The sequence below is a fragment of the Bos mutus genome, chromosome 23, assembly GCF_027580195.1.
Source record: "Bos mutus isolate GX-2022 chromosome 23, NWIPB_WYAK_1.1, whole genome shotgun sequence".
In the NCBI taxonomy this organism is placed as follows: Eukaryota; Metazoa; Chordata; class Mammalia; order Artiodactyla; family Bovidae; genus Bos; species Bos mutus.
Window position 1 is genome coordinate 21746389 of NC_091639.1, and position 72089 is coordinate 21818477.

The window sequence follows — 72089 nt, forward strand, 5'->3', positions numbered from 1 at the left end:
GGTAAGTCTTCTTTAGTCTCTTGGTTGGCCACTTTCACCTGTTTTCTCCTTGCTCCTCTTTTCCCTTTTGTTTGCACTTTTTTGTCTGAAGATTTAACCTTTCCTGCCGCCATTTTGGCTTCAATTCAGTTCAGTTCAGTTGCTCAGTCGTGTCTGACTCTTTGCAACCCCATGAACCGCAGCACGCCAGGCCTCCCTGTCTATCACCAACTCCCGGAGCCTATAGAAACTCATGTCCATCCAGTCGGTCCATCCACTCATGCCATCCAACCATCTCATCTTCTGTCGTCCCCTTCTTCTCCTGCCCTCAATCTTTCCCAGCATCAGGGTCTTTTTAAATGAGAAGGCTCTTTGCATCAGGTGGCCAAGGTTTTGGAGTTTCAGCTTCAACATCAGTCCTTTCAAAGAACACCCAGGGCTGATCTCCTTTAGGATGGACTGGTTGGATCTCCTTGCAGTCCAAGGGACTCTCAAGAGTCTTCTCCAACACCATAGTTCAAAAGCATCAATTCTTCGGTGCTCAGCTTTCTTTATAGTCCAACTCTCACATTCATACATGACTACTGGAAAAACCACAGCCTTGACTACACGGACCTTTGTTGACAAAGTAATGCCTCTGCTTTTTAATATGCTCTTTGGCTTAGCTTCCACTTTTGCAGGAGCTGGTTTAGCTGACAACCTCCCCGATCTCCTCTTGGGCTCCTCCTTTGCTGACCCCTCAGTGGAGCTGAACTTCCTCTTGGGCATCTTGGCGTAGGGGCAGGCAAGAACCTGCCTGAGGGCCGTGGTGAGCCTAGAGCCTTCGCAAAGCTGAGTAGCCTGACCTCTGCTGCTCCTCCCACCGCCCGAGCTCCAAATTGCCATTTTATATGTATGTAGTTCCAAATAATATTCAGCAGTTTTTGCTGTTGAATAGTTTTAGTAACTGCATCAGAAAATGTAAGCCTTGTCAGTGATCCTTAGGTTATTTATAATGGCAGATTAAAATTCTATTATAGTATAATGAAAAATCATTACTTCTCCTTGTCTGAGAAACTTCTTCAACAAGGAAAATAATAAAAGCACAAATGCAAACTTCATTTTAAAATCTGATCTCTGAAATATAGATCATAAAATAGAAAAAGACTCTGGAATTAGAGAAGGCCAGACAGGTGTGGAACAATGCAGGAAAAGGGTGCCCACTACTGCAAATAGCTGAAAGAACCCCTATCTCTCTGTGAATATAGCCTGTGGTGAATTATCTGACTCATTAAAACAACAGGAACGGGAATTGAGGCATTATCAATGGGAGAATTCCTAATCCTGAAATGACTTATAGAAAAAGCTAAGAAGAAACCACTGAGCTAAATGATATTTGAAAGATATAGTCTATTGTTTGATCACTGGACTTGAGTGAGACTGCACTGTGAAAAGACTTAATGTAGAAAATCTTAGTTGACAACATAAAATTATAGCCTAAAAAGCTCACTTCTACACACAACCCTGGGTCTGAAGAAACATTCATTTCTTAATTTAATTTTTATTTCATATTGGAGTATTGTTAATTTACAATATTGAATAGAATTCCCTGTGCTGTACAGTAGGTCTTTGTTGATTATTTATTTTATATATAGTAGTGTATATACGTTAATGCCAAACTCCTATTTATTCCTCCCCCTGCTTTTGTGTTTGGTGACCATAAGTTTGTTTTCTCTGTCTATGGGTCTGTTTCTGTTCTGTAAATAAGTTCATTTGTATCACTTGTATGTAGAATCTTAAAAAAAAAAAAAAAAATGCATTACTGTCGGGAGCCAGCGTGAGGAACTCCGCCCGTGGCAAAGGTCATGAGGAAGGAGGCTAGGCATACGCAAAGGTGGGATTGAGCCTCAGGAGTCCCCCTGGATATTCTCGAGCATCTACCCCCAAAACCAGAGTCTGCCTACTTTACTGCTTTGTGCTCTCACCTCTGACCCTATGGGGGCTGTCCCCCACCACCATCTCGCTCTCTCTGAAAAAGAGTTAATTTACTGCTCCAGTTAATAAAGTTCTTGGGCATTCAGATCATATCAGATCAGATCAGTCACTCAGTCGTGTCCGACTCTTTGTGACCCCATGAATTGCAGCACGCCAGGCCTCTCTGTCCATCACCAACTCCTGGAGTTCACTCAGACTCATGTCCATTGAGTCAGTGATGCCATCCAGCCATCTCATCCTCTGTCATCCCCTTCTCCTCTTGCCCCAATCCCTCCCAGCATCAGAGTCTTTTCCAATGAGTCAACTCTTCACATGAGGTGGCCATAGTACTGGAGTTTCAGCTTTAGCATCATTCCTTCCAAAGAAATCCCAGGGCTGATCTCTTTCAGAATGGACTGGTTGGATCTCCTTGCAGTCCAAGGGACTCTCAAGAGTCTTCTCCAACACCACAGTTCAAAAGCATCAATTCTTCGGCACTCAGCCTTCTTCACAGTCCAAATCTCACATCCATACAGGACCACAGGAAAAACCATAGCCTTGACTAGACGGACCTTTGTTGGCAAAGTAATGTCTCTGCTTTTGAATATGCTATCTAGGTTGGTCATATCTTTCTTCCAAGGAGTAAGCGTCTTTTAATTTCATGGCTGCAGTCACCATGTGCAGTGATTTTGGAGCCCAGAAAAATAAAGTCTGACACTGTTTCCACTGTTTCCCCATCTATTTCCCATGAAGTGATGGGACCAGATGCCATGATCTTCATTTTCTGAATGTTGAGCCTTAAGCCAACTTTCTCACTCTCCACTTTCACTTTCATCAAGAGGCTTTTGAGTTCCTCTTCACTTTCTGCCATAAGGGTGGTGTCATCTGCATATCTGAGGTTCTTGATATTTCTCTCAGCAATCTTGATTCCAGCTTGTGTTTCTTCCAGTCCAGCATTTCTCATGATGTACTCTGCAAAAAAGTTAAATAAACAGGGTGACAATATACAGCCATGACGTACTCCTTTTCCTATTTGAAACCAGTCTGTTATTCCATGTCCAGTTCTAACTGTTGCTTCCTGACCTGCATACAGATTTCTCAAGAGGCAGGTCAGGTGGTCTGGTATTCCCATCTCTTGAAGAATTTTCCACAGTTTATTGTGATCCACACAGTCAAAGGCTTTGGCATAGTCAATAAAGCAGAAATAAATGTTTTTCTGGAACTCTCTTGCTTTTTCCATGATCCAGCGGATGTTGGCAATTTGATCTCTGGTTCCTCTGCCTTTTCTAAAACCAGGTTGAATATCAGGAAGTTCACAGTTCACATATTGTTGAAGCCTGGCTTGGAGAATTTTGAGCATTACTTTACTAGCGAGTGAGATGAGTGCAATTGTGCGGTAGTTTGAGCATTCTTTGGCATTGCCTTTCTTTGGGATTGGAATGAAAACGGACCTTTTCCAGTCCTGTGGCCACTGCTGAGTTTTCCAAATTTGCTGGCATATTGAGTGCAGCACTGTCACAGCATCATCTCTCAGGATTTGAAATAGCTCCACTGGAATTCTATCACCTCCACTAGCTTTGTGCGCAGTGATGCTTTCTAAGACCCAGTTGACTTCACATTCCAGGATGTCTGGCTCTAGGTGAGTGATCATCTGGGATAATCACCATCGTGATTATCTGGGTCGTGAAGATCTTTTTTGTAGAGTTCTTCTGTGTATTCTTGCCACCTCTTCTTAATATCTTCTGCTTCTGTTAAGTCCATACCATTTCTGTCCTTTATTGAGCCCATCTTTGCATGAAATGTTCCTTTGGTATCTCTAATTTTCTTGAAGAGATCTCTAGTCTTTCCCATTTTGTTATTTTCCTCTATTTCTTTGCATTGATCGCTGAAGAAGGCTTTCTTATCTCTTCTTGCTATTCTTTGGAACTCTGCATTCAGATGTTTATATTTTTCCTTTTCTCCTTTGCTTTTCACTTCTCTTCTTTTCACAGCTATTTGTAAGGCCTCCCCAGACAGCCATTTTGCTTTTTTGCATTTCTTTTTCATGGGGATGGTCTTGATCCCTGTCTCCTGTACAATGTCACGAACCTCATTCCATAGTTCATCAGGCACTCTATCAGATCTAGGCCCTTAAATCTATTTCTCACTTCCACTGTATAATCGTAAGGAATTTGAAATAGGTCATACCTGAATGGTCTAGTGGTTTTCCCTACTTTCTTCAATTTCAGTCTGTATTTGGCAATAAGGAGTTCATGATCTGAGCCACAGTCAGCTCCTGGTCTTGTTTTTGCTGACTGTATAGAGCTTCTCCATCTTTGGCTGCAAAGAATATAATCAATCTGATTTCGGTGTTGACCATCTGGTGATGTCTATGTATAGAGTCTTCTCTTGTGTTGTTGGAAGAGGGTGTTTGTTATGACCAGTGCATTTTCTTGGCAAAACTCTATTAGTCTTTGCCTTGCTTCATTCTGTATTTGAAGGCCAAATTTGCCTGTTACTCCAGGTGTTTCTTGACTTCCTACTTTTGCATTCCAGTCCCCTATAATGAAAAGGACATCTTTTTGGGGTGTTAGTTCTAAAAGATCTTGTAGGTCTTCATAGAACCATTCAACTTCAGCTTCTTCAGCATTACTGGTTGGGGCATAGACTTGGATTACTGTGATATTGAATGGTTTGCCTTGGAAACGAACAGAAATCATTCTGTCATTTTTGAGATTGCATCCAAGTACTGCATTTCAGACTCTTTTGTTGACCATGATGGCCACTCCATTTCTTCTGAGGGATTCCTGCCCGCAGTAGTAGATATAATGGTCATCTGAGTTAAATTCACCCATTCCAGTCCATTTCAGTTCGCTGATTCCTAGAATGTCGACATTCACTCTTGCCATCTCTTGTTGACCACTTCCAATTTGCCTTGATTCATGGACCTGACATTCCAGGTTCCTATGCAATATTGCTCTTTACAGCATCGGACCTTTCTTCTATCACCAGTCACATCCACAGCTGGTTATTCTTTTTGCTTTGGCTCCATCCCTTCATTCTTTCTGGAGTTATTTCTCCACTGATCTCCAGTAGCATATTGGGCACCTACTGACCTGGGGAGTTTCTCTTTCAGTATCCTATCATTTTGCCTTTTCATACTGTTCATTGGGCATTAGGAGTGTTTAAATCCAAACCCCTCAGATGGCTCTCTAACTAGCCTGACAAGTTTACTGAGACTCCTACAGCTATGCATAGGATTGTTTACAGTCTCCCAGCCACAAGAGGCACAGAAAGCTTAAGATATTCAAATAGCTTAGAGCCTGTCAGAGAGTTAGAAACTGTCAGAATAAAACTAGTGAAAGATTTCATAGATGATCCAATGCTTGCTGCCAAGTTTCCACATCCCCTGTTTTGTATCCTTGAATGTGTATTAATTAATATAGTTGGTATGTAGAAAAAATAAGTAGTGGCCTTGGTGCTAGCAACTTTAGACCCCTAAGGTAATAAATTCTTTCCTTTGTTGTAAACCCACTGCACCTCTGCCCTATAGGAACGCAACTTTATCTAATACCTTCGGAGGATGGCGCCAAACCTTAAAATAATTACTCTTAGAGAAAATAAGTCTTATGGATTGACAAACTTTTGTCAAGAGTCATAAAATGTTAATAGGCCTTCTGGCCGGAAGGTGATGTAAATAACCTAAACCATTTGTATACGATATATTTGCAGGAAAGAAACCCTGGTTTCGATAAGGATCAAAGACTGCTGACTTTGCATGATTTCACACCCCCTATTATCCTTTATGTACAACTTATGGTATAAAAGCCCCTGTTGAAAATAAAGCTATGGGCCTTGCTCACCAAAGCTTGGTCTCCCCATGTCATTCTTTCTCTCAGCCTCTGGCTGAGTTTCCATCTGGGGCGTGGAGGTCCTCTGTGACCACTTATTTGCCTGGGCTTCTAAGACCCACTCGAGAAGGTGCCTAAGGTGGGGCACCTTCCACTGTTCGAGAGGGCGCCTCCAGCCTCCATGGTCAGAGCTAACCTGATGTCACAGGTTATATTGATTTTCTGCATAAACCAAGCTACTCAGACTCTTTTCTCCACTGAATTTTCTTACTAAGCTATCCTCATTCTATTACTCTTTATATCTCAAATTAATATTTAATTAAAGCCAGTGAACTCGCCGAAGCTGTCTCCCCTTCTAATTCCCTGGATCAGCCAGGGCTGGACCCCGGCACATTACCTTTAAGTAGACTCCAGACTTCATTTAGATTTCACCAGTTATTCCCTTAGTGTCCTCTTTCTGTCCCAGGATCCAATCTGGGATGCCACACTGCATTTGCTGTTATGTCTCACTATCCTCTGGTCTGTGAGTTTCTGTCTCCTTTTTTCCATTTTTGAAATGATGTTGACAGTTTTGAGACATACTGTGAGGTATTTTACAGAATGCCCCTCGGTTTGTGTTGATTTAGTATTTGTCTCATGATTAGAGTGGGGCTGTGGGTTTTTGGAAAGAACACTGCAGAGTGCCACCTGTCTTGATATTCTTGTCACATCATCTCAGGGGTATATGACGTAACAGCACACTCATGGAAGTGTGTAGAATAGTGAGGACTGGAAACACATGCTCAGAAACAGGAATACATTTAGTATCTTGTTATATCTGTATACAGGGATATTTCATAGGCATTTTAAATTATGATGTAGGTTAATATTTTTAAGTATAAAAAGTAGATTGCAAAGTAGGAGACATAGTAAGATTTCATTCAGTAATTACAAAATATCTTTATGAATATGTGGTTTAAAAATTCTTCACACTGCCTCACAACAACCCTACAGGAAAGACACTATGGTCCCCAAACCTGCCTCCAAGGGCCCTGAGGCCCACGACTGTAATAGCTGTGTACCCTCCTTCAACAGGAGCCAGTGTCCCCACCCACATGGAGGTTGACCCTAGGACCTGGGAAGCAGAAAAACATTCTCCACCAAAAGGAGTTTCTGTTTTTCAATGCATGATCCAAGTGATGGGGCTAATGATATCTCCTAGATTTATTGCAAAGAGTTAACAGGATAACAGATATGAAAGTAGTTGACAGAAAAGGTAATTGTAGATATTGGTCATGGGAAGAGTAGGTCATATGGGAGAGGACATTCTGCTGAGAAAAATCCTGTTCTTCCTTTAAATACCTTTTGTAGGCACATAGGCTCACTTTTTCAGATTTAACCCTCTGCCTGTTGGTTGCCTGAGCTCATAGTCTAGAGGCCTTCCTTTCCACAAATGGGACCTAACTAAACATAAAAGCTTTGCACAGCAAAGGAAAGCCATAAACAAGATGAAAACACAGCCCTCAGTATGGCAGAAAATATTTGCAAATGAAGCAACTGACAAGGGATTAATCACCAAAATATACAAACACCTCATGCAATTCAATATCAAAAAAACAAACACCCAATCCAAAAATGGGTGGAAGGCCTAAATAGATACTTCTCCAAATAAAGAAAAGAGGATATTTTAGTGACTGCTAAAATCACCTTTCTTTGTGTCAATTTTTCCATTTCCAGAGCAAGAATTTTACCTTTTCTCAAAACAGGTGCCATGGTAATACCCCCATGCTGACTCCTAAAATAAGAAATTTGGAAAATCAGGGGGAAAAATAAAAGCATTAGTCTTGATATCTTAAAGATGGTTACTGGTGTGTGACATAAAATATCTTTCATTTTGTGATCACAATTACTTTTTTGAGTAATTATACGGGTAGATGAACATATCAGAGGAAAGAAATTTTTGGTGTGGTCAATTAACATTGCACCACTATGAAGATGATTGATAACTAGAACTCTTGGTCTTCTTGGTTAATAGTGGTTTTACTGCTGTCAGTAAAGAACTGCTTTTAACCCCTTAAAATTATGAGAATATCTAGTTAGCATAATGAAAGGAAAATATTACAATTAACTGAGGAATGTAAGTAAAATTTGGTCATGTATGATCTAAGTATATAGTGCATACTGTAAATTATTTTTAGTGTTGCTTCAGTTCAGTTCAGTTCAGTCGCTCAGTCATGTCTGACTCTTTGTAACCCCATGGACCGCAGCACGCCAGACCTCCCTGTCCCTCACAACTCTTGGAGTTTACTCAAACTCATGTCCTTTGAGTAGGTGATGCTATCCAACCATCTAATCCTCTGTCGTCTCCTTCTCCTCCGGCCTTCAATCTTTCCAGCATCAGGGACTTTTCAAATGAGTCAGTTCTTCACATCAGGTGGCCAAAGTATTGGAGTTTCAGCTTCAACATCAGTCCTTCCAATGAACATTCAGGACTGCTGTCCTTTAAGATGGACTGGTTGGATCTCGTTGCAGTCCAGGGGACTCTCAAGAGTCTTCTCCAACACCACAGTTTGGTGCCTCCGTTTAAAACTTATTTTAAATTTGTTTTTTGTACATGTGTCATCATACATTAGTTATTCATTAATGCATTAGATTTGATAATAATTTTTATATATTTCCACAACATAAACTGTCTACATATAAAGGTTGCAAAGGACACATTTCCATAATAGAAATTTCTGGGAGGAAGACTCAGTGTCCTATTGTTTCCACAGAACTTTCTTTTTCCCAATCAGTCTCTTCATGGTCCCCCTGAACTTCTTATTCCTTAGAGTATAGATCAGTGGTTTCATGCTGGGAGTAACAGTGGAATGAAAGGTACTGAGAAGTTTATCCTTATTTTGATTTGACTGTTTCCTGGCTGGATGTACATATAGATAACAGTTCCATAGAAGATGGATACCACAATGAGATGGGAGGAACAGGTCCCAAATGCTTTTTGCCTTCCCGTTGCAGATTTGATCTTGAGCACAGCTACAGCAATGAAGCCATAAGAAACTAGAATGAGAAGAGGAACAAGAACTATAATCAGGCACATGGCAAATGTGGTTACCTCCATGGCTGTCGTGTCCACACATGCAATCTTGGTCATTGCAGACATTTCACAAAAGAAGTGATGCAGGTGGTGATTTCCACATTGGGGAAGACTCATGGCTAGGGGGAAAGTATCATGCAATTAATAACACCAACTACCCAGGCAGTGCCTACAAGGCCCTGGCAAAGCTGGGAGTTCATTATGGTCATATAGTGCAGAGGCTTGCAGACAGCACTGAGCCTGTCATAAGACATCACAGCCAGAAGGATACATTCAACTGAACAGAGAACCATATCAGTGAAAAGTTGGAAAGCACAGCCACCAAAGGTAATTCTCTTGTCTTTGCCCCAGATATTGACCAACATCTGAGGGACTATGTTTGTGATATAACAGAGATCCAAAGTGGCCAAACTTCTAAAGAAGTAGTACATGGGAGTTTGGAGATGGTCATCGAGAAAAGATAGCAGGATGATGGCCACATTTCCAATCAGGGCAATGATGTAGAAGAAAAAACAACCCAAGAAATAATCATCTCCATCTGAGGCTGGCCTGTGAATCCAAGGAGTATGAATCCACCAAAGTAGCTGTCATTGATCATTCTTTTTCTTTTTTCTTAATAGCAATTCTGAAAGTAGAATAATCAATATAGTAGAAATCATATGGGTATATTCAGAAACTTCACTATCAGATTCAAATCAGGATTATATGAATGATATAGATAACAGTTTTATTATCAAACACATAAATGTATTTTTTCAATGGCACAAATAAAATAAAATTTAAGGTATGATAGTTAAATGATAGATCATTATATAAATTTTTGAATATCAAATGAAATGTCCAAATGTAGATTATAATGGAGAAATTGATAAAACCTAGAACTCTACATCAATGACCGGAGAGTATAAAAGAGAACTTTGCTCAATTTAATGTCATTTAATATGATTCTTCACTGGAAGAATTTTCTCTGTGCCCATAATATAGCATAGAAGAAGATGAAGTATTTAAATCAGTAACTTTGTTTTATCTTTTAAAATATAGTTATTTTTATATAGAGTCCATTAAGAAACAAAGTCATTAATATTAAATAAAACAATAACTTCTGATTCTTTCTGATTTTAACATCTATATTCTAATTTTTTTCAGTTTTATTGAGATATAATTGACATAGAGCATTGTATTAGTTTAAGTTGTACAGCTTAATGATATATCATGAAATGATGATCACAGTAAATTTAGTGTACATTCATTATCTCACAAAGATACAAATTAAAAGAAATTAAAAATATTTTTTCTTGTCTTGAGAACTCTGAGGATTTACTCTCTTAACTACTTTAATATATAACATACAGCGATATTAATTATATTAATCCTGTTGTGCATTACATCCTTATAACTTATTTATCTTATACTTGGAAATGTGTACACACTGAGCATTTTATTCAATTCTCTCCTACCCCATACCCTGCCCTAATAACAACAAATCTGATCTCTGTTTCTATGAGTTAGTTGTTGAAGTATAATTGAACTACAACACTGAATGAATTCCTGGTGCACAGCATATTTTTATACATTTCAAAATGATCACCACAGTAAATCTAGTTACCATCTATCATCATATGAAGCTATTACACAGCTATTGACTATAGGCTTCACACTGTACATTTTATACCCATGATGCATTTATTTTATAACTGTAAATTTGTGCCTTAATTTGCCTCAGCTACTTTTTCCTCCCTCCCACCCCCTCCCATCTGGCAACTACCTATTTGTTCTCTGTATCTAGGACTCTGTTTCTGTTCAGTCATGTCTGTACATTTGTACTATTTTTAGATTTCACATGTCAGTGAAATCACACTGTCTTTCTCTATCTGACTGGTTTCACTTCTCATAATACCCTCTAGGCCCATCTGTGTTGTCACAAATGGCAAGATTTCATTCTTTGTCTAAGTAATAGTCCATTGTATATATATATTCCACATCTTATTTATCTATCCATCTACTAATGGGCATGTAGGTTGATCCCATTTCTTGGCTAATGTAAATTAATCTGCAAATGAACATAAGGGTGGATATATCTTTTTTTGGCAGTTGAGTGGTTGGAGGTACTTCTTTAGTTTTTAATTTTTAAATTAACTTTTATTGGATTTCCAATATTATGTTAGTTTCTACTGTACAGCAAAGTGAATCAGTTTTACATATATCTTTTTGAATTAGTTATTTTTTTTTCCTTTGGATAAATACCCAGGAGTGGAATTTCTGGATTATATGGTAGTTCTATTTATTTTCTGAGACAATGTTTTGCTCTAGAATTTTTTTCTTAATTTTAATTTTCTGGTTTTAAGTTTCTGAAGTACTTCCATATGTTTTCCACTGTGGCTAAACCAATATACATTTCCACCAAGAGTACGTGAGGGTTCCCTTTTTTCCACATCCTCACCAACATTTATTATTTGTTGTCCATTTGATAATAGCCATTAGAGTCGGACATGACTGAAGTGACTTAGCAGTAGCAGTAGCATTCTGATAGGTGTGAGGAGATATCTCATTGTGGTTTTGATTTGCCTCTATCTGATGACTAGTGGTTCTGAGTGGGTGTAAGTCATCTGTATGGAGTTTTTTTTGAAAATATCTATTTAGGTTCTCTGCCCATTTTTTTAATCAGATTTTTTGAGTTATGCTTTCTTTGTATATTTTGAATATTAACTCTTGTCAGGTATATTGTTTGCAAATATTTTCTCCCATTCAGTAGGCAGTCTTTTGTTTTGTTGATAGTTTCCTTTGTTGTGGAAAGGATTTTTTTCTTTGACATAGTTCCCTCTTAAATTTTGCCTTCGTTTCCCTTGCTTGAGGAGATATAGCAAAAAGAATTAAAATTTGCCATCTCCAGCAATATGGATGGACTTGGAGGGCATTATTCTATGTGAAATAGGTCAGATAAAGAAAGGCAAATATTGTATGATATCACTTATGTGAGGGACCTAAAAAACATGAAAACTAGTGACTGTAGCAAAAAAGAAGCAGACTCACAGACACAAAGGGCAAACTAGTAGTTATCAGTGAGGAGAGGAAAGTGGAAAGTGCAACATAGGCATAGGGATAAAAAGGGTTTTTATGGCATTTTATGGAATGATGTATTTGTGAAACTTTTGAAAACTGTAAAGTACTACAAAATTTAAAGAAACTTTCTTTTAATGAAAGAATCTCGGTATACTAGTAAGATTTAATGCATGTAAAAAGAAACCGTAACCATTATTCCTAGAGGGATAAACTAATGTGCCAACAATGATGAAGTTAAATATAGTAAATTTAAGGATGAATTCTCTTCCATAAAACTGTTTTTCCCAAAACAGAGGTAATGCATTTATGTAATTTTTAAAAGAGAAAAGAGTACTAATAACTATATGTGACAATCACTAGGTTTTCATTTTCTACAGAGAAATTCAATTTCTTTAGCTTTGAGAATTTAAGTTTATATCCCACTGTGGGATTTCATAGGACCACTTTCCTCACCCCAGAGAGTTTTATATCTCTGAAAATTGTTTTAAAAGAATAGCTAAAATTATCCATAGGTTTGACAACTGATATTTTAATTTTTGTCTCCAAAATTAAGTTTTGTGAGGGTCTTGGTGAGGAAAACCAAACTTTGCTCTTTGTTACAGTCTAGTAGTAGATAAAAGTAATTATCAAATGATCACTTAGCAGGATAAATGCCATAAATGAGAGGTACATGGTGAGCAAGTAAATTTGTGGGTATTTGAGTAAATCAAGGAGACCACAAAAAGATCTGATAAATGATGAGGTCTGAGCAATTAGTAATTAGATACAGATGGGTGGGAAGAGTATTTTAGGGGGAAGGATTTGTTGTAGTCCAGTTGCTCAGTTGTGTCCAACTCTTTGCGACCCCATGGTCTGCAGCATGCCAGGCAGGGCAGGATAAGAATGCTCAAATAGTCTGTGCTTTAAGGAAAAATGCTCAGTGTAAGACAGAAGGCTCTATGGCTGGGAAATAAACATTTATGTTTAACTCATGAGCAATGGAAAACCATGGAGTATCTCTAGTGCAAGTAGGAAGAGTGGAATGATCATATGTGCATTGAAATGATGACCCTGGCTGTATTTCCTAAAGTGTGTTGCAGAGTTGGCAGGAGTGCATAAAGATAGACTGGGTAATAAGGTAGGTCTAGATAAAAGAGGATGTAACCAGGAGTGTGAAGATGGAAAGGAATGGAGGGGTGGGAGGTACAAAAGAGGAATGACTGATTTGTCTTGGTAATGGTTTTGATATGGAAAATTATGCAGGGGATGGCTTAAGATATGGCAAATGGTTTCTGATTTGCAAATTCACAACAAGTGAATCCATTTACTAAAATAGTGAGCTTTATTTTTTAATTTTTTTGTTTTTTTTTTTAAATTTTATTTTATTTTTAAACTTTACATAATTGTATTAGTTTTGCCAAATATCAAAATGAATCTGCCACAGGTATACATGTGTTCCCCATCCTGAACCCTCCTCCCTCCTCCCTCCCCATACCATCCCTCTGGGTCGTCCCAGTGCACTAGCCCCAAGCATCCAGTATCGTGCATAAAATAGTGAGCTTTAGAAGAAGGCTTTGTGGTGGAGAGAGCAGGTGTTCAGCTTTTGATTGTGTTGAGTTGGAAATGTCTATCATATATTCAAAAAGAGATGGCAGTGGTACTAAATGGTTGGGAAATTTTAAAAGACACCTATATGCTGGAGAAGGCAATGGCACTCCACTCCAGTACTCTTGCCTGGAAAATCCCATGGATGGAGGGGCCTGGTGGGCTACAGTCCGTGGGGTCGCTAAGAGTCAGACACAACTGAGCGACTTCACTTTCACTTTTCACTTTCATGCATTGGAGAAGGAAATGGCAACCCACTCCAGTGTTCTTGCCTGGAGAATCCCAGGGATGGGGGAGCCTGGTGGGCTGACATCTATGGGGCCGCACAGAGTCGGACACGACTGAAGCGACTTAGCAGCAGCAGCAGCAGCAGGATGGCTAGATTAAATACAGGTTCACCAGTGTAATTTAAATTTCAAATAAACAAACACATTTCTATCAAAAAAAAAAAGACACCTATACTGAGATATAATTGTATTCATTCATTTATGGTGTCTTGAAATGCTTATTGCTTTCTTTTTGTGCTAAATAAACATTTTAAACTTCCATATATTTAAACTTTTCCCCTTTCCCATTTATTTGAAATGTCACATTTAGTAAACACATGCTTATTATATATTCTGCCGTAGACTGTACTTGTGTTTTTAGATAGTTTGTGCTACTGCTACCTTCTGTGCTCTAAGTATTCTGCTTTCATAACTGGATAAAGTCCAATCTTTTCAGTTATCATCTCCAGCCTCTTTTTGTATGTGTTTTGTAACCTTTTCTCTGTTGCCTAAAATGTTGTCCCATCTATGCCCTTACATTATTAACTGCAAGTAATCATTTAAGTATTTGAGTTTATGAGTCATTTCCTCTGCTAAATAGAATATTTTTTAGTAGAGGAACTCTGATTGTTGGGGAACACAGGTATACCTGTGGCGGATTCATTTCGATATTTGGCAAAACTAATACAATATTGTAAAGTTTAAAAATAAAATAAAATAATAAAAAAAAAAATGATTATCTCCAAAAGCAAAAAAACATAAAAATTCTTAATTTGAAAAAAAAAAAAAGAGTCATTTTCTCTGCTAAATAGAATAATTTTTAGTAGAGGAACTCTGATTTTTCTCTCTGGTCTAGTGCTACCTAGTGATCAATAAATACTTATTGAGTGACTACCCAAATAAAGATTGAATTAATTCAGATCAATATTAGAAAAAAATTCTTGTTAACATTTTTATAAATAGCATCATAATTTAGGGGAGATCTGTGTGCTTGGTGCAGAGCTTGGGAGAAGTAAGAATTTTGGGAATGAAGGAAGAAAGGAAAAAAATGCAATTCATCAGAAATAAAGGAATGAATTAAAAAGAGGGTTGGAAATAAAATTCAGCTGAGGGCTTCCTTGATGGCTCAGTGCCCACCTCACAATGCAAGGGACACTGGTTTGATCCCTGACCCGGGAAGATCCCATATGCCACAGAGCAACTAAGCCTGTGTGCCACACCTACTGAAGCCCACGTGCCCGAGAACTTGTGCTCCACAACAAGAGAAGCCACTGCAGTGAGAAGCCCTCTCATCGCAACTGCAGTGTAGGCACTGCTCGCTGCAACTAGAGAACGCCTGTGAGTAGCAACGGAGACCCAGCACAGTGAAAAAGAAATGTTTAAAAAATCAACTGATATGTCCAGTTTCTAAGATGAGATGCACACACTTAGCTGGTTTAAAGCCAGCTATTACTAGATTTGAGACAGACTACATGCTTGGAACATTACTGAAGGGTGCATATGAGAACTTGTGTGCAATGGGAAAATTTCTTGCTTATGATGGCTGGTTATTTAGTCAGAAAGATGTGGAACTCCCTAACCAAGGTGATAGAGAAGATAGTTCTCTAACATATAGTATATAAGTGGGAAGGTAAACCATCCAAGTGTTCTGAATAGTCAGGCATTGACAGGAGGGGATTAGCATGGCTTGGCCTCAAAAACAAATACACTGAGGAACTTTATAGAAAGCAAAGGAATTTTTAATTTAGAAAAATATATTTATGGTCCAAGCATTACTTCCTGGAGCAAGGAAGACTTTTCTAACTGTTGGCCTAATTCCATAAACTAATAAGAGCCTGAAAAATAGAAAAATCAGTTCAAACATTATTACTGTTTTCAAGAGAAAATGAGACTTGAAGATTCTCATCATGATGGGACACTTCTTACTTCTTATAGTAAAATGTTAATAGCATCAGCCTCTTAAAGGCCTCCTTCATATCTTTATTTCTAAGGCTATAGATGAGGGGGTTCAACATGGGTGTGAATATCCCATAGAAGAGGGAAACGATTTTCCCCCAGTCCTTAGAGGTGGAAGAAGGCGGTTGTAGATACATGTATATGCTTGTTCCAAAAAAGAGAGAGACTACAACCATGTGAGACCCACACGTCCCAAAAGCTTTCCGTCGTCCTTCTGCCGATTTGATTCTCAATACTGCTTGAGCTATGAAGCCATAGGAGATGAGGATCAATGTCACTGGAATTAGCAGAATTAACACGCTGAAGAAAAAAATCTCAGCAACAATAGGCTTTGTGTCAGCACAGGACAACTTGAGAAGGGCAGGAACCTCACAGAAAAAGTGGTCCACTTCTTGATGACCACACCGTGGCATGTTAAGGGTCAAGGAGGACTGCAGCACTGAGTTGCTGAAGCCAGTGAACCAGGAGAAGGCTATCATCCTCAAGCAGAACCAAGGGTTCATGATGACAACATAGTGGAGGGGTCTGCAAATCGCCACATACCTGTCAAAGGACATAACAGCAAGGAGGAGACACTCAGTAGCACCAAGGGCCAGGAAGGTGATGAGCTGGGCCACACAGCCAGCATAGCTGATGGTCTTCTTGTTGTGAGAAATATTCGTCAATATATGAGGGACTGTGCTTGTGGTGTAACAGAGATCTAAGATGGACAGATTAGTAAGAAAGAAATACATGGGGGTGTGAAGCTTGGGATCCAGAATGCACACCATCATGATGGACACATTGCCAAAGATGGTGGTTGTGTATGATATTAATAGTAACACAAAAAGGGGCTTTTGCAGCCAGGGCTTGTCTGAAAAGCCAAGTAGTACAAATTCTTTCATGGAGCTCTCATTTGCCCAATTCATGATGATGTACTTATTTTTAATTCCTAAAAAATATAAAATAGGAAAGTGGTCAATAGATAATTATTGACTACTCTTATGGTAACAGGACTGAATTTAGGATAATTATAGTGAATCATTCAATGTCAAATATATAGTCAATTAAATAGAATCCTGTGAAATATAATATGTGTATCGTATGGTTAGAAAAGAAGTCTTCTATTTTTATATTTATGTTTGACTTTATGAAGCAATCATCACATTTAAATGCCAACAATATGAACTTGTATTGTAAAACATGGACAGTTACATGTGCTCAATTCATTCTTCTTCCTTTTCTTAACTTCTAACTTACCTTAATAAGTATTTTAAGAATAAAAGCTGTTTTAATTGAATAATTTTTAATTCAAGCTCAAAATGCTGAGTAATATAGAGGTTATAAGAGTATCATGTAAATCTGAACTTGATCTAAAGAAATTATACTTGTTTTAGTAGTAATTTCTTGGTATATTTTGAGCTGCCTCTCTTAAATGACATATATGAACATCCATTCCCACAAAGAGCTATCATGAGTATGAGATGCTTTGATTCATGGTAAAAAAAAAATTATGGTTAACTTGTGATTTATAATGATATTCAGAGTTGACATCTTCCGGCATCTTCAAATACCTTGATGAAAATTGTAAGGTGCATAAGCTAATTGTTGACTTGCTACCATGTGACAGGCATTGGTTAGAGACCAAAATAATTCTAATTCTCACCAAAACCTAGTAATAGATATGATCTACATTTTACTGCTACTGTGACTCATTGAGAATAAATAAATTGCACACTCTGTAATCTTGAAGCCAAGACTCAAAACCAGGATTTAAAGGCCATTCTCTTTTTTATATATACCTTAATTCCACCTAAATATAGAGAAAGCACAAAAGGAAGCCACAACAGTGGTAGTCAATGGAATCAAGGAATGAAAACTCAAAGAAAGTTGATTTTTTTCAGTCTGTGGAAGTTATCAGTTATTTAGTTATATAACCCAAGGGCACCTAAAGTCCTTCAGCCTACTTTGTGAGTTTAAATTGTCATTGGTTAGACTTATCCCATTTGAATTTACAAGCATAAAAATAGATAGTGCTGCTAGATTGACTTAAGGTAACAATAACCCTGTATACGAGACAGCAAAAGAGACACTGATGTATAGAACAGTCTTTTGGACTATGTGGAGAGGGAGAGGGTGGGATGATTTGGGAGAATGGCATTGAAACATATATAATATCATATATGAAACAAGTCGCCAGTCCAGGTTCAATGCATGATACTGGATGCTTAGGGCTGGTGCACTGGGAGGACCCAGAGGGATGGTATGGGGAGGGAGGAGGGAGGAGGGTTCAGGATGGGGAACATGTGTATACCTGTGGTGGATTCATTTTGATATATGGCAAAACCAATACATTATTGTTAAGTTAAAAAAAAAATAAAAAAAAAGAATATATATGTATATATATAATTAAATCTCTTTGCTGTACAGCAGAAATTAACACATTAAAAATTAATCATACTTCAATAAAATAATTTTTAAAAAAAGAAAGAAGATAAAATAAGAAGAATTGACAAATTTTATACCAGAATGGAATACTTCCCCCCAAGTTAGTAACACTGATATATAAACTATAACTTTAGCATGGGATGCCTACATAAGAATGAATAGAAATGGTGCTAAGATCTGTAGTTCTTTCCATTAGATGTAGTTTTAATTTTGGCTTTTTGCTACAGATACATTGTTATTTAGTAAATACCAATAATACACTTTCAGTTGAAAATAGAAAAGGATGTAAGACTTGACTTATTTGTGTGTACATTTAAATTTTCACATGAATAAGTTCATGCAGTGATAAAGGATAAATGCAAGATGAAAAATGTGCAGTGTTTACGGCAAAAATAGTACCTAATAATTATGAGAAAAGACTAAAACTCTAGTAAAAAAGAGCAATGGATATAAATAAACATGTTGGAGAAGAAAAAATATGATGCAACGGTGAAATTAGAAAAGATGTGCAACTTTTTCACCAATAAATAAAAATCAAACAGGAAAATGCTACATCTACTCACTAGGTAATGTTTTAAAAAAATCATCTTAGAAGTTAGCTTTTAAGAACATTGCCTCTGTAGCTAGAATCTCCCAACATTTTATATCTGATCTGTATAAGCGAAAGTGAAAGTGTTAGTTGTTCAGTTGAGTCCCACTCTTTGCAACCCCATGGATTGTAGTCTACCAGGCTCCTCTGTCCATGGGATTCTCCAGGCAAGAATACTGGAGTGGGTAGCCATTCCCTTCTCCAGGGCATCTTCCCAACTCAGGGATCAAACCCAGGTCTCTGGCATTGCAGGCAGATTCTTTACTGTCTGAATATGGTTCTGGGCAAATTGGTGAACATCCTTGTGGTCAAAATTCAAAGATTCTGTATTGATAATGAGAGTTATTGTATATCTAACGCAGCAATTCCTACACATCTGAACTTAGGACGGCTCTGGAACATAGTAAGCATTTAGTGAATGTGAACTAGTTATCACTAACAGCATCAAGAGCATTAATCATTATCAGTCAGTATTAATAGAAATAATATATCATTATCTCCACTTTTCATGTGTATGAAAAAACAGACAACCAAATTACTATTGGTGGAACCAAAACTTATTGTAACTTTATAATATTATAGTATGAAATGATTAAATGTACAAATCATTTTTTCTCTGTTTCTAGTGTAATACTGAGAACATCGTTTCCATTTAAATGATAGTCAAGTCAACGTTTAGTAGGAGACATTGAGTTGCCTTTGGGCATGAGAAATAAAAATGCTTTACTCATCAGCTGCTTTTTTTCCTATTTCTGTTTTTCACATCTTCTACTCAGTACTCTTCCCCACATTTTGTATGCCACTAATGTCAGCTCATTCTTTAGTTCCCTTTTTACATTATCAGAAAAATGAACTTGCCCTTTGAAAATGATATTTTCATCCCACTGTTATCATAACACTTCTCCCATTTCTATATACTCTACTAATTAAAAGAATCCTGAAATACTCCTAATTTTATTTATTTTTTTGGCTTAAAAATCCTGCTGACTCTTTTTTTTTTTTTTGGTATGACAATATAATGGGCAAACATTCATTCAAAGGAGTGAAATGATAGCAAGTATTTTTGGAGCCACTGAAAATATTTGACCTTTATTTCAAGATTCCCAGGAACCAAATTGAACTCTGGTCATTTAATGTGAAGCAACCTAAAGGCAGGGAAGTATATGAAATGACCTTGAGAGATCTTTCCCACTCAATGGCAGTAACATAATTCTCTTCAGTAGACATCACTCACCTTTTCTTTTTTCTTGTGATGAAAAGATGTCTACCCCATTCTTTGTGTCATGTTTTGAAGGAAGTTTAGTCTAAAGACAAGATGAAAAATGCAGTGACTTTCTGACATTTCACCTCTTGTGAATTTCTTATTCAGCTACATTTTGCCCACAGACTGAGAATGTAATTAACACATAATTGGACTGCTTCAAAAACATATGAGAAAAGTTCACACGTTGAGGTAAAAGTATATTAGATACAGAGTCTTCAGTCATTTAGGTGTTTTTGATTGAGCCTGGCTCTTCTCACCAAATTCCTAATACAATGAGAAGCTGATTTTATAAATACCAGCAACACTGACAGAGTCATGGAGAGAGAGTTTAACCTTTAACTGAAGGGCTTACCATTCATACCAAGCTCTGTGCTCTTTTAGCCCTAGGGATTCCAGAGTCCCTCAGGTTTAATTGGTCATTGTGTCCAGAGTGAAACTATGTGAACTCTAGTCCCACCTGTACAGGTAGCATAATACTGGCCCATAGGTTGTTCACACATATTAAAAACTAGATTCAAAATACCACTCATGAAGCATAATAGTAATCATGAAAAATAAGCTTGGGATTGTTTAATCAGAAAAATACAAGACTACATGAACTTTTAATCCATTCTTTTAAATAGTCTCAGGGTCAAATACTGAGACCACAGATGGTGTATATGGGATAATAGTATTTCTATTGTTATTTGGTTTTGTGATGAATGTGTTTGGTCGAAACCTGCTAGAGAGCTCCACATTAAAAAAACTATATCATACAAAGTTCCAACATAAAAATTAACACATAAATTTAGGATTAGCATGAATTCACTGGAGCAGAATTACAGCTGACTCTCCAACAACATGGACATGAGCTGCAAAATCCACTTTTACACATATTTCTTTTCAATAAATATACAAAAATATATGTATAGAGCATCGTGTGTAAGATTTGTGTGGAAGAGGATAGCATATCCTCATATAGGCATGAGTGATACTTAATATAAAATTAATAATTCAGTTTTTTTATTGCTTGTAACTTTGCTTTCAAAGAATTACATTATCATACAGTATACTTTTTTCTCTCTTTCACAGTGAAAGAAACTATGTTTCAGCTTATCATCACAGGTAAGTAGTTTAAAAAAAAAAACAACAGTATTCTCAATGCTGTATTATGACTATGACTGTATAACATATACCATAAACATTTTATAATGATTCACTTATTAGTGTATAAGGTAGGCTACTGTGAAGCAATTATATGTTATTTATTTATTTATAAAACATAAAGTAATTATCTAGCTTCTTTTTTTTTATCAGTGTATAAGTCATTATACCTTTAAATAAATATGAATTTATTTTTTGAATTGTTTTTTTTTTTTTTGATTTCTAGTAATACATGTATACAGTGTTTTTTTTTTTTAAATTTTATTTTATTTTTAAACTTTACATAATTGTATACAGTGTTTTGTATCATATAAGGCAATATTAATGTAGGTGCTGATAGATGATTCATCTTGTAACCAGAGGATGTAAACTTATGGTATCGATATATACAGTACATACTGTAAATGTATTTTCTCTTCTTTATGCTTTTTCTTTTATCATTTTCTTTTCTCTAGCTTCCTTTGTCATAAAGAATACATTATAGAATACATATAACAGGTGTTAATAAACTGTTTATATTATCAATAAGTCAACAATAGGCTAGTAGCACTTAAGTTAGGCAAGTTAAAAGTCATGGATTTTTGACTGAGTGTGGAGTCAGCACTCCTAACTCTTGCATTGTTCAAGGGTCAACTGTAGTAGAAATGTATGGAATTGGAACAGCAATAGTTTTTGAAAATAAGTTGATTTATAACTTGATATGTGCTCACCTAAGATGGTATGATGACATTGAACTGAGCATAAGCATAGATATAATATCAAAGAACATCTTATGCTAGTAGTTTAATGTATTTGTTTTCACTTGTTTCTCTTTTGTATAATGCATTTTTAATAAATTGTAAAATCATCCGTGTAGAATATAATCATTTTCTAAATTATTACATTTCTTAACACTTGTCCCTATTGTTCAGTTCAGTCTCAGTCATGTCTGACTCTTTGTGACCCCATGGACTGCAGCACGCCAGGCTTCCCTGTACTTCGCCAACTCCCAGAGCTTGCTCAAACTCATGTCCAGTGAGTCAGTGATGCCATCCAACCATCTCATCCTTTATCGTCCCCTTCTCCTCCTGCCCTTTCCCATCATCAGGGTCTTTACCAAAGAGTCAGTTCTTTGCATCAGGTGGCCAAAGTATTGGAGTTTCAGCTTCAGCATCAGTCCTTCCAATGAATATTCCAGTGAATTTCCTTTAGGATTGACTGCTTTGATATTCTTGCAGTCCCAGGGACTCTCAAGACTCTTCTCCAACACCACAGTTCAAAAGCATCAATTCTGTGCTCAGCCTTCTTTATAGTCCAACTCTCACATCCATACGTGACTACTGGAAAAACCAAAGCTTTGATTAGACAGACCTCTGTTGGCAAATAATGTCTCTGCTTCTTAATATGTTGTCTAGCTCTGTCATAGCTTTTCTTTCAAGGAGCAAGCGTCTTTAAATTTCATGGCTGCAGTCACCATCTGCAGTGATTTTGGAGCCCAAGAAAATAAAGTCTCTCACTGTTTCCATTGTTTCCCTATCTATTTGCCATGAAGTAATGGGACTGGATGTCACAGTCTTCGTTTTTCCAATGTTGAGTTTTAAACCAGCTTTTTCACTCTTCTCTTTCATTTTCAACAAGAAGCTCTTTAGTTCCTCTTCACTTTCTGCCATAAGGGTGGTATCATCTTCATATCTGTGATTATTACTATTTGTCCCAGCAGTTTTGATTATGGCTTGTGATTTATCCAGCCCAGCAGTTTGCATGATGTATTCTGCATATAAATTAAATAAACAGGGTGACAATATACAGCCTTGTTATACTCCTTTCCCAGTTTGGAACCAGCCCATTGTTCTATGTCTGGTTCTAACTGTTGCTTCTTGACCTGCATACAGTATTCTCAGGAGGCAGGTCAGGTGGTCTGGTATTCCCATCTCTTTAAGAATTTTCCACTGTTTGTTGTGATGGACACAGTCAAAGGCTTTGGCGTAGTCAATAAAGCAGAAAAAATATTATTCTGGAACTCTCTTGCTTTTTTGATGATCCAATGGATGTTGGCAATTTGATGTCCTAAATCAAACTTTTCTAAATCCAGCATGAACATCTGGAAGTTCATGGTTCAGGTACTGTTGAAAGTTGGCTTGGAGAATTTTGAGCATTACTTTGCCAGAGTGTGAGATGAGTGCAATTGTGCCGTAAGTCCTGAATTTTTTTTTTTGCTCCAATATCTGGTCATTTGGGGATCCTCATGAGGCCATAAGTATAGTTTAAGAGTGCAGCACTGATAACAGAGGTAGGTGATAAGTATCTATGCTATTAGTTCACATAATTTATGTCCTCTGGACATGCTCTGGTCAGATCCAAATATTTGGTTTCCAGTTGTATGTTGAACTTTTACTGCATGAATCCAACCTTATGCAATGGTGGATCTGACAATATCAAACTTAATAGGAAGCCCCAGTTGCATAATCACTTGATGTCTATACTACATCAGAATAGGAGCTTTGAAAGTATCCAGTTCAGTTCAGTTCAGTTCAGTCACGCAGTCGTGTCTGACTCTGTGACCTCATGAATCGCAGCACACCAGGCCTCCCTGTCCATCACCAACTCCTGGAGTTTACTCAAACTCATGTCCATTGAGTCTGTGGTGCCATCCAGCCATCTCATCCTCTGTTGTCCCCTTTTCCTCCTGCCCCCAATCCCTCCCAGCATCAGAGTCTTTTCCAAGAGTCAACTCTTTGCATTAGGTGGCCAGAGTACTGGAGTTTGAAAGTATTAGGTTAGTGCAAAAGCAATTATGGTTTTGGAATGTAAATATTTTTAAAGCATTATAACCAGGCTTAAACATATCTTCATTAATCAAAATAGGAGCCATTACAATCAACACATTCTTGCCAACGAGAAATAAGTCTGTTTAGTGAAAGTGAAGGTAGCTCAGTCATGTTCGACTCTTTGCGACCCAGTCCCTGGAACTCTCCAGGCCAGAATACTGGAGTGAGTAGCCTTTCCCTTCTCCAGGGGATCTTTCCAACCAAGGGATTGAACCCAGGTCTCCTGCATTGCAGGCGGATTCTTTACCAGCTGAACCACAAGGGAAGCCCAAGAATACTGGAATGGATAGCCTATCCTGTCTCCAGTGGATCTTCCCAACCCAAGAATCAAACAGGGTGTCTTGTATTGCAGGCAGATTCTTTACCAACTGAACTATCAGGAAGTCCAAATTGTTTATTTCTATAGCATACAAATCTGTGCTTCGGGATTCAGTGTACTCCTGGAAATCATTTTCTGTCTCCTGCTGGTTGTGCCAGTGGTTTCCTTGCAAAAGGTTGTCAAAATCTTGAGGAAGTGGTAGTCAATTGGTGAGAGGTCAGGTGGTTATAGCAAATGAGGCAAAACTTTGTAGCCCAATTCCTTTAACTTTTGAAGTGTTGGTTGTGTGACGGGCAATCAGGCATTGTCTTGGAGAAGAATTGGGCCTCTTCTGTTGATCAATGCTGGCTGCAGGCATTACAGTTTTTGGTGCCTCTCATCAATTTGCTGAGCATGTTTCTCAGATGTAATAGTTTCACTGGGATTCAGAAAGCTATAGCAGTGGATTAGACCAGCAGCAGACCACCAAACTGTGATCATGGCCTTTTTTGTGTGTGTGTGTGATACAAATTTGGCTTTAGGAAGTTCTTTGGAACTTTTTCTCAGTACAACCAACAGCTGGTCATCGTCCATTGTCATATAAAATCCATTTTTTGTTGTACATCACAATCTGATTGAGAAACAGTTTGTTGTTGTGTAGAATAAGAGAAGATGACACTTCAAAATGATGATTTTTTTTGATTTTCAGTCAGCTCATGAGGCACCCACTTATCGAGCTTTTTCACATTTCCTATTTTCTTCAAATGCCGAATGAGCACAGAATGGTCGACATTGAGTTCTTGGGCAGCTTTTCATGTAGATGTAAGAGGATCAGCTTTGATGATTGCTCTCGATTGGTTGTTGTCAACTTCTGATGGCCAGTCACTTTGCTCCTCATCCCCAAAGCTCTCGTCTCCTTTGCACTGCACTGTATGTTTGTTAGAAGTTCCTGGGCCAAATGGGTTGGTTTTGTGAGTTGTCTCCACCACTTACAACCCATTTTGAACTTGAATAAAATGAATTGCTCAAATTTGCTTTTTGTCTAACGTCATTTCTATAGTGTAAAATAAATATAAAGTAAATAGCAAGGAATGTCATTAGCAAAAATCATAAAGTGAGAAATGCCAATTAAAATGATGTATAACATAACCACATTTATTTAAGAATGTATTTCAATATCAACAACAGAGTTCAACAATGCAAAACAGCAATTACTTTAACACCAACCTAATACATCTAATTTTCTCTTGTGTGAGGCATTTCCCTGGTCCAAGACTCTAAAAGTCTGTATGCCACTTTTTTTTTTTTGGCTTTCAAAGATACCATATGAAAAGTGCTTACCTATTACAGATACTCCTAGCACCACAAATATATTTTGTTACATGTTTCAAGCAACATGATAGCTTTCACCACTGCTTCTACCTGCTAGAAATTTCTCTCTTGCTCTTAGCTCCATTTATAACTTACAGCCTTCTCAGTCACCTGATAGTTTATAGCAGAATATCCCATGTGGCATGTGCTGCCTCCAAATCCACTGGATTCCATCAAATACTGAGCCTCTTTGTATTAAGTAGCAAAAATGAAATACGTTTTTCTTAATATTAGAGAGAATGTACAAGCACACCTAAGATGATTGAACTTCTGGAACTTCACTTAATGTGGAGGGCCCTAAATCTTTTTAAGGTTTATCTTCCACCCTTTGACATGCATGCCATAGTATATTCAGACTTCTTGCCATTTCTTGCTCTTTAGATCTGATTTAAGGCTTCCCTGACAGTTCAGTTGATGAGAATCCACCTGCAATAGAGGAGACCCCAGTTTTATTCCTGGATTAGAAAAGATCCGCTGGGCAAGGGATAAGCTACCCACTCCAGTGTTCTGGCCAGAAGAATTCCATGGACTGTGTAAACAAAAAGTTGGACACGACTGAGCAGATTTCACTTTCACTTGGATCTGATTAGGATGCTGCCATCAATATTGTGGAATAATTATGTTCTGTGAAATATCAAGACAGTCAAGATTTTCACGGACTGTATTTTGTCAGAAAAGGGAGAGTTGATTTAGATCCAACAGTGAGTATGTCCTATTGTCCTCACATAAATGTGAATTGCTTTTAATTCTCTGTACTGATGGGGATTGAAAATGATACACTTAATAGATCAACCATATGCTAGAGCCTATATTAATTTTCTCTTGTTAAGATTCTACAACAGATACACAGCTGCAAATGGGGCAACCATTTGTTAGGTTTAAGGTTATGCAGTTTCACGTGCCTTAGTATCTCTGGTACTAAGTAGATGGGAGCCATTATCAATTTATTCTCCATCTTCTGGTTCAAAGTCTGAACTAATCCATGCATTTTATTCAGGACACAGTATTGCTTCTGATCTTGGCTGATGAAAGGCAGGTCTATGGATTTTCCCTTGGCTTTTATCCCATTAGGGCATCAATAAGAGAATTCTTTCATTGGCTAAATATATCTGTCCTCATTATGCATTCAGAGACTATTAAATACTGTGGAACAATCCACAGCCTTCTGGACTAATTGTAAACTGAACTTAGGCCAAGACTCCAATTATCTCCTATGCCTCTAAGCCTTTGCTATCATTGGGGGTCATTATGACATTTTGCATGTCCTGCATCAAATAAGACTCGATATTGGATGGCCCTCACACTTTGGTCTCAGTACTTGTCTTTCCCCTTGTTCAGTTAATTTGGTAAATGGCCATAGGTTGCATTAGAAAAGTGAAAGTGAAAGTCGCTCAGTTGTGTCTGACTCTTTGCAACCCCATGAACTATACAGTCTATGGAATTCTCCAGGCCAGTATGTTGGAGTGGGTATCCTTTCCCTCTCCAGGGGATCTTCTCAACCCAGGGATCAAACCCACGCCTCCTGCATTGCAGGTGGATTCTTTACCAGCTGAGCAACAAGGGAAGCCTTAGAGTGCATTGGAGAAACATTAAGTAGAATATTTATTGTATATTTTTGAAGTGGCATTTCAAGGGACCTTTAATTAATGGAATCTAGGTCTGAGAACAGACTAGATATGACCTGGGTGAAGGATCACCATTTTTATTGCCATTCCCATTTCCGTTTCACCAACTCAATATTTTTGACATATCTACTCCAGCAACTTTGTAATCGTCTCTACATATGTCTCAACCGTAGGAAAATTATAATCTATTAGCCATCACCATAAATATTTGTGTATTAAGGTTCTCTCACTGCTGAGCCAGCCCACTGTCCATTCTGTTAATTGTAGCTGGATTCAGGTATTGAAGAGCTGCCATTTTGCCTCTGCTTATTTGAAATTTTATCATTCATATTCTTAGCAAGGATCTCAGTTTCTTGAAAACATCTCCTATTGTTAACCTTGGTCTGCAAAGGAACATTTGCTTCCCAAAAATACTTTTACCCTTTACGAGTACATTCTCTAGTCACTTAATAGAGTGTGTCCTCTGCGACATCACAGGAAGTGTGGTTAGATGATAGATTCTCTGTTGGTACATCATAAATCCATTCTAACATTCCTAACTCTGAGCCATGTTACACTTTATTATTCTGTCAAGGCAACTGCAGCAGTGCTATCATATTCACTGTACATCAGTTCAGTTCAGTCGCTCAGTCATGTCTGACTCTTTGCCACCCCATGAACTGCAGCACACCAGGCCTCCCTGTCCATCACCAACTCCTGGAGTCCACCCAAACCCATGTCCATTGAGTCGGTGATGCCATCCAACCATCTCATCCTCTGCCATCCCCTTCTCCTCCTGACCTCAATCTTTCCAAACGTCAGGGTCTTTTCAAATGAGTCAGCTTTTCTCATAAGGTGAGAAGAAGTGGCCAAAGTATTGGAGTTTCAGCTTCAACATCAGTCCTACCAAGGAACATATAAATCTATAAAAGTTTTATACTATATCCCTGAAGTATTAATATATTAGGACTGAATCTAGCATTCCTTTCAAGAAGTTGAATTCCTAAGTACTACAAAACTGTTCTAATGTCTATAAACTTTTCCATACCCAGATTTGTATTCTGTTTCTCCTCTAAGAGAGGTTACTGATAGTACATGTTAGCCAGGTACAACAGATTTTAGAATACTCTATTTTCTCTTATAGTTAGGATCATAGTTATTGCTCTGCATTTGTTGAGTAAGGACAATGAGAGATTGTGAAAAGGTCTGAAGCATCTTGCAAGGAACAAGTTTACATGATCTCTGGCAAGTGGAGTTTTCTCTCCTCTAACAAGAGGGAAAAGACTGTGTTTGTCAGTTTTAGAGGTTCAGAGAAATCTGAAAGGAAGTTCATGTTTTTGAGGTGCAATTGTACACATATCCACCATCTTAGGTGTAAAGGTATGGCTTCATCCCTTTCAGGGTCCTGACTTTAATATAAACAGTCTGTTGAGATGTGCATTTTTTTATTCTTTGCCTGTCAGTCTTATAACCAAATCCTGGGTCTGATTTTCAACAGTCTTTCCTATGTAGGGTATGAAAATCTCTTTAAGTGCTTCCATGGAAGTTTACTTGCTTTTATAGCTTTCCCTAGTTATTGGTTCTCAAAGTTGCTCCCTGGACCTGCCTCATTATCATCAACTAGGACTTTATTAGAAATGCCAATTCTTGTGCCTTACCCAAAACCTAAGGAATCATAAACTCTGGATGTGAGGCCCAGAAATCTGAATTTTAACAGTTTGAGAACCATAGCCTTAGGCTGGTAATTGGCTGACTGACTGGAGCATACTACTCTGTTTTTTTGTTTTTTTTTTTTCAAGGCTTCAAGATAATGAATGAAAGCCAGCAATGTTGACAATTATCTAAGTATCATTACTCTTATATCTTTCAAAGGCTAGATGTACTCCAATGCTCCCTTCTATCTGTATGCCAAACCACAACATGGAAGACTATTAGTAATAGCAATCATCAAAAAAGCAAGAGAGTTCCAGAAGAACATCTACTTCTGCTTTATTGACTATGCCAAAGCCTTTGACTGCATGGATCACAATAAACTGTGGAAAATTCTGAAAGAGATGGGAATACCAGACCACCTGATCTGCCTCTTGAGAAACCTATATGCAGGTCAGCAAGCAACAGTTAGAACTGGATATGGAACAACAGACTGGTTCCAAATAGGAAAAGGAGTACGTCAAGGCTGTATATTGTCACCCTGCTTATTTAACTATATGCAGAGAACATCATGAGAAACGCTGGGCTGGAGGAAGGACAAGCTGGAATCAAGATTGCCAGGAGAAATATCAATAACCTCAGATATGCAGATGACACCACCCTTATGGTAGAAAGCAAAGAAGAACTTAAAAGCCTCTTGATGAAAGTGAAAGAGGAGAGTGAAAAAGTTGGCTTAAAGCTCAACATTCAGAAAACGAAGATCATGGCATCTGGTCCCAAAACTTTATGGGAAATAGATGGGGAAACAGGAAACAGTGTCAGACTTTATTTTTTGGGCCCCAAAATCACTGCAGATGGTGAATGCAGCCATTAAAGTAAAAGACGCTTACTCCTTGGAAGGAAAGTTATGACCAACCTAGATAGCATATTGAAAAGCAGAGACATTTCTTTGCCAACAAAGGTCTGTCTAGTCAATGTATGGTTTTTCCTGTGGTCATGTATGGATGTGAGAGTTGGACTGTGAAGAAAGCTGAGTGCCAAAGAATTGATGCTTTTGAACTGTGGTGTTGGAGAAGACTCTTGGAAGTCCCTTGGACTGCAAGGAGATCCAACCAGTCCATTCTAAAGGACATCAGCCCTGGGATTTCTTTGGAAGGAATGATGCTGAAGCTGAAACTCCAGTACTTTGGCCACCTCATGTGAAGAGTTGACTCATTGGAAAAGACTCTGATGCTGGGTAGGATTGGGAGCAGGAGGAAAATGGGGATGACAGAGGATGAGATGGCTGGATGGCATCACTGATCGATGGACATTAGTTTGAATGAATGCTGGGAGATGGTGATGGACAGGGAGGCCTGGCGTCCTGCAGTTCATGGGGTCGCAAAGAGTCAGACATAAATGAGCGACTGAACTCAACTGAATGTTAGAGCATATTGAGTTACCACTATTCCATTTACTCCTATCAGTGGAGGGCATGTCACAATTTGACTGGTGAGTGATTTACTGCCTGAATATTCTTCTATGAGTCTGCTTTCAAATACTGCTTTCAGACCAATTCCATTTAGGTCCTACAGAAAGCAGAGCTTGAGAATAGAAATTAGATTCAGGCAACTAACTTCAAGAATAATGCGTGAAGGACAGGAAAATTGAGACAGGTAAGAAAAATAGTATTAGGGCATATTAGTCAATGTGTACAATGGGAGATCAATTCTCCCGGGACCTCTTGGAAAACATAAGAGTTTTTCACATGAAGGAAGGTTTGCTGGAATACTTATCCACTTGCTACTATTCTCCCTTGTTTGAAAGTTTCCTCTTGGGTCATTAAATCTCTTGCATTTTTGAGCAGCACTTGTCTTTGTGCCAAGTCCAGTCCCACAGTGTTACACAAGGCCTGGGACCAACCAAGAAGACATATACAGCACGCTTGAGCTAAGACACTGTCAGGGTGGGTGAGATGAATCTGAGTTCACACAGAACTGTCCACTAAAGTTCTGCTGAAATCAGAGATGGGCTGTGCATTGAGATATACTTCACCAGAGGCATCTATTTTAGAAGGTGAGATGTAAATATTGTATTCCACATTTGTGGCCATATTAATTGGAGAAGGCAATGGCACCCCACTCCATACTCTTGCCTGGAAAATCCCATGGATGGAGGAGCCTGGTAGGCTGCAGTCCATGGGGTCACTAAGGGTCGAACACGACTAAGGACTTTACTTTCACTTTTTACTTTCATGCATTGGAGAAGGAAATGGCAACCCACTCCAGTGTTCTTGCCTGGAGAATCCCATGGACGGGGGAGCCTGGTGGGCTGTCATCTATGCCATCGCACAGAGTCGGACACTACTGAAGCGACTTAGCAGCAGCAGCAGCAGCAGCCACATTAATTGGAATGCATTGGTTCTCCACAGATTCTCCTCTAGATGCTGTATCAGAAGCAGAGGAGGTGAACTAAAAGAAAAGCACAGACAAAATTGACGTTTGTGAGAAGACAATCTCAACAGAAATAAAGAGAATTCTTGTGGTATTTTGCATAGTGAATATGAGCTAAACTAAGACTCTCTCTTCCTACCCAAGAATCTTTTGAGAATAGTTGATCCAGAACAGGGCAGGGGATACCTCTTCCAATGATTTGTAATTAGACAAGAACTTAGATAGATGCACAGAGACACAAATGTATTAGATAGAAATATAAATAGATATATACATACAGAGAATATCTTTTAAAAGACAAAGAAAACCAGGAAAAGTAGAACAACCTAGATTTATACAAGGAACACAAGCCAAAAGTTACTGAAGAAGATAAAATCATAGGATGGAATAGGAGGTGTTTTGATTTTGGAGATGGGAAAATCATCAACTCAGAGTTTTTAAAACATTAACTTTTTCTTCTACTAAATATTGAACTCAGATTCCTAATCAAAGTGGTAACATATCAACTCTAGTTTGCAAAAGTTTACAAAAAATAAAGGAATAATGGCACAGAAAAAAGAACAAAGGTTCAGATACCAATTCAAAAATTGGTATCATTTTAAAGAAAAAAAAAGCTAAGTAAATTAAAAATATGAGATATGAGGGATCTTGTGCATCTTAATTCCTTTCAAAATATTTGTGTTTGTGAGTCCTTGTAGATTACTATCCTGTAAGAGATACTGAGAACTATTGATTGAGAGAAAACTTGAAATATATCTACTTCTAGTATTTAGATAAAATCAAATGTAATTCACAATAGGTGGGTAAGAGTAAGGTGGATAGATAGAAAACAATAAGACCAGAATATTCAGGAAATTTCTTCTAGCAGCTGTGTAAAAGTAAAAACATATACTGATGTAAAAAGCTGCATGATATTATGTTGTTGAAACTATATTAGACTGAGATTAAGAATTCACCCCTATGAATTCATATAATAGATTGTAAATATCAGGGCATATCATAATTTTTCTTAGAATCTTGGCTTGAGTGGTCCATTTGACACAATGTATTATTTTTGAAAAGAAAGGGAAAATATTAGTCACTCAGTTGTGTTTGATTCTTTGTGACCCCATGGACTGTAGCCTGCCAGGCTCCTCTGTCCATGGAATTCTCCAGGCAGGAATATTGGAGTATGTTGCCATGCCCTTCTCCAGGGGATCTTCCAACCCAGACATTGAACCACGGTCTTCTGCCTTGCAGGCAGATTCTTTACCATATGATTTTAAATGTTTTCAACACATTTCATTTCCATGCATTTGATTTCCTCTGGAGCTTCCCTGATGGCTCAGAGGGTAAAGCATCTGCTAGATTTCCTCTAGTTCACATTTTCATTTTTACAATTATTTTAAAGTGATAAAAATATATAGCACTATTGCTGACAAAATATAGGAAGATAACTCAGACATATTTCACCACCTGATACATTTTTGTATGTGTGAGGATTAAATAAGATAAGCTACTTATCAAATTATCAAGTTACATGGTAAGAACTCAGTCAAGCAGAGCTTTGATGCTGCTACTGCTTAACAATGTCTGTTCAGTTTATGGATCTCCGATTAAAATTTCTTTCTATCCATTGACTATATGTACATTTTCTTAAGTCTATGTTTGTGGAATTATTTGGTATATAAGTAATAAATTATGAATAAAGAGATAGATACAGTGCCTGAAATTTGCCATCAGAATTATGATAATTTAGTTTGTGTGCTTAGTTGCTCAGTCATGTCTGACTCTTTGTGACCACATGGACTGTAGCCTGCCTGGCTCCTCTGTCCATGTGGACTCTCTAGGCAAAAATACTGCAGTGGGTTGTCATGCCCTCTTCCAGGGCATCTTCCCAACCCAGGGATCAAACCCAAGTCTCCTGCATTACAGGCAGATTCTGTACCATTTAAGCCACCAGGGAAGTAACTGTTTTGGAAAAGGAATGCTTTTATTTAAATGTTGACATAAGTAATACTTTATCAAACATTGATTTGGATAAGAGAATGGAGTCCAAGATTTTACATTTCTTGAAGGACTGGCAGCTAAAGGGAGTCACTGAAAGACATAGACTTGTAAAATCTTTTTCAAATCTTTAACTTTGATTATTTTCCTTCTGTGAGTCTGGATGGGAGACTCCCTTGGCAAAAGCTTATTGTAAATGAAAATACTTAGAAATGTAAAAAGTGTATCAAGCTTTAAGTGTATTAAAGTTGAAGAGCTGACAGATTTTGTTATGCTACACAAATAGGAAAACTGGTAGGGAACAGAAAAGCATGAAGGTGAAGGAAGAGAGTACAGAATCTTTAAAAATTAACAACAGAAAAAGGGAGAAAGAAGGAAAAGGCACAAAGGCCGTCATCTTTCTTTAGGATGTTAAGAAAATACCACCGGTGATTGAGTGGAAAGAATATTTCCCCAAATCTTTTCTTAATCTGCTGGAAAGATAAATAATAGATAGTACATAGTTCAAATTTGTTTTGTAATCTCAGGTTTTATGGGAAGAAAAGCATATTAAAAACTGATATGTCTGTACTGCAATATAAAGATAGATTATTTAAAGTGATGAGAAGTGGGTGCAATTACTTTTCAAGGGAGAAAATGTAGATATATGAGATTTCTTTTTTCTAAATGATATAACTTGTACTCTCTGTAAAACTTTGCTTCTATATTTTGATGTTTTGCTGCTACAACGATCAACTGAAAAGTATCATCATCAGGATTACGATACGTAATAAACACTGAGCAGTTACTATGGGCCAGGAACTGTCTTCACATTAGTTTATTTTTTTGGCCACATCCCACACATGGCATGTGGGATCTTAGTTCCCTGACCAGGCATGGAACCCACACCCTGCCTTTGGAGGGCAGAGTCTTAACCACTGGATGACCAGGGAAGTCCGCATATTCAGTTTCTCCAACAGGCATCGGTAGGTTCTATGATTCCTCCACCTCCCCTCTGTTTTTCAAAAGATAATCTAAAGAAATAAATAAGAACAGTAAGTTTAAATAACTTCCTTAGATCACATATCATAAAGTGTCTGAGGAATAATTCAAGCTCAAAAATCAAGAGAGATAGTGGAAAGGTGGAATGAAGAAGAGAAAGGGAGGATGAAGAGAGAGGAATGAAGACTGAGGGATGGGAGAAAGGTATTCAGACAAATTGAGATAGTCCAGGTTCGATGCACGATACTGGATGCTTGGGGCTAGTGCACTGGGATGACCCAGAGGGATGGTATGGGGAGGGAGGAGGGAGGAGTGTTCAGGATGGGGAACACATGTATACCTGTGGCAGATTCATTTTGATATTTGGCAAAACTAATACAATTATGTAAAGTTTAAAAATAAAATAAAAAAAACCCAAAAGGATAGAAATGAGAACAAAAGGAAAAAAGAGAAAGAGAATGTTATTGAACAGTAAGTTATATAAAAATCTATGTAGTAAAGGTAATAAATGTGTAGTCTTTGAGAGCAAGGATAAAAATAATCTCATAATACTTAGCAAAGATATTTTGACTAGAAGGTATTCAGTATTTATTTATGTAATATTTATAATATAAAGTTCTAATCAGATACAAAATATGAACAAGGTGGGAAACAAAAATAAAGAAAATGAATTATGGGTATGAATGATTAAAACAGATTACTAAATTTTGTATTTTTTTAAATATAGGAGGGAAAAATCTCACCCTTGAGCCCTTGAGTAGAAAGTAATCATACTGCCCTTCTCCCTGTCTCTGTGCAGGCCTTTGAGCAACTACTTTTGAACCATTGCCTCAAAAGACAATTGCTCCAGAAGCTATGTTCACCATTTGTAATGACAGCCATAGTGATTTCATCCTCCTGGGCTTCTCTGACAAGCCATATTTGGAGAAGACACTTTTCTGGGTGATTCTGATTTTTTATTGCTTGACTATTACAGGAAATTTGGTCATAATTCTTATCTCCTTGAAGGATCCCAAACTCCACAGCCCGATGTATTACTTTCTTTCCAACCTATCTCTGCTAGATCTCTGTTTCACCAGCAGCTGTGTTCCACAAATGTTGGTTCATTTCTGGGGTCCAGAGAAGACCATCAGCTACACTGGCTGTGCCATTCAACTCTATGTCTTCCTGTGGCTTGGGGCCACTGAATGTATCCTTCTTGTCATCATGGCTGTGGACCGCTGTGTGGCAGTGTGTCATCCACTGCAATATACCACTCTCATGCACCCAAAAATTTGTCTGCAGCTGGCCATCTTTGCATGGGGGACTGGCCTGATTCAGTCTCTGATTCAGTCTCCTGCTACCCTCCAGTTACCCTTCTGCTCCCACCAGAGGGTGGATGACATTGTGTGTGAAGTTCCAGCCCTCATTCAGGTCTCTAGTGCAGATACCATCTCTAATGAAATCCAGATGTCCATAGCCAGTATTATTCTCCTGGTGGTGCCCTTGATCATTATCCTTTCCTCTTACATTGCTATTGCTAAAGCTGTGCTGAGAATAAAGTTAACTTCAGGCAAGAAGAAAGCATTTGGCACCTGCACTTCTCATCTTCTTGTAGTGTCCCTCTTCTATGGCACTGTCACAGCTGTCTATCTTCAACCCAAGAGTCGCTATGCTCATGAACAGGGCAAGTTTCTCACCCTTTTCTACACTGTTGTAACCCCGACTCTTAACCCGCTCATCTACACTCTAAGGAACAAGGAGGTAAAGGGATCACTAATAAGACTAGGGAGGAGGACCTGGGGTATTTGGAATAACTAAAAATGTTGGACTTTTGCTTAACCTGAGAAGAGAGAATGACCTCGTTCTTTCTGAGGTCTTCAAAAAATCTGAAGATATATCTCCCAACCTTAAAGTAGTAAAGAGCTGCATTTTGTTCAGCTGAGATCCTTATTTCCTTCATGGTGCTGATTTAGGCACAGTATTTGGTCATGTATGGACGTGAGAGTTGGACTCTGAAGAAGGCTGAGCGCCGAAGAATTGATGTTTTTGAACTGTGGTGTTGGAGAAGACTCTTGAGAGTCCCTTGGACTGCAAGGAGATCCAACCAGTCCATTCTAAAGGAGATCAGCCCTGGGTTTCTTTGGAAGGAATGATGCTAAAGCTGAAACTCCAGTACTTTGGCCACCTCATGCGAAGAGTTGACTCATTGAAAAGACTCTGATGCTGGGAGGATTGGGGCAGGAGGAGAAGGGGATGACAGAGGATGAGATGGCTGGATGGCATCACTGACTCGATGGACGTGAATCTGAGTGAACTCCGGGAGTTGGTGATGGACAGGGAGGCCTGGCGTGCTGCGATTCATGGGGTCGCAGAGTCAGACATGACTGAGTGACTGAACTGAACTGAACTGATGTGGTAGAAATGAATATATTTATTAGTCATATTAAAGAGCACATAATATAGTTGAAATGGGGCAACAAAAGAAACATAAGGTTGCAAAAAAAAGACCAAGTAAAATGTCTCGTGCCTTTACATTTATTTCTTTTTGCTTTGGTCTATTTTCCTCCAAACCCAACCACTACTTTCATCTAACCATCTAGTCCCAACAAGGCTCCTAACATTTTCAGAGATTGTTTAATAAACACTCAGGACATCTAATCAGTGCTTCTTGGTTCTGAGTTACTTCTGCCTCCTTGCCTCAGTCTGTCCTTTGTCTATGTGTAATGCATTAGAAATCCCCAGTGCAAATGTACTTGCCAAGCAGAAGTCAGTACTTATTGTTCCTGGTACTGTTGCTGCTCTACAACCCGGTGTGTCCAAGTTTCTCAGTATGGGCCACCAATTATGGGAATAGACTTCTTTTTTCTTCATTCTGAGTCTCTGTCATAATTTTTATCCGATCCAATTCTTATTCATTCATCTCAGAGATATTTATTGATTTTTTAAATTAGGCTCCTATTTTGTACTAGATCCTGGGTATATAATGGTAGATAAGATACAAATATTCATCAACATCATGGAACTTACTGTCCAATGGTATGAAGAGATATTAAGCAAAGTATTTTTAATTTATCAGCTTAATAGAGAGACTTGTTCTTCATCTCCTGCCTATGTCTGATCACTATGCCACGTGCCTTTTGAATATTATCCACCAAAATTTATTTATTGATGCTTTTTAGCTACTGTTTATAAGTGTTCACTACTCTAGTTTATTTCACTGAAATCCAGGTATAAATTGTTGATTCTCCTGTAAGATTGTCTAATCAAATACGCCTCCTATCTGCTTATGCCTAATTCATAATAGATGGAATTAGTATTAGGCTGTATTCCATCCCATTTTCTGTACTGATAAACTGTACCACTTGTTTCTGATTTGGAGATTTCATATCAAAATTTTTTAAAACTTAAATTCTTATTTGCAAACTTAAAAAACTATTGTTGCTCAAACCAACAGTAAACTGGTTAGAAATAACATAATATTTCTCATTGTTGATAAGAGAACAATGGTTATATAATAATTTTGTTATCTTTTTACTCAATTCAAAGATTAAAAGGAGTAAATGGAAAGAAATCTAAAAGGATAGAGGTTGTTTTGTGATATTTTGCTTTAAGATTGTACAGCTGGAGCAGCTCTAGGAGTGATGAGATTTGTGATGTGGACATAATAATGAGTTCCTGAGACTGAGAAGTCCTATCTACCTTAGAGATGGAAACAGGGATGCTGGCATATTCAAAAGTTCATCTTACTTGTGACACAGCCTGAAATGATACCAAGGCCTTTAGTAAGAGGAAAGCTGTGCCTCTGATGCCAAAATGTAAATGCATGTAGAGAGAGGCCATGATACCAGTAAATGATAGCAGTAAGAAGGGAAGATATACTGTTCCCCAGACTTTAGAATTCATAAGATTCACATGGTATACTTGTTAAAAATTAAAGCATTGTGTTTCATACTCAGAATTTCTGATTTAAAGCATCTGATTGTGCCCTGGGATGGATGTTTTAAATAGCACCATGAGTGATTTTTTTTTTTCACTTTCTTTTTTTTTTTAATTTTATTTTATTTTTAAACTTTACATAAATGTATTAGTTTTGCCAAATATCAAAATGAATCCACCACAGGTATACATGTGTTCCCCATCCTGAACCCTCCTCCCTCCTCCCTCCCCATACCATCCCTCTGGGTCGTCCCAGTGCACCAGCCCCAAGCATCCAGTATCGTGCATCGAACCTGGACTAGCAACTCTTTTCTTACATGATATTTTACATGTTTCAATGCCATTCTCCCAAATCTTCCCACCCTCTCCCTCTCCCATAGAGTCCATAAGACTGTTCTATACATCAGTGTCTCTTTTGCCGTCTCGTACACCGGGTTATTGTTACCATCTTTCTAAATTCCATATATATGTGTTAGTATACTGTATTGGTGTTTTTCCTTCTGGCTTACTTCACTCTGTATAGTAGGCTCCAGTTTCATCCACCTCATTAGAATTGATTCAAATGTATTCTTTTTAATGGCTGAATAATACTCCATTGTGTATATGTACCACTGCTTTCTTATCCATTCATCTGCTGATGGACATCTAGGTTGCTTCCATGTCCTGGCTATTATAAACAGTGCTGTGATGAACATTGGGGTACACGTGTCTCTTTCCCTTCTGGTTTCCTCAGTGTGTATGCCCAGCAGTGGGATTGCTGGGTCATAAGGGAGATCTATTTCCAGTTTTTTAAGGAATCTCCACACTGTTCTTCATAGTGGCTGTACTAGATTGCATTCCCACCAACAGTGTAAGATGGTTCCCTTTTTGATGCAAGCTGTCTAGACCTATTGTGGGAAGTTCCAGTCTAGATAGTTGCTCAGCCAAAATGACATGAGTTTCAAATTAATCCATGTGATTTTAAATATAGGAGCAAAGGGAAGAATGGTCTAGAAGTAGAATAAAACCGATAGCTCAAATCCCGCTTTCTGAAGAAGTGAGGGTGGGATTATTTTCTCATAAGGGAGATGTGGTTGAAATGTTGTCTTCAAAAGAGGGTCTCAATTCAGTTAAAACTAGGAGGTATAGAAAATGTTAAGTAAATTATTTGAGGATATAGGTGAATATGGGATAGGAGATCATAATGGTAGCTTGGAAGGTTTTAGGAAGGATAAGGGCAGGCATGTGGGAAAGGAAAGGGATTCCACTATGGGAATAACAGCATGGAAAATGTAGATGATCAAAATGCATTTACGTTTTGGGAGATGAGTGAGGAAATAGTGATCAGAGGCACTGTGGACTTAGCTTTGTACTGTCTTTTTTGTTGATATGATTTTTTTTCACTCTAATCACAAATTTGTATGGAATATATACTGAGACCCAGGCACTGTTATAAAACCACAAAAAAGTCAGAAAATATTGATTCCTTCATAGATAGTCTAGATAATCAATATTTCCTTGTATAAGTGACTAATTCAGGAAAAGGCAGGCTATATTATGGATTCAGGCATTCTATTCCTTTGAAATTTAGTGTCATATTCTGGCACGTGTGTTGTAGATGGTGGTAGATTGAACCTTCTGATGGTTGCATGGTAAGTTTTGTTTATATATTGTCCTGTAATCCACCCGAAGCCCTGAACATAGGACCTGCTAGAAGGCAGGAATATATGTTCACCAGTATAAAAACCATAATCAGTAGTATGTTCATATATGTACCTGTGTATGTTTGCATGTGTGCCTTTTTTAGTGTGTAGCCATAGAAACTCAGATATACGTGAAAAAAGTAGCACTTAAAACGTGGCTATTATAAAAGTTATAAATCTTGCCCCTTTTCAGGTGAATAGAAGGAGAATTCAGTAAGAACAGCATTTGAAAGAGCAAATAAGAACAATAAAAGCAAAAGTCACTAGTCATCAGAGAAATATTTGAGAGTATAGACTCCACAGTTTTTTAACAATTGGGCTTAAATTTACCTTTTGGATTCTTTTCTCTCTCTACCAAGATAGCCTATACTTTAACAACAATATTATTATTCTGCAAAAACATTCAAATACCTATTTCATCTGCCTTTGAATGTTACTGGATTTTTGTATCTGTTTATTTATTGTTTATACTTAAAACCCGATTCAGCTGTGAAAATGTCTTATGCCCTCCTCAATGCATTTTATTCTTTTATTAAGGACACTACGTAGAAAATTTTATCAAAATTCACGTTTCTGTGATACTATATTGAGGATGGAATCATCTGACTCATACTGTGTGGTCAGTGCTGAAATATTTCAGCCTCTTGATAAAGCTTGAATTGAACTATAAGGAAAATGCTTAAAGAATGGCACATGATTTATAGACTAGGAATGATGAGTGAGGACGTTTTCTTTTACTTTTCATCCATTTTTAACTAAATTGAAATATAGTCAATTTACACTGTTGTGTTAGTTTCAGGTATACAGCCAAGTGATTCAAATATATATATATGTGTGTATATATATATATATATATATATACATATGTATATATGTATGCTGCTGCTGCTGCTGCTAAGTCGCTTCAGTCGTGTCCGACTCTGTGCGACCCCATAGATGGCAGCCCACCAGGCTTCCCCGTCCCTGGGATTCTCCAGGCAAGAACACTGGAGAGGGTTGCCATTTCCTTCTCCAATGCATGAAAGTGAAAAGTGAAAGTGAAATCGCTCAGTCGTGTCCGACTCTTAGCGACCCTATGGACTACAGCCTACCAGGCTCCTCCATACATGGGATTTTCCAGGCAAGAGTACTGGAGTGGGGTGCCATTGCCTTCTCCGTATATATGTATACATATATACAAAATAACCTCTTTTCCATTAGAGGTTATAGGCTGTTATAAGATATTGAATATAGTTGCCTGTGCTTTACAGTAGGCCTTTGTTTATCTATTATATATATATTAGTGTATATATATTAATCCCAAACTCTTATTTTAGCTCCCCGCATCCCCTTTGGTAAGCATAAGTTTGTTTTCTATGTCTGTGAGCATATTTCTGTTTTGTAAAAAAGTGTGTTTGTATCATTTTTTTAGATTCCACATATAAGTGATATCATATAACATTTATCTTTGTCTGACTTATTTTACTTAGTATTATAATGTCTAAGTCATTCATGTTGCTGCAAATGGCATTATTCATTTGTTTTTACTCATTTTTTTATGGCTGAGTAATAACCTATGGACTGCAAGATCAAACCAGTCAATCCTAAAGGAAACCAGTCCTGAATATTCATTGGAAGGACTGATGCTGAAGTTGAAACTTCAATACTTTGGCTACCTGATGCGAAGAACTGACTCATTGGAAAAGACCCTGATGCTGGGAAAGATTGAAGGCAGGAGGAGAAGGGGATGACAGAGGATGAGATGGTTGGATGGCACCACCAACTCAATGGACTTGAGTTTGAATAAGCTCTGGGAGTTGGTGTTGAATAGGGAAGCCTGGTGTGCTGTACTCCATGGGGTCCCGAAGAGTAGGACAAGACTGGATGACTGAACAACAACAAGAATAACCTATGTTAGCCTATATTATAATAACCTACAACACATATGCCAGAGCTTCTTTATCTATTTTTCTGTCAATGGACATTTAGGTTGCTTCCATGTCTTGGCTATTGTAACTTGTGCTGCTATGAGCACTGGTTGGTGGAGCAGGAAATGGCAATCGACTCCAATATTCTTGCCTGGGAAACCCCATGAACAAGGGAGCCTGGAGAACCGCAGTCCATAGGGTTGCAAAGAGTCAGACATGACTGAGCACATACACATACATGAGCACTGGGGTGCATATATTTCTTTTTTTGAATTAGAGTTTTCTCCAGATACATGCCCATATAATAACTCTATTTTTAGTTTTTAAAGGAACCTCCACACTGATTTCAATTGGGGCTGCTCCAACTTACATTCCCATCAACAGTGTAAGAGAGTTCTTTTTTTCTCCACATCCTCTCCAGCATTTATTATTTATAGACTTTTAAATGATGACCATTCTTACTGGTGTGAGGTGATACCTCATTGTAATTTTGATTTGAATTTCTCTAATAATTGATGATTTTGAGCATCTATTCATGTGCCTGTTTGCCATTGGCTAGTGACTTTGAAAGGCATTTTTAGTTTAGAATCAACCCTTGGCATTATAGGACACTGACATTAAAATATAAGCACATTTTTCTAGGTATTATTTTTACTTTTAGGTAATGGCTACTACTAAAATAATTTCACAATGAATTAAAGGTTACATGAGGCCAATTTCTTTATTGGAAATGCCTTGTGAAAAGATGTTAGTGTCCTACTGTTTCTTCAGAAGGTTTTTCTTTTCTAACCAGCTTCTTCATGGCCCCCTTGAACTCCTTATTCCTTAGTGTATAGATCAGTGGGTTCAAGCTGGGAGTAACAATGGAATAAAAGATACTGAGTAGTTTACCCTCATCCTGAGATGGACTGTTTCCTGGTTGTATGTACATGTAGATAACAGTCCCATAGAAGATGGATACCACAATGAGATGGGAGGAACAGGTCCCAAATGCTTTTTGTCTCCCTGCTGCACACTTGATCTTGAGCACAGCTACAGCAATGAAGCTATATGAAACCAGAATGAGAAGAAGTGGTGGGAGGAAAATGAAAAAACACGATGCAAATAACATTTCTTCCATGACTTTGGTGTCCACACATGCAATTTTGACCATTGCAGATATCTCACAGAAATAGTGATCCAGGTGGTGGTTTTCACATCGAGGAAGACTCATAGCATAGGGAGAGAGGATCACACCATTAATGATACCAATTATCCAGGTCATGATCACTAGGCCTTGACAGAGTTGAGGGCTCATTATTGTCATATAATGTAGAGGCTTGCAGACAGCATTGAATCTGTCATAGGACATCACACCCAGAAGCATACATTCAACTGTGCATAATGTCACATCAATGAAAAGTTGGAAGGCACAACTGCTGAAAGAGATTTTTTTGTCTTTACCCCAAACATTGACCAACATCTGTGGGACTATATTTGTGGTATAACAGAGATCCAAGATGGCCAAATTTCTGAGGAAGAAGTACATAGGAATTTGGAGACGCTCATCTAGTAATGGCACCAGGATGATGGCAATATTTCCTATCAAGGCAATAGTGTAGAAGAAAAAGACAGCCCCAGAGATGATCATCTCCAGTTGAGGCCGTCCAGGGAAACCAAGGAGTATAAAACCACCAAAGTAGCTATCATTGATCATTTTCTTATTTTCTTAATATCAGCTGTGAACATAAAATATTAACATATTGGAAACCATAGTGAATATATTTTTAAAGAATATCACATGTATATATTGCTAAGATAAACATCACACAATTAAAAAGTTAGTATTTAAACCTCATAATTATTCTAACTTTCCTGTTTATCCAATTTGGTATAAAATTTATCCAAAGGGCACTTTGCCTCCAGAGTTTATACTCTCAATTACTTTGTCTCCTTCTGTGTCAAGGCAAAAACCTGCAGAAGTCTCAGAAGAAAATCCTGAGAAAAATGGTTGAATGAAGCCAGATGGACTTCCCTTTACAAATCAGGATGCTGGAAAGGGGGTTGGGAATCTGCAACAAATTCTTGCCTCCTTCATCCAAGGGTTCATAGAAAATGAAGGCTGCATAACTGTTATGACTTTTCTAACAGTTAAGCACGAAGGTTCAATCCTGCTGTCCATGTTCACTCTGCTATATCAATCTTCTGATCTTATATTTTAAAATGCAAACTTTCAACTAAAAACTTGTACTTCCAAACATTATTTTTCTTTTTCCATCACTCCCCAGAAACAGTGTTCTCCCTTTTTCATTGCGGACACAACTTTTTTTTCTTTTTTTAAAAAAAATGTTATTTGTTTTAATTGGAGGCTAAATACTTTACAATATTGTGGTTCAACTGTACTTTTGATTCCAAATTATATCATTTCCTATGAAGTAATTCTTTTAAAAGGTACTCATTTCTTAGTTTTATCTCAATCATTAATATTTATTTGTGTCCTATCCCTCATCTTGCAGGAGGTCCAGTTCTACTACTTATGCATTTAAAATGTTAAACGACTTCAGGAGGGGGGATTGTGTTATTTTTATGTTTATATCCCTACTGACTTTTCTCAGGATTAGCACAGAAAAAAGTATGTAAACATTTGAGGTTGGTCCAAAGAGACTTTGATGACCACACATGGACATTTCTTTTCCTATCTAACAAAACTAGTGTCTTTTTGCAAACTCATTTCTGCTAAGAAAATGTCTCTCAAGCCCACAAATGGATTCCTAGTTTCTAAACCTGTGGTCTTTTTAAAATTATTTTCCTGCTTGAATTCTCAATGGCAGGTTAATTTCTTCTATATTAGACCTGGCCTTTGCCTTCATAAATAGTTCTTTTCAATTTGTCACTAACATTTCCCTCAGTGGAATTTCCATTCTTTCCCGCCTTTCTTCCTGCATTTATGAACAGCATTCTCTAATGGAATCCCCTTCCTCCCATATTTCCTCTGCCTCTGTGACTTCAGTTACTAATTAATTCTGTACACATAACTAAGAATTCTATTTTTTATGGTCCCTTCATCTTTTGCAGCTTCAAACGTACAAATTTAGCTAATCTGTGGGATTTCCACTGGGTTTTACTCCCATATCAATCATATATGCAAAATTGAATTCATTCTCTTTTATATCTTAAAACAAAAGCTTTTTATCCATATAGCCACCTCATAAGGTATCTCCTAAGTTCTTAACAAATGTTTGTTAAAATGAATTTATGAATTTGGGGGGGTAGAAATTAAAAACACAAATACACATTTTCAAGTGAAATCAATTTAGGATGTAATGTATGTTTCAAACTTTGAAGAAAAGAAAATTGTTATAGAAACCAGAAACTCTTATGCAAATTCTTTAAATTGAAAATCTTATCAAATGTTTTAAATACAGCGTAATTTCTTTCCCCACCTACCCTAATTAAGCTTAGTGAGTTTTCTGTGGTGGTGATGTAACCAAAGACTTTTCTGGAGGAGAAAAATTGAACTCTTCTAAAGTAGGAAATGTTTCTTTCTCTCTTTCCCTAAATAAGACTAAATATGTAATTCTTCATTACTTATTTCATTATACCATTCCTCCCACTTGCCATTGAGATCCTATGTGATAATGGCAGGAGGCAGCCACTGCCTGTCATCTTTTGCAGTTCATGTACCCATTCAAGAAGACCCTTACCATTATACATTTCAGAGAAGAAAACATCTTCAGTGTGGAAGATAACAAGTAGTTTTCCCAAACCAGCAGTGATAAAATTGGTTGAGTCTGGAAAGACCTTGGGGACATTGGGTTACTCATTAGCAATTAAATGTGTATTGTATAATTATCCAAGGAAGAAGATCATTAAAAAAAAATACAGGATGCTTGGGGCTGGTGCACTGGGATGACCCAGAGGGATGGTACAGGGAGAGACGTGATAGCAGGGGTTCAGATTGGGGAATATGTGTAAACCCATGGTAGATTCATGTTGATATATGGCAAAACCAATACAATATTGTAAAGTTAAAAAAAATATCATAAAAAAAAAATGATAAATGGTTAAAAAAAATCTCCCAGGAGAAATTCCCCCAATTAATCAATACTATTAATATAAGATTAAATAAGTAACTACAATTGTATAAGTCTATACATTTCTTATATGCACTTTGATCAATAAAATACTTTTATTGATGGCCTTATTATTCTACTTTATATGGGAGAACATTGCTTGTCAAGAACTTACAGATTATCACAAGGTAACAGACATAATGAACAATACAGATGAGACGTACAAACCTACCTATAATAGTAATTGTAGTTTTTATAGTTTCTATCACCTCTAATTTGTATAACCTAACTTTCAAATATATTTTCATAACAATGAAATACCCAATTTTGGCAAAGAAGGACAATTTCAGCAATAGGTGTACCTCATAGAAGTGTACCAGACTCGCTACCATAGACAGAAAGGGTGAGAAAATTATGGTGGCAATCATTGGATAGATTTAAGACTGAAAACCATAATTTATTATTCAAACATTTGCCTGTTACTCCCATTGAGGGCACACAGATCAATTACACGCTCCCTGGAAATTGCCATTTTATATGTATGTAATTCCAAACATGAGAAACGCTGGGCTGAAAGAAGCACAAGCTGGAATCAAGATTGCCGGGAGAAATATCAATAATCTCAGATATGCAGATGACACCACCCTTATGGCAGAAAGTGAAGAGGAACTAAAAAGCCTCTTGATGAAAGTGAAAGAGGAGAGTGACAAAGTTGGCTTAAAGCTCAACATTCAGAAAACGAAGATCATGGCATCCGATCCCATCATTTCATGGGAAATAGATGGGGAAATAGTGGAAACAGTGTCAGACTTTATTTTTCTGGGCTCCAAAATCACTGCAGATGGTGATTGCAGCCATGAAATTAAAAGACGCTTACTCCTTGGAAGAAAAGTTATCACCAACCTAAATAGCATATTGAAAAGCAGAGACATTACTTTGCCAACAAAGGTCCGTCTAGTCAAGGCTATGGTTTTTCCCGTGGTCATGTATGGATGTGAAAGTTGGACTGTGAAGAAAGCTGAGCGCCAAAGAATTGATGCTTTTGAACTGTGGTGTTGGAGAAGACTCTTGAGAGTCCCTTGGACTGCAAGGAGATCCAACCAGTCCATTCTGAAGGAGATCAGCCCTGGGATTTCTTTGGAGGGAATGATGCTAAAGCTGAAACTCCAGTACTTTGGCCACCTCATGCAAAAAGTTGACTCATTGGAAAAGACTCTGATGCTGGGAGGGATTGGGGGCAGGAGGAGAAGGGGACGACAGAGGATGAGATGCCTGATGGCATCACTGACTCGATGGATGTGAGTCTGAGTGAGCTCTGGGAGTTGGTGATGGACAGGGAGGCCTGGCGTGCTGCAATTCATGGGGTCGCAAAGAGTCGAACATGACTGAGCAACTGAACTGAACTGAATTCCAAAAAATATTCAGCAGTTTTTGCTGTTGAATAGTTTTAGTAACTGCATCAGAAAATGTAAGCCTTGTCAGTGATCCTAAGATTATTTGTAATGGCAGATTAAAATTCTATTACTAGTATGATGAAAAATCATTAATTCTCCTTCTCTGAAAAACTCCCTCACCAAGGAAAATAATAAAAGCATAAAAGCAAACTTCATTTTAAAATCTGACCTCTGAAACATAAATCATAAAATTGAAAAATATTCTGGAATTAGAGAAGGCCAGACAGGTGTGGAACAATGCAGAAAAAGCATACCCACTACTGCAAATAGCTGAAAGAACCCCTATCTCTCTGTGAATATGGCCTGTGGTGAATTATCTGACTCATTAAAACAACAGGAACAGGAAATGATGCATTATCAATGGAAGAGTTCCTAACCCTGAAATGACTTCTAGAAGAAGCTAAGAAGAAACCACTAGCTAAATGACATTTGAAAGATATAGTTTTTTCTTTGTTCACTGGACATGAGTGAGACTGCACCGTGAAAAAACTTAATGTAGAAAATCTTAGTTGACAACATAAAATTATATCCTAAAAAGCTCACTTCTACACACAACCCTGGGTCTGAAGAAACATTTATTTCTTAATTTAATTTTTATTTTATATTGGAGTACTATTAATTTACAACATTGAATAGAATTCCCTGTGCTGTACAGTAGGTCCTTGTTGGTTATCTATTTTATATATAGTAGTGTATATATGTTAGTGCCAAACTCCTGTTTATTCCTCCCCCTGTTTTTCTTTGTCTTTATGACCATATCTTTATGACCATAAGTGACAAAGATATTATCTTATGACAATATCTTTATGACCATAAGTTTGTTTTCTGTGTCTATGGGTCTCTTTCTATTCTGTAAATAAGTTCATTTGTATCACTTGTATGTAGAATCTTAAAAAAAAAATGCATTACTATTAAGTAGACTCCAGAGTTCCTTTAGATTTCACCAGTTATTCCCTTAGTGTCCTCTTTCTGTCCCAGGATCCAATCTGGCATGCCACATTGCCTTTGCTGTTATGTCTCACTATCCTCTGGTCTGTGACAGTTTCTGTCTCCTTTTTTCCATTTTTAAAATGATGTTGACAGTTTTGAGGCATACTGTGAGGTATTTTACAGAATGTCCCTCGGTTTGTGTCGATTTAGTATTTGTCTCATGATTAGAGTGGGGCTGTGGGTTTTTGGAAAGAACATTGCAGAGTGCCACCTGTCTTGGTATTCTTGTCACATCATCTCAGGGGTACATGACGTAACAGCACACTCATGGAAGCGTGTAGAATAGTGAGGGACTGGAAACACATGCTCAGTAACAGGAATAAATTTAGTATCTTTTGTTGTATCTGTAGACAGGGATATTTCATAGGCATTTAAAATTTTGGTGTAGGTTAATATTTTTAAGTATAAAAAGTAGATTGCAAAGCAGGAGACATAGTAAATTTTCATTTAGTAATTACAAAATATCTTTATGAATATGTGGTTTAAAAACTCTGCACACTGCCTCAAAACAACCCTACAGGAAAGACACTGTGGTCCCAGAATCTGCCTCCAAGGGCCCTGAGGCCCACGGCTGTACTAGCTGTGTACCGTTCCCCAACAGGAGCCAGTGTCCACACCCACGTGGAGGTCGACCCTAGGACCTGGGAAGCAGAAAAACATTCTCCGTCAGAAGGAGTATGTGATTTTTAAAGGCATGATCTATGTGATGGGGCTAATGATGTCTCCTAGATTTATTGCAAAGAGTTAACAAGATAACAGGTGTCAAAGTAGAAGACTGAAAAGGTAATTGTAGATGTTGGCCATGGGAAGAGTGGGTCATATCTGGGAGGGCATTCTGCTGAGAAAAATCCTGTTCTTCCCTTAAATCTTTTTTGTGGACACATGGACTCACTTTTTCAGATTTAACCCTCTGCTGTTGGTTGCCTGAGCTCATAGTCTAGAGGCCTTCCTTTCTACAAATGGGACCTAACTAAACTCAAAAGCTTTGCACAGCAAAGGAAATCATAAAGAAGATGAAAACACAGCCCTCATAATTGCAGAAAATATTTGCAAATGAAGCAACTGACAAAGGATTAATAACCAAAATATACAAACACATCAGGCAACTCAATATCAAAAAACAAGACCAATCAAAAGTTGGGTGGAAGGCCTAAATATACACTTCTCCAAATAAAGAAAATAGGACATTTCAGTGACCAGTAAAACCACCTTTACTTGTGCCAGTTTTTCCAAATTAGAGAAAAAGAATTTTACCTTTCTCAAAACAGGTGCCATGATAATACCCCCATTAGTTCAGTTCAGTTCAGTCACTCAGTCGTGTCCGACTCTTTGTGACCCCATGTTCCAGCACGCCAGGACTCCCCGTCCATCACCAACTCCCAGAGTTCACCCAAACTCATGTCCATCGGGTCGGTGATGCCATCCAGCCTTCTCATCCTCTGATGTCCCCTTCTCCTCCTGCTCCCAATCCCTCCCAGCATCAGAGTCTTTCCCAATGAGTCAACTCTTCGCATGAGGTGGCCAAACTACTGGAGTTTCAGCTTTAGCATCATTCCCTCCAAAGAAATCCCAGGGCTGATCTCCTTCAGAATGGACTGGTTGGATCTCCTTGCAGTCCAAGGGACTCTCAAGAGTCTTCTCCAACACCACACTTCAAAAGCATCAATTCTTCAGCACTCAGCCTTCTTCACAGTCCAACTCTCACATCCATACATGACCACTGGAAAAACCATAGCCTTGACTAGATGAACCTTTGTCAGCAAAGTAAGGTCTCTGCTTTTCAATATGCTATCAAGGTTGGTGATAACTTTTATCCAAGGAGTAAGCGTCTTTTAATTTCATGGCTGCAATCACCATCTGCAGTGATTTTGGAGCCCAGAAAAATAAAGTCTGACACTGTTTCCACTGTTTCCCCATCTATTTCCCATGAAGTGATGGGACCAGATGCCATGATCTTCATTTTCTGAATGTTGAGCTTTAACCCAACTTTTTCATTCTCCTCTTTCACTTTCATCAAGTTGCTTTTTAGTTTCCTCTTCACTTTCTGCCATAAGGGTGATGTCATCTGCATATCTGAGGTTATTGATATTTCTCCCGGCAATCTTGATTCCAGCTTGTGCTTCTTCCAGTCCAGCATTTCTCATGATGTGCTCTGCATATAAGTTAAATAAACAGGGTGACAATATACAGCCTTGACGTACTCCTTTTCCTATTTGGAACCAGTCTGTTGTTCCATGTCCAGTTCTAACTGTTGCTTCCTGACCTGCATACAGATTTCTCAAGAGATAGGTCAGGTGGTCTTGGATTCCCATCTCTTTCAGAAATTTTCCACAGTTTATTGTGATCCACACAGTCAAAGGCTTTGGCATAATAAATAAAGCAGAAATAGATGTTTTTCTGGAACTCTCTTGGTTTTCGATGGTCCAGCAGATGTTGGCAATTTGATCTCTGGTTACCCTGCCTTTTCTAAAACCAGTTTGAACATCAGGAACTTAACAGTTCACGTACTGCTAAAGCCTGGATTGGAGAATTTTGAGCATTACTTTACTAGCATGTGAGATGAGTACAATTGTGCAGTAGTTTGCATATTCTTTGGCATTGCCGTTCTTTGGTATTGGAATCAAAACTGACCTTTTCCAGTCTGGTGTCCACTGCTGAGTTTTCCAAATTTGCTGGCATATCAAGTGCAGCACTTTCACAGCATCATCTTCCTGGATTTGAAATAGCTCCACTGGAATTCCATCACCTCCACTAGTTTTGTTCATAGTAATGCTTTTTAAGGCCCACTTGACTTCACATTCCAGGATGTCTGGCTCTAGGTGTGTGATCACACCATCGTGATTGTCTTGGTCATAAAGATTGTCTTTGTACAGTTCTTCTGTGTATTCTTGTCACCTCTTCTTAATATCTTCTGCTTCTGCTAGGTCCCTACCATTTCTGTCCTTTATCGAGCCCATCTTTGCATGAAATATTCCCTTGGTATCTCTAATTCTCTTGAAGAGATCTCTAATCTTTCCCATTCTGTTATTTTCCTCTATTTCTTTGCATTGATTGCTGAGGAAGGCTTTCTTATCTCTCCTGGCTATTCTTTGGAACTCTGCATTCAGATGCTTATATCTTTCCTTTTCTCCTTTGCTTTTTGCTTCTCTTCTTTTCACAGCTATTTGTAAGGCCTTCCCAGACAGCCATTTTGCTTATTTGCATTTCTTTTCCATGGGGATAGTCTTGATCCCTGTCTCCTGTACAATATCACGAACCTCTGTCCATAGTTCATCACGCACTGTATCAGATCTAGTCCCTTAAATCTATTTCTCACTTCCACTGTATAATCATAAGGAATTTGATTTAGGTCATATCTGAATGGTCTAGTGGGTTTCCCTACTTTCTTCAATTTAAGTCTGTATTTGGCAATAAGGAGTTCATGATCTGAGCCACAGTCAGCCCCAGTCTTGTTTTTACTGACTGTATAGAGCTTCTCTATCTTTGGCAAAAATACAATCAATCGGATTTTGGTGTTGACCATCTGGTGATGTTCATGTGTCGAGTCCTCTCTTGTATTGTTGGAAGAGGGTGTTTGCTATGACCAGTGTGTTCTCTTGGCAAAACTCTATTAGCCTTCGCCCTGCTTCATTCCGTATTCCAAGACCAAATTTGCCTGTTACCCCAGGTGTTTCTTGACTTCCTACTTTTGCATTTCAGTCCCCTATAATGAAAAGGACATCTTTTGGGGGGTGTTAGTTCTAAAAGGTCTTGTAGGTCTTCATAGAACTGTTCAACTTCAGCTTTTTCAGCATTACTGGTTGGGGCATAGACTTGGATTACTGTGACATTGAATGGTTTGCCTTGGAAATGAACAGAGATCATTCTGTCATTTTTGAGATTGCATCCAAGTACTGCATTTTGGACTCTTTTGTTGACCATTATGGCTACTCCATTTCTCCTAAGGTATTCTTGCCTACAGTAGTAGATATAATGGTCATTGAGTTAAATTCACCCATTTCAAATACCCCCATGCTGACCTCTAAAATAAGAAATTTGGAAAATCAGTGGAAAAAATAAAAGCATTAGTATTGATATCTTAAAGATGGTTACTCATGTGTGACATAAAATGTCCTTCATTTGTGCTCACAATTACTTTTTGGAGTAATTATATGGGTAGAGGAAAATGTCAAAGGAAAGAAATTTTTGATGTGGTCAATTAACATTGCATCACTATGAAGATGATTGATAACTAGAACTCTTGGTCTTCTTGGTTAATAGGGGTTTTACTTCTGTCAGTAAAGAGCTGATTTTAACCCCTTAAAATTATGAGAATATCTAGTTAGCATAATTAAAGGAAAATATTACAGTTAACTGAGGAATACAAGTAAAATTTGGACATGTATAATCTAAAAGAATCAGTGCATATTGTAAATTATTTTTAGTTTTGGTGTCTCAGTTTAAAACTTATTTTAAATATGTTTTTTTGTACATGTATCATGTTAGCTATTCAATAATGCATTATATTTGATAATATATATGGATTTAGAAAGATGGTAACAATAACCCTGTATACGAGACAGCAAAAGCATTAGTATTGATAACTTAAAGATAGTTACTTGTGTGTGACATAAAATGTCTTTCATTTGTGCTCACAATTACTTTTTGGAGTAATTATATGGGTAGAGGAAAATGTCAAAGGAAAGAAATTTTTCTATACATCAGAGACACTGATGTATAGAACAGTCTTTGGGACTCTATGGGAGTAGGAGAGGGTGGGATGATTTGGGAGAATGGCATTAAAATATGTATAATATCATATATGAAACGAGTCACCAGTCCAGGTTCAATGCACGATACTGGATGCTTGGGGCTGGTGCACTGGGACTACCCAGAGGGATGGCACAGGGAGGGAGGAGGGTTCAGGATGGGGAACACCTGTATACCTGTGGTGGATTCATGTTGATATATGGCAAAACCAATACAATATTGTAAAGTTAAAAAATAAAATAAAATTATAAAATAAATAAATAAAAATAAAAAAATAATGCATTATATTTGATAATAATTTTTTGTATATTTCATGAGTACTTCTCTCAGGTGAGAAGTGACTTCCCTGGTAGCTCAGATGGTAAAGAGTCTGCCTGCAGTGCTGGAGACCTGGGTTGTATCCCTGGGTCAGGAAGATTCCCCAGAGAAAAAAATGGCAACCCAATCCAGTATTCTTGCCTGAGAATACCATGGACAGAAGAGCCTGACAGGCTGCCGTCCATGGGGTTGCAAAGATTCAGACAAACTGAGTGACTTCACTTTCATGTACTTTATCTCAGGTGATGATGCAACATAAATAGTCGACATATAAAGGTTGTAGAGGACACATTTCCATAATAGAAACTTCTGGAAGGAAAAATCAGTGTCCTATTGTTTCCACAGAACTTTCTTTTTCCCAATCAGTCTCTTTATGGCCCCCTTGAACTCCTTATTCCTTAGAGTATAGATCAGTGGGTTCATGCTGGGAGTAACAATGGAATAAAAGATACTGAGAAGTTTACCCTCATTTTGATTTGGACTGTTTCCTGGCTGGATGTACATGTAGATAACAGTTCCATAGAAGATGGATACCACAATGAGATGGGAGGAACAGGTCCCAAATGCTTTTTGCCTTCCCATTGCAGATTTGATCTTGAGCACAGCTACAGCAATGAAGCCATAAGAAACCAGAATGAGAAGAAGAGGAGCAAGAACTATAATCAGGCACATGGCAAATGTGGTTACCTCCATGGCTGTCGTGTCCACACATGCAATCTTGATCATTGCAGACATTTCACAAAAGAAGTGATCCAGGTGGTGATTTCCACATCGAGGAAGACTCATGGCATAGGGGGAAAGTATCATGCAATTAATAACACCAACCACCCAGGCAGTGCCTACAAGGCCCTGGCAAAGTTGGGAGTTCATTATGGTCATATAGTGCAGAGGCTTGCAGACAGCATTGAACCTGTCATAAGACATCACAGCCAGAAGGATACATTCAACTGAGCAGAGAACCATATCAGTGAAAAGTTGGAAAGCACAGCCACCAAAGGTAATTCTCTTGTCTTTGCCCCAGATATTGACCAACATCTGAGGGACTATGTTTGTGGTATAACAGAGATCCAAAATGGCCAAGCTTCTAAGGAAGAAGTACATGGGAGTTTGGAGATGGTCATCGAGAAAAGATAGCAGGATGATGGCCATGTTTCCAATCAGGGCAATGATGTAGAAGAAAAAAACAACCCAAGAAATAATCATCTCCATCTGAGGCTGGCCTGTGAATCCAAGGAGTATAAATCCACCAAAGTAGCTGTCATTGATCATTCTTTTTCTTTTTTCTTAATAGCAATTCTGAAAGTAGAATAATCAATATAGTAGAAATCATATGGGTATATTCAGAAACTTCAATATCAATTCAAATCAGGATTATATAAATGATATAGATAACAGTTTTATTATCAAACACATAAACATATTTTTTCAGTGATACAAATAATATAAAATTTAATGTATGATAACAATAGATTATTACATAAATTTTTGAATATCTAGTGAAATGTCCAAATGTGGATTATAGTGGAGAGTTTGATAAAACCTAGAAATCTACATCAATGACTGGAGTGTATAAAAAGTACTTCGCTCAATTTAATGTAATTCTTTATTGAAAGAATTTTCTCTGTGCCTATAATATAGCATGGCAGTGCATGCTAAAAGATGAAGAATTTAAATCATTAACTTTGTTTTACCTTTTAAAAGTATAATTATTTTTACATAGATCCCATTAAGAAACAAAGTCATTAATATTAAATAAAACAGAATAATTTCTGATTCTGTCTTAAGAAAAGATTCTTGGAGTTATTTTCAAATATAGAGATTCCTCGTACTTCTCTAAAATGTTTAATTAATTTATTGATTGATTGACTGGGAGATAGGTACAATAACCATTCTTATTATTCTAACAGTCACAGGAAGGTAGGAATCTGTTATCGGCCTGCTTCTTTTACCCCATTATTGTAATATAATTACAATAAAACTTGAAATATGTGTTTACACCTCAAGAACAGGATACCCTAGAATGAGGGAAATATAATAATATAACTTGTATCAACATTATTCCCTATTCTGTAACTTTATTTTAGTGAGTACTAAGATTTATAAGGACTGATGCTAAAGCTGAAACTCCAGTACTTTGGCCCCCTCGTGTGAAAAGTTGACTCATTGGAAAAGACTCTGATGCTGGGAGGGATTGGGGGCAGGAGGAGAAGGGGACGACAGAGGATGAGATGGCTGGATGGCATCACCAACTCGATGGACATAGTTTGAGTGAACTCTGGGAGTTGGTTATGGACAGGGAGGCCTGGTGTGCTGCGATTCATGGGATCGCAAAGAGTCGGACATGACTGAGTGACTGAACTGAACTGAACTGAACTGAAGATTTATAACCAGGTCTTTCTTTCTCAGGGGCCTTCTCTTCACCATCATGCGTGTCTCTTTTTGCAGATAACCTCCCACTTTCTTTCTCAAAAAAGCAAGTCTCATCTAGTTCTGTACGTACAACAGTGAAATCAAGTCTTAAATAAAATGAGGAATAAAAGGACTGGAAGACACTTAATATATCATTAAGGGTCAGGATATTGGAAGTTAGGAGTGTAGGGCATTTGTAACAATAATATCTCTTTTTTAAAAAAAATTGCTCCAAAAAAAAACCCTTTTATTTTTTTAATTTAATTAAAAAATTTTAACATCAAATGCATTTTGTTTTGGGGAATAGCTGATTAACAATGTTGTGATAGTTTTAGGTGAACAGCAAAGGGATTCAGTCATACATATACATGTATCCATTCTCCCCCAAACCCGCCTCCCATCCAAGCTAGCACATAACATTGAGCAGAGTTCCATGTTCTATACAATAGGTTTTTGTTGGCTATCCATTTTAAATATAGTGGTGTGTACCTGACCTTCCCAAAGTCCTTAACTATCCCTTCCCTTGAGCAATCACGAGTTTGTTTTCTGTGTCTATGAGTCTGTTTCTGTTTTGTAATTAGGTTCATTTGTATGAACATTGTAATTGGGCTTCCCTGGTGGCCCAGAGGTTAAAGCATCTGCCTGCAATGCAGGAGACCCAGGTTCAATCCCTGGGCCGGGAAGACCCCCTGAAGAAGGAAATGGCAACCCACTCCAGTATTCTGGCCTGGGAAATCCCATGGATGGAAGAGCCTGGTGGCCTACAGTCCATGGGGTGGCAGAGTTGGACACAACTGAGCGACTTCACTTTCACTTCATCTGTATTATTTCTTTTTAGAGTCCAGATACAAGAGATGTCATATGATATTTCTCTGTCTCTATTTGACTTAACTTCACTCAGTATGAGACTCTCGAGATCCATCCATGTTGCTGCAAATGGCCTTATTTCATTCTTTTTAATGGCTGAGTAAGATTTCATTGTATATATGCACCACATCTTTTCCATCCATTCCTCTGTCAGTGGACATCCAGATTGCCTCCATGTCCTGGCTACTGCAAACAGTGGTGCAATGAACATTGGGGTGCATGTATCTTTTGGGGCAATGTTTTTCATTGCATATACTCTCTTCTAAAGCAGGGTGTTATATCACTACTATTCTTCTTTTCAGTTCATTCTTTACCTTCACTTTTCTTCACTGCATCTTCTCATTCATTTCTCCTCCCCTCCAGTTATCTCCAATGTTTTCTAACCAATTTCTGCTTTTCTCTTTGCTTCATTGATCCTTTATTCTTGTTAGCTTCAGTTACTAGCTCTGGACAGGTAACTCTGCCATATATCTTTACTAATTCAACTTTCCTTCTCTACTTTCAGATAGGCAATTTTACCAATGTACTCAACATCAACACAGGGCTTTAAATTAATACCACACAGGTTTACATCTCATTTCACAGCATCATAGTTCAAAAATGAGTTCATGATTTTTATTCCTACAACAAATCTACTGCTTCTTTTGTGTGGTGCACATTAATTTTATTAGGTGAATTCTCCCTAAAGTAACTAGTAGGTTCTTAATAAATATTTGCTAAAATAGATTATGGGACTCATTAGAAAAGACCCCAATGCTGGGAAAGATTGAAGGCAGGAGGAGAAGAGGACGACAGAGGATGAAGTGGTTGGATGGCATCACCGACTCGATGGACATGGGTTTGAGCAAGCTCTGAGAGTTGGTGATGGACAGGGAGGCCAGGCGTGCTGCAATCCTTGAGGGTCACAAAGAGTTGGACACAACTGAGCAGCTGAACTGAATTGAACTGATGGGATAAATATTTAATCATGAGCACATGAGTAGAAAGGTATAGCAATTTTTATTTATAGGATCTCCATTTCAACAGATATTAGTTTAGAGATCAATAGATGTTCTAGATGACATGGTGAGGAGATCAACTGGTGTGAAAGTAAGAGGTTGTATGAAAATCATTTTGATTTTGAGAAACACCTTATAATATTACCTATGACAACTTAATTTCTCCTCCACTTACCTTAATTCAGCTGAGTAAATTTTTCAGTACTGATGATTCAGCCAAGAAAAATTTGGAAAAAATGTTATTTTATAAAATAGAAATGAATATTCGTTATTAAATCTAAATAGAGCAGAACCATCCCTAGGCTTCCACTACTTCTGCCCAGTTCTCACTGTGAACCTTCATGCGTGTGGAAGGAGGTGCACCTGCCCCTCACCATTCCCAGTTCATAAGCACAGTTAATAAGAATACTTTTGTCTCCTCCAGTGAAAAATAATCCAACAAGGAGACACATATGTGCTGTGAATAATAACTAATTAGATTTCCCTTAAGAGCAATGATGAAATTTGTTGAGGAATGATGAAATACCTTGGGGTCTGGAGTATCTCATAAGCAATTAATGTATATTAATGATTGCTCAGAAGCACAAAACAAGGGAAAACAAAACAAATCTCCTTAAGAGAATTTATCAATTTCAAAAGTCAGCTCCTTTTGTCCATTTTGGATTGAGACTAACATCATCATTACTATTACTCCTTATAAGTGAGGCAAATAGGAGTGAAAATAATTATAGTGGTTTTATATTGTGCTTTACTAATCATATACATTTTTGGTATGTTATGTCTTATTGATCCTTAAAAACTTTTAAATGGATGTTACTTCTTTTTTTTATGTGGATGGAAACTGGGTATCATAGAAGTTTTGTGACAAGCCCTGCATGACCAAGTGAAGCACTCGTCTACATCTTCTGACTCCACGATTTGTTTTTTAGTTGAATGTATATTATAAGTAATCTAATGGTTTGAAATAAATGTAATTGACAAATACATTTATGATTTCAGCATAGAATAGCAATTTATCAAAATGAAGGAGAAGAGAAAGAAATATAATGGATATAAAAGTAACACAGACATACCTATGATAATGATCAATGGAGGTAAACTTAGAAACATAGTGTAAAATTTAGAAATGTTGCTTCTTCCATTCATAATACATTTTACAGTGTAACCTACTATAACTACTACTAGACATGGGTTACAAAAACAGCTTTGCCTAGTTTTCCTTCCTGAAGGTTTATTTTGTAGGAGCACGGTGTATCAGTCTTGTAATGATCTTAGAGACTGATGATCAATGAAAGTAAAAATTTCAGTGATCTCCTAGTTAAATAAGAACTTCCCTGTTCTTCTCTCAGAAATAAACCCAAAATAAATAAATAAAATAAAATACAAAAATCTAAGATACATCTGAAAATTAGAACAATTAAATAATGGTTTCTGAAACTAGAACAATCAAAGGGGGATACTTAAGATAATGTCCATCATCACTGAACTCAAAACCAACTGAAAAACCAACTTCCTCTAAACAAGTGGGAAGGTCTGGAGAAAACAACACCACCACCAAAAAAGAAAAAGAAAACAGTACAGCTATCTGTCTCTTGTTATAACAACAGGAGCAGAGAATGAAGATTGGTGTTATCAATTATCCTGAATCTCTTTATGGAGTCTATGAAAAGCAGAAATAGAAATCATGGAATTAAGTCTCTTTTGAAACAGGTAGTTTATTGTTGAAAGAGTGAATAGAACAGACTTTGCATTATAGCAAATCTAGGGTGGAAAATCTCAACTATCTTTGAAATATAATTGACATATAACATTATCTTAGATTCAGCTGTACAGTATGATTCAATATTTGTATGTATTGTAAAATGTTCACCACATAAGTCTAGTTAACACCTATCACTACAAATAGTTACAATTTTTTCCTTGTGATGAGAACTTCTACTGTGATGAGAAGTTGCTACTGTCTTAGCAACTTCTAAATATGCAATATAGTATATTAACTGTAGTCACTGTGCTGTACATTATGTCAATATTTCCATGATATTGATTTTATGACTGGAAAAATCTCAATTGATTGAGGAAAAGTAAAGGCCAAACCTGGTGGCTCAGATGGCAAAGAATCTGCCTGCCATGTGAGAGACCTGGGTTCAATCCCTTGGTTGGCAAGATCCCCTGAAGAAGGAAATAGCAACCCATTCCAGTATTCTTGCCTGGAGAATCCCGCAGACAGAGGCACCTGGTGGGCTACAGTCCATGGGGTCACACAGAGTTGGACATGACTGAGCAACTAACGCATACACACATACCAAAGGCCAAAGTAGCTCTCATACACATTTAACCTGTGTCATGGTGTTTTTGCTGTCAACAAAGATTGCTATGAGCGAGGTCTAGGACAAGGATTAGCCTCTTCTCCAACATGAATCTCCTATAAATATTTGGTCTAAGAAAGTAAAAACTGATATAGTTATGATGAATAATCAAAAGGAAGTCAAGATTTTATACAAAAGATTTATTACTGGCCATATGCAAAATACTAAAATATGAAACCAAGAAAGTAATGACAGATGAGGAATATTCATTACAAAATACTGTGTTGGAAGTAAGAACTCTAACCAAATATAATGTCATTATTGCTAAAAAGGCATCCATAAAATTGTGACTGACAGTATGAAACTATAACACAAAAGAGAAGAGCAAAAATCCATGACAAATAAATGGCAAAATAGCAAAGTTGAGATTGTATCATGAATTGGCAGAACTCAGGTCAGAAATAGAGGGGAAAATTGAAAATCAAAAAGAAGAAATAAAAATTAAAATTATAAAAATAGAAAGGAGAATAGACATTGAATCATAGAAGGAAATAAATAACACAGTATTGTTAAAACCAAGAAAAAATAACCAACAAAGTGAAAAATCAAAATTATAATAAACTGTGCTTTACAAATTATAAAAGAATATATAGATCTACAGACTAAAAAATTCTCACTTTATTTCAGCTAAAAAATACATTTAGTGGTAAAAACCCTAGTAAGACTACTAGATTTCAAAGATAATAATCTTTAAAAAAAAAATTGAAGCATCATTGATTTAGAATGTTGTGTTAGTTTCAGGTATACAGCAAAACTATGTACTGACTAAGCTTACACTCTCAGTCGTGCCTGACTCTTTGCAACCCTTTGGGCTGTAGCCTGCCAGGCTCCTCTGTCCATGGGATTTTCCAGGCAAGAATATGGGAGCGGGTTGCCATTTCTTATTCCAGGGAATCTTCCTGACCCAGGGATTGAACCTGCGTCTCCTGCATGGCAAACGAATGAGCCAACAGGGAAGTTATATATGTATGTGTATCTATAGATAGATAGATAGATAGATATACTTTTTCAGTCTTTTCCATTATAGATTATTACAAGACAGTTCCCTGTACTATACAATAGATCCTTGTTGTTTATTTTATATAGTAATGTGTATCTGTTCATCCCAAACTCCCAGTTTATTCCTTCCTTCCACTTTCACCTTAGTAACATGTTTGTTTTCTAAGTCTGTGAATCTGTTTTTGTTTTGTAAAGTTCATTTGTATCTTTCTTTAGATTCCACGTATAAGTTATATCATAGATTTGTCTTTGTCTGCTGTACTTCAGTTAGTATGATAATATCTAGGTCTCCAGGTCCATCCTTGTTGCTAAAACTGGCATTATTTCATTCTCTTTTACGGCTGAGTAATATTCCATTATATATATATATATATATATATATATATATATATATAAACACACACCACATCTTCTTTATCCATTCATCTATTGGCAGACATTTAGATTACTTCTATGTCTTGGCTATTATAAATAGTGTTTCTGTGAACATTTAAGTACATGTACCTTTTCAAATTAGCATTTTTGTCTTTTTCAGATTTATGCCCAAGAGTGGGATGGCTGAATCATATGGTAACTATTTTTAATTTTTTAAGGAACTTCCATAATATTCTCCTAGAGAAGGAAATGAAAACCCACTCCAGTATTCTTGCCTGGAGAATTCTATGCACAGAAGAGCCTGTTGGGCTACAGTCCGTGGGGTCACAAAGAGTCGGACAAGACTGAATGACTAACACACACAACACATAATGTTCTCCATAGTGGCTGCACCAGTTTGCATTCCCACCAACAGTGTAAGAGGGTTCCCTTTTCTCCACAACCTCTCCAGCATTTATCCTTTTTAATAATAGCTATTCTGACGGTGTGAGGTGATACCTCACTGTAGTTTTGATTTGCATCTCTGTGATAATTAGTGATATTAAGCATCATTTCAGGTGCCCATTAGCATGTGTATGTCTTTGAAAAAGTGTTTATTTAGGTCTTCTGTCCATGTTTTTTGATTTTTTTTTTTTTTTCCAGTTGAGCTGTATGAGCTGTTTGTATATTTTGGAAATTAATCTCTTGTCAGTAGGATCATTTGCACCTTTTTTTCTCCCAGTTTATAGGTTGTCTTTTTGTTTTGTTTATGGTTTCCTTTGCTGTGCAAAAGCCTATAGTTTTAATTAGATATTATTTGTTTATTTTTGCTTTTGTTTCCATTACTCTAGGAGACAGATCCAAAAACATATCGCTACAATTTTTGTTAAACAGTATTCTGCCTATGTTTTCCTTTAGAAGCTTTATAGTATCTGGTCTTACATTTAGATTTTTAAACCATTTTGAGTTTATTTTTGTATACAGTGTTAGAAAATGTTCTAATTTCATTCTTCTACAGGTAGCTGTTCAGTTTTCCCAGCACTACTTATTGCAGAGACTATATTTTCTTCATTTTATAGTTTTGCCTGCTTTGTCATAAATTAATTGACCATATATATATGGGTTTATTTCTGGACTTTCTATTCTATTTCACTGATGTTTGTGTCTGGTTTTGCTCTGGTACCATACTGTTTTGATTACTGTAGCTTCCTGATCAATCAGATAAAAGGAGTTATCATTTGAAAGGTACAAGTCAGGCTGGCCCCAGTCTTCTTCAATATAATAGGAAGAGCAAATCTTGCAAGTATTTAAATGAAGATGTGTGAGTTTAATTTTATTCCTGTAAATATTCTCCTTTAAACATAGAAAGAACAATACTAGCAGAAAGAGAACAGCACAATTACTATGAATTCATTAAGATAATGGAATAGAAAATTAATATACAGAAATCCATTTTTTCATATACATTAACAACATGTTAGGAAAGATAATGTAAAAAAATTGCATTACAATAGCAAAACAAAAACAGCAAAACTTTATAGCAAATGTAGAATCCATTAATAATGAAACCTTTAATTAAACTATTGAAGGAAACAAAACAAAAATTGAAAAGCTGGAAAAATTACACTACACTATGTTCTTCAGTTCAGTTTAGTTCAGTCACTCAGTCGTGTCTGACTCTTTGCGACCCCATGAATCACAGCCTCCCTGTCCATCACCAACTCCTAGAGTTCACTCAGACTCACATCCATTGAGTCAGTGATGCCATCCAGCCATCTCATCCTCTGTCATCCCCTTTTCCTCCTTCGCCCAATCGCCCCCAGCATCAGAGTCTTCTCCAAAGAGTCAACTCTTCGCATGAGGTGACCAAAGTACTGGAGTTTCAGCTTTAGCATCATTCCTTCCAAAGAATACCCAGGGCTGATCTCCTTCAGAATGGATTGGTTGGATCTCCTTACAGTCCAAGGGACTCTCAAGAGTCTTCTCCAACACCACAGTTCAAAAGCATCAATTCTTCGGTGCTCAGTTTTCTTCACAGTCCAACTCTCACATCCATACATGACCACAGGAAAAACCATAGCCTTGACTAGATGGACCTTTGTTGGCAAAATAATATCTCTGCTTTTCAATATGCTATCTAGGTTGGTCATAACTTTCCTTCCAAGGAGTAAGCGTCTTTTAATTTCATGGCTGCAGTCACCATCTGCAGTGATTTTGGAGCCCCGAAAAATAAAGTCTGACACTGTTTCCACTATTTCCCCATCTATTTCCCATGAAGTGATGGGACCAGATGCCATGATCTTTGTTTTCTGAAGGTTGAGCTTTAAGCCAACTTTTTCACTCTCCACTTTCACTTTCATCAAGAGGCTTTTTGGTTCCTCTTCACTTTCTACCATAAGGGTGGTGTCATCTGCATATCTAAGGTTATTGATATTTCTCCCGGCAATCTTGATTCCAGCTTGTGCTTCTTCCAGCCCAGCACGTCTCATGATGTACTCTGCATAGAAGTTAAATAAGCAAGGTGACAATATACAGCCTTGACTTAGTCCTTTTCCTGTTTGGAACCAGTCTGTTGTTCCATGTCCAGTTCTAACTGTTGCTTCCTGATCTGCATATAGGTTTGTTCTTATAAAAGAGAAATTCCTTTAGAAACTTCAAATAACTGAGGTTATTTATCTATGAGTCAGAAACCAGAAGCCATAAATGAAAACAAAACAAAACAAAAGTAAGATCAACTTGTAATCAATCTGAAACATACAAAAGACAAATGACCAACTGGGAATTACAGTTCTATAAGTAACACCGAAACAAATAAAAATGATTGCCATTTGTATCAAAGATAAAGCACTAATTTCCATCAGAGATAAAAAGTTCCTAAAATTGATAAGAAAATCCACCCCCTCCCTCAATAAAGGGTAAAGTTTACAAACAGGTAGCTTTGAGAAAGCAAATAAAATAACTCTTTTAAAATTACATATTCCTCAGTCACACTCAAAATAAGAGAAATGAGAAATAAGACTATCAATTCAGTTCAGTTGTGTCGGACTCTTTGCAGCCCCATGGACTGCAGCATGCTAGGCTTCCCTGTTCATCATCAACTCCCGGAGCTTGCTCAAACTCATGTCCATCAAGTCGGTGATGCTATCCAGCCATCTCATCCTCTGTCATCCCCTTCTCCTCCCACCTTCAATCTTTCTCAACATCAGGGTCTTTTCAAATGAGTCAGCTCTTCACATCAGTTGTCCAAAGTATTGAGCTTCAGCTTCAGCATCAGTCCTTCTGATGAATATTCAAGACTGAAGAAAAGAAGAGAAGCTAAAGGCAAAGGAGAAAAGGAAAGACATACACATCTGAATGCAGAGTTCCAAAGAATAGCAAGGTGGGATAAGAAAGCATTCCTCAGTAATCAATGCAAAGAAAGAGGAAAACAGAATGGGAAAGACTAGAGATCTCTTCAAGAAAATCAGATACCAAAGGAACATTTCATGCAAATAAGACTATAAGGAGAGACAAATTCTTTGACTCTAGGTGGGAAATTTTCCACACTCATGTGTTTGGTGAAGGCTAGTGCAGCCACTGTGTAGGGCAATTTGCCAATATTTCTCTAGTGTAAAATTCATTTGTATAAGTTTGGGCCATTTTCTTTTTTCTTAAATCATTTTTTCTCTTGGAGTTCTTATTTATATATTCTGAGAACTCATCTTTTATTAGTGACTTGTAACGCAGAAATCTCCCATTTGGGGGGATTGTCTTATTATTGTAATTTTTCATAAATTATCATAATAAATATAATTCTATTTATTATAGGTGAATGTATCAATAGCATTCTTTATGGTGTATTTTTTTTTGTTTCTAAGATAGTCTCAAATAATAAATATATTCTCCTCCACCTAACTCTGAAAGTTAAAAAAATATATCTTTCATTTCTGGGTACTTATTAACTTATAATGTATTTATGTATGTAATATAAGGTAGACATCCGATCTTGTGTTTTATCCAAATGGTTAAAAAGTTTCTCTTATGCCACCAAGGTGAGTTTCTGAGAAGATAATCATTTTTATACACTTGTAAATGGAAGGTATATTGGTATAGATATATTTCAGGTTTTTGGCATTATTTAATATGCAAAATTTATATGACCTTTGATGTAAAATTCTCGTTAAGCATCCAACTGAAATACTATTACATACACAGCAATACATGTTCACAAACTGTCTACTGCAGATTTTGTAAAAGTGAAAAACTGGAAAGAACCAAAATGTCAATCATCATTGCAAGAGTAAATAATCCATTTAAGTATAAATTGTTGACATTGTTCTGCATTAAAATAATGAGATCTCTGTGTACTGATGTAGAATAATTTCCAGACACACTGGTAAATGAAGAAAGGCAGTTGCATAAAAATACATTTTCCATGATAAAATTTATTTTTCAAAATGTTCATGTGAACTTGAGTCTGTCTGTGTATGTGCATGTGTCCATGTGAGGTGGGGCAAGGGGAGGAGAAGGAGAGATGGAGAGAGGAAGGGATCAGGAAAGCTTGGTTATAGCCAAGAGATTAAATCAGCAAGAAATAGTTTTTGTTTTTGGAAAGAATGTGTTATAGTACCAAGGCTACTTAGTCCTACAGCTTGATCTCATCAGCTCCCTCTTAGATTGTCTTCCTGCCAGTCTTCAAGTCTTCCATTTCACTCTTCTCCACAGCAGTGCTCCTGGTATACCTGTCATCCCAAGTTCAAGTTCCAAAGATTCCTAAATGTCCTTAGGGAGGTCTTACCCTCAGACCCCAGCCTAACTATCCTATCTCTTTATTTCTGCTGTGCTAACTATACAGTCTATTTTAGCGAATGCTGTATGTGTTTTTAAAAAAAAAAAAAAAAAAGTTTGATTCACTTCAACTAGTTGAAGTTGGCTGAGTGATTTTCAATACATTCTGTATCGTTATTATTTTCTTGTCTAGTTGTCCTACTTATTATTAAGAGAAATGTGTTGATAGTCCCAATGATGTTTGTGCATTGTCTATTTGTCCTTTGATGTTTTCAACTTCTGCTTCATGAAGTTTGAGATTTTATTAGTTGCACACACACGTGTGACTGTTACCTATTCAAGATAGATTGCCAATTTAATCTTTATATAATATTCCACTTTTTCTCTTATAATGCTCCTTGTCTTGGAGTCTGATTTATTTGATTTGAACATAGTTAAATCTGCTTTTAAAGCTTTGTGTTTGCATGATATATTTTACTAACTCTTTTAGTAAAAAGAGTTTTAAAAAAGTCAATTTATCTTTTATTTTTAAAGTGTATTTCTTGAAAACAAGATATAGTTGGATGTTGTTATTTCTTAAGCATAACAATCTCTGCCTTTAGTTTGGAATGATTTTTTTGTTTTTGTATAATGTAAGTGAATTAAAATATGGTTTGGTTCAAGTCTACAATTTTTTGCTTATTTTCTATTTGTCTCAACTCTTCTGTTTTTGTTTTATTTCTCCTTTTTTGCCTTCTTTTGTATGAATTCATTTTTTTTTTTTACTATTTCATTTTATCTCCTTTATTAACTTCTTAGATTGTGTGTTTTTTGTTGTTGAAGTTGCTTTAGTGGTTAAAATACATTTTTTTTTTTTTTTTTGCTGTTTGAATTTTAAATTAATTAATTAATTAATTAATTTTTAAATTTACAATATTGTATTGGTTTTGCCATACATCAACATGCATCCACCACGGGTATACACGTGTTCCCCATCCTGAACCCCCCTCCCACCTCCCTCCCCATACCATCCCTCTGAGTCATCTCAGTGCACCAGTCCCAAGCTTCCTGTATCCTGATGGAACCTGGACTGGTGATTCGTTTCTTATATGATATTATACATGTTTTAATGCCATTCTCCCAAATCATCCCCCCCTCTCTCTCCCACAGAGTCCAAAAGACTGTTCTATACATCTGTGTCTCTTTTGCTGTCTCGCATACAGGGTTGTCATTACCATCTTTCTAAACTCCATACATATGCGTTAGTATACTGTATTGGTGTTTTTCTTTCTGGCTTATTTCACTCTGTATAATAGGCTCTGGTTTCATCCACCTCATTAGAACTGATTCAAATGTATTCTTTTTAATGGCTGAGTAATATTCCATTGTGTATATGTACCACTGCTTTCTTATCCATTCATCTGCTGTTGGACATCTAGGTTGCTTCCATGTCCTGGCTATTATAAACAGTGCTGTGATGAACATTGGGGTACATGTGTCTCTTTCACTTCTGGTTTCCTCAGTGTGTATGCCCAGCAGTGGGATTGCTGGGTCATATGGCAGTTCTATTTCCAGTTCTTTTAAGGAATCTCCACACTGTTGTCCATAGTGGCTGTACTAATTTTCATTCCCACCAACAATGTAATAGGGTTCCCTTTTCTCCACACCATCTGCAGCATTTATTGCTTGTAGACTTTTGGATTGCAGCCATTCTGACTGGCGTGAAATGATACCTCATTATGGTTTTGATTTGCATTTCTCTGATAATGAGTGATGTTGAGCATCTTTTCATGTGTTTGTTAGCCATCTATATGTCTTCTTTGGAGAAATGTCTATTTAGTTCTTTGGCCCATTTTTTGATTGGGTCGTTTATTTTTCTGGAATTGAGCTGCAGGAGTTGCTTGTGTATTTTTGAGATTAGTTGTTTGTCAGTTGCTTCATTTGCTATTATTTTCTCCCATTCTGAAGGCTGTCTTTTCACCTTGCTTATAGTTTCTTTTGTTGTGCAGAAGCTTTTAATTTTAATTAGGTCCCATTTGTTTATTTTTGCTTTTATTTCCAATATTCTGGGAGGTGGGTCATAGAGGATCCTGCTGTGATGTATGTCGGAGAGTTTTTTGCCTATGTTCTCCTCTAAGAGTTTTATAGCTTCTGGTCTTATGTTTAGATCTTTAATCCATTTTGAGTTTATTTTTGTGGATGGTGTTAGAAAGTGTTCTAGTTTCATTCTTTTACAAGTGGTTGACCAGTTTTCCCAGTACCACTTGTTAAAGAGATTGTCTTTTCTCCATTGTATATTCTTGCCTCCTTTGTCAAAGATAAGGTGTCCATAGGTGCGTGGATTTATCTCTGGGCTTTCTATTTTGTTCCATTATTCTATATTTCTGTCTTTTGCCAGTACTATACTGTCTTGATGACTGTGGCTTTGTAGTAGAGCCTGAAGTCAGGCAGGTTGATTCCTCCAGTTCCATTCTTCTTTCTCAAGATTGCTTTGGCTATTCAAGGTTTTTTTTGTATTTCCATACAAATTGTGAAATTATTTGTTCTAGCTCTGTGAAAAATACCGTTGGTAGCTTGATAGGAATTGCATTGAATCTATAGATTGCTTTGGGTAGTATACTCATTTTCACTATATTGATTCTTCCAATCCATGAACATGGTATATTTCTCCATCTATTAGTGTCTTCTTTGATTTCTTTCATCAGTGTTTTATCGTTTTCTATATATAGGTCTTTAGTTTCTTTAGGTAGATATATTCTTAAGTATTTTATTCTTTTCGTTGCAATGGTGAATGGAATTGTTTCCTTAATTTCTTTTCTATTTTCTCATTATTAGTGTATAGGAATGCAAGGGATTCCCGTGTGTTGATTTTATTTCCTGCAAATTTACTATAGTCATTGATTAGCTGTAGTAATTTTCTAGTGGAGTGTTTAGGGTTTTCTATGTAGAGGATCATGTCATCTGCAAACAGTGAGAGTTTTACTTCTTCTTTTCCAATTTGGATTCCTTTTATTTCTTTTTTTGCTCTGATTGCTGTGGCCAGAACTTCCAAAACTATGTTGAATAGTAGTGGTGAGAGTGGGCACCCTTGTCTTGTTCCTGACTTCAGGGGAAATGTTTTCAATTTTTCACCATTCAGGATAATGTTTGTTGTGGGTTTGTCATGTATAGCTTTTATTATGTTGAGGTATGTTCCTTCTATTCCTGCTTTCTGGAGAGTTTTTATCATAAATGGATGTTGAATTTTGTCAAAGGCTTTCTCTGCATCTATTGAGATAATCATATGGCTTTTATTTTTCAATTTGCTAATGTGGTGTATTACATTTAAAATACATATTTTTAACTGATAGGAGTGCACCATCAAGCTATTTTATTCTAATCCAGAAACAATAAAAGAAAGTTAAAGCAATATAATTCCATGTCCTTCTCTCTTCCTTGTGCTCTTGATGTCATCTATAGATTTTATTTCAATATATGCCAAATACTACATATGCATTTTCCACAAACATTTTTACTTTTTAAACAATTGTTTTTAAACCAATTTATACATACATACATAAAACAGACAAATCTTTGATATATTTATCCATGTATTAATACTTGTGTATCTTGTTTGTTCTATATTTTCAGACTTCCCTTCAGCCTGAAAGGCTTCTTGAACTTTTCTTGTAGAGCTTTTCTTGTGCAGATGAATTATTTTAAACATTTAAAAAATCTGAAAATGTCTTATGTTGCCTTAATTTTGAAGGTCATTTTCACTGAATATAATACTTAAGTTAATAACTTTTTCCACACCTTAAATATGACATTTTATCATCTTTTAGCTTTCATTGTTTCTGATAATAAATCACTCATTGTTATCATTATCACCCTGTATTCAATCTTTCTTTTTCTCTGACTTCTTTCAAGCTTTTCCCTTTGTTTTTAGTTTTCCTCAGTTAGGTGTAAGTTGGCTACATTAATTTCATTTTTATTTATCTGGATTTGGGTTTGGTGAATTTTTTAAAATTTGTAGTGTGTTATTAACCAATTTTGTATTATTCCAAGCCATTACTTCCCTGATAGCTCAGTTGGTAAAGAATCCACCTGCAATGCAGGAGACCACAGTTTGATTCTTGGATTGACTGGAAGAACTGACTCATTGGAAAAGACCCTTTCCCAGTTGGAAAGATTGAAGGCAGGAAGAAGGGGACAACAGAGGATGAGATGGTTGAATGGCATCACTGACTCAATGGACATGAGTTTGAGTAAGCTCTGGGAGTTGATGATGTACAGGGAAGCCTGGTGTGCTGCAGTCCATGGTCACAGAGTCGGACATGACTGAGCAACTGAACTGACTGACTGAAACCATTATTATCTTTTCAAATAATCTTTCTAATTCTTTTTTTCTCTTGTCATGTTATAGGACTTCAGCTACTCATATGTTAGAGGAGTTGATTTATCCTACAGAACATGAATGCTCTGTGTTTTGTTTTCTGATACTGTATTTTTTATATCTAATATTTACACTTTTCTGTATAATGCTCATCTCTTTGATGAAGTTCCCTGTATGTTCATAAATATTGTCTGCCTTCACCACTAAAAATTTAAACATATTTGTTACAGCTTTTTAAAATCCTCATAATCCTCAGGAAAATGCAAATTAAATCATAATGAGATATCCCTTATGTACCAAATAGAAAGAATACTTTTTCCCAAAAGTTGACATTTCCAAGTGAAGAGGCTATAAAGGAAAGAAATGCTCAACTTTGGAAATTCATTGGCAGTTTTTAATTTAAAATGAGTATACTCAATACCATTTACACCAGAAATTTCAATCCAAAGTACAGACCCAAAGAAATATTTGATTTTTCCCCCTTGGCTATGCATGTGGCTTGTGGGGTCTTAGTTACCCAAACAGAGTTAGAACTCAGGCCCTTGGCTGTGAAAGTGGGGAGGCCTAACCACTGAACCAGCAGGAAATTCCCCAGAAATGCATAAATTTGTCCACTGAAAGACATATCCAATAATTTATATATTGACACTATTTGTAATAGCCTTCCAATGAAACTATCCAAATGTAGGCAACAAAAATAAATTGTATTATATTCATAAATGTATAAGTATATGGTAATGAGAATGAATGACCTAATGGTACATGTAAAAACATAGATGAATCTTACAGACACAACATTGAGACACAAAACTGTACATCTTTGATAAGTTTAGTTATTTAAATTTCAAAACCAAGCAAATATGACTTATGGTTTTAGTAATCAAAAGAGTGTCTTAGGGGATAGTGACTAGAAAGAGGCACAAGGGGAGCTTCTGACCTGATGGATATATTCTCTTTTGCTTCTATGTGCCACTTCACAGCAGTCTTTCAACTCTGTAAAATTCATTGAGCTTATACTTATGACTTTTTCATTTTTCTATATATGTTTTACTATTATACAATAAAAAATGTAATAAGAGAAGTTAGACCACAAGTAACAATCAAAAAATTATATTCATATTGTTGCTAAAGGGCCAATCTCCTAATATATAAAAAGCTTCCCCAAATCAAGAGGAAACTTATAAACTCATAGTAATGGACAACAACATCTTCAAATACCAACAGCTATTTCACAAATAGGCAGCAGCATCTGAACATACAGAAAGAACATCAACCTCATTCATTATAACAGAAATACAAAATGCAATGACACAAAGATACAATTTCTTAACTATCAGGTTGAAAAATAAATCCAAAAGTTTGACAACATACTCTATTGGTGAAGCTCTGGATTACCAAATGATGTAATTCATATTAAGCTTTAATAAAAAGGTGCCAAGCCCTGATAGCTCAGTTGGTAAAGAATCTGCCTGCAATACAGGAAACCCCGGTTTGACTCCTGGCTCAGGAAGATCCCCTGGAGAAGGGATAGGCTACCCACTCCAGTATTCTGGCCTGGAGAATTCCATGGACTATTGGTCACAAAGAGTTGGACACGACTGTGTGGCATTCAGTTCACTTTCTTTCACTTTCAAGCACAAAGTAAATACCAC

At 37.1% G+C, this 72089-nt stretch overlaps 5 protein-coding genes and 1 pseudogene across 5 annotated transcripts in view; 1 reads left to right on the plus strand and 5 right to left on the minus strand.

Annotated features, from left to right (window-relative positions):
- LOC102286499 (non-histone chromosomal protein HMG-14) overlaps positions 1-747 on the minus strand; it is an 826-nt gene extending 79 nt beyond the window's left edge. Inside the window, exons 1-2 of the mRNA XM_005901920.2 lie at positions 632-747; positions 1-111 (exon numbers count right to left, since the gene is read on the minus strand). The exon at positions 1-111 is cut by the window's left edge and continues 79 nt beyond it. Coding sequence (XP_005901982.2) covers positions 1-111; positions 632-747 — 227 coding nt within the window. The remainder of the gene's footprint in view (positions 112-631) is intronic.
- A 7753-nt stretch (positions 748-8500) lies between these two features.
- Positions 8501-9433, minus strand: LOC138984949 (olfactory receptor 2W1-like; annotated as a pseudogene).
- A 6234-nt stretch (positions 9434-15667) lies between these two features.
- LOC102286211 (putative olfactory receptor 2B3) lies at positions 15668-16609 on the minus strand. Its single transcript, XM_005901919.2, has one exon. It carries the CDS (start codon positions 16607-16609, stop codon positions 15668-15670), a length of 942 nt encoding a protein of 313 aa, XP_005901981.2.
- Positions 16610-25000: 8391 nt separating this feature from the next.
- LOC138984950 (olfactory receptor 2H2-like) lies at positions 25001-37871 on the plus strand. The gene is given in 3 exon segments (XM_070360955.1): positions 25001-25159; positions 35091-35996; positions 37782-37871. Coding segments are annotated over 3 exon segments (1155 nt in total).
- Positions 37872-42508: 4637 nt separating this feature from the next.
- Positions 42509-43456, minus strand: LOC106701140 (olfactory receptor 2W1). The gene has a single exon (XM_014480181.2). It carries the CDS (start codon positions 43454-43456, stop codon positions 42509-42511), a length of 948 nt encoding a protein of 315 aa, XP_014335667.2.
- A 10197-nt stretch (positions 43457-53653) lies between these two features.
- On the minus strand, positions 53654-54592 carry LOC102287924 (olfactory receptor 2W1-like). The gene has a single exon (XM_014480182.2). It carries the CDS (start codon positions 54590-54592, stop codon positions 53654-53656), a length of 939 nt encoding a protein of 312 aa, XP_014335668.2.
- Positions 54593-72089: the final 17497 nt, after the last annotated feature.

Excerpts from the sequence above, each read along its gene's own strand:
- LOC102286211 (XM_005901919.2), bottom strand. The coding sequence starts at position 16,609 with ATGAATTGGGCAAATGAGAGCTCCATGAAAGAATTTGTACTACTTGGC.
- LOC106701140 (XM_014480181.2), bottom strand. The coding sequence starts at position 43,456 with ATGATCAATGATAGCTACTTTGGTGGTTTTATACTCCTTGGTTTCCCT.
- LOC102287924 (XM_014480182.2), bottom strand. The coding sequence starts at position 54,592 with ATGATCAATGACAGCTACTTTGGTGGATTTATACTCCTTGGATTCACA.